General features: G+C 42.9%; 1 protein-coding gene across 1 annotated transcript; it reads left to right on the top strand.

The window, feature by feature from the left end:
* Positions 1–21,591: 21,591 nt before the first annotated feature.
* Positions 21,592–64,139, top strand: tmem161b (transmembrane protein 161B). Its single transcript, XM_029762180.1, has 12 exons — positions 21,592–21,810; positions 52,701–52,804; positions 53,860–53,943; positions 58,283–58,380; positions 58,586–58,742; positions 60,647–60,798; positions 61,210–61,270; positions 61,417–61,557; positions 61,886–61,999; positions 62,329–62,503; positions 62,627–62,723; positions 62,836–64,139. The coding sequence occupies exons 1-12, from the start codon at positions 21,808–21,810 to the stop codon at positions 63,117–63,119; spliced, it is 1,470 nt and encodes a 489-aa protein (XP_029618040.1). The 5' UTR covers positions 21,592–21,807; the 3' UTR covers positions 63,120–64,139.
* The last annotated feature ends 7,950 nt before the right edge of the window (positions 64,140–72,089 follow it).

The raw sequence follows: 72,089 nt of genomic DNA, 5'->3' as shown, positions 1-72,089 counted from the left end.
TCTTGAACTCACTAAAGTCAGATTTCCCAGTTCCTGAGTTTCCAGTTGTTTTGAACGCGGCAGAAGTCATGCTAGATTGACAGCATGGCCAATGTTTAATGTTTATCCTTTTAAGCTTGGAAAATAAACCCTTAAACCCAGACTTGGACCACACATCCACTCCACTGAATAGCAGGCTAGTGACTGCTTTGCAATGCTTGCAGTTTGCCACTTATTCCTTTCAAGCCACTCATTGTTGAATTTGCGATTTCCAAATGATTGTGTAATGTGTAAGTCCAATGGCCGATGAGCACCGATTGTCACACCCTGATCTGTTTCACCTGTCTTTGTGATTGTCTCCAACCTCCTCCAGGTGTTGCCCTTCTTTCCCATTATCCCTTGTGTATTTATACCTGTGTTCTCTTTTTGTCTATTGCCAGTTCATCTTGTTTGTCAAGTCAACCAGCGGTTTTGTGTCTCAGCTCCTGCTGTTCCCAGTCTCTTTTTCACGCCCTCCTGGTTTTGCCCCTTGCCTGTCCTGACTCTGAGCCCGCCTGCCTGACCAATCTGCCTGCCCCTGACCTGTAACGTTGCTCCACCTCTGGATTATTGCCCTCTGCCTATCCTGACCCTGACTGCCGTCCTGTACCTTTGCCTCACCTCTGGTTTACTGACCCCTGCCTGCCTTGACCTGTCTATTGCCTGCCCCTGTTTGATTATTAAACCATTGTTAATTCAACGTTGTCTGCATCTGGGTCTTACCTTCGTTTCTGATACCGATACGTTTTATCTATAATTTCTCTTAATTATTTATCTTCATATGACAAGGATTAAAAATAATTTGCCAGTAGATTGTCAACTTGATTCATGATGATGATTGCTAGCTAAGATTTTGAAAGTATGATGTTGACATGATCAGTCCAATCAAAGCTACTGTACATATAACGTGATTTGACATAATTTTATCTGTGGCCAATGACCTTGAGCCTTATTAGATGGGCACTTCTAATGTAACTCTATGGCAGCACCCAAGGGCCTTGAATTTTCAAGCTCTACCCTTAGATTTGGAGGTGATTTAGTGTCCCCATGAGTGACAGAACGCTGAGCCAATCAAGGCGCAACTAGAGAACATTACCAACCCCGCTCTGTATTTTCCGCTGGCTGCCCCACCACCCGAGTGGCGTAGCGGTCTAAGGCACTGCATCTCAGCGCTTGAGGCATCACTACAGACACACTGGTTTGAATCCAGGCTTTATCACAACCGGCCGTGAGTGAGAGTCCCATATGGTGGAGCACAATTGGCCCAGCGTCGTCCGGGTTTGGCCATTGTAGGCCGTCATTGTAAATAAGAATTTGTTCTTAACTGACTTGCCTAGTTAAATAAAGGTTAAATAAAAAACAACAACGAAAAACACAGAAAGCACTGAGCTAGGCTGAAACACCTGCATTTTGGAGCTACAAAAGGAGACCAAGATTGTATGCCTGGCATGATGACTCCTTGCTGTCCCCAGTCCACCTGGCCGTGCTGCTGCTCCAGTTTCAACTGTTCTGCCTGCGGCTATGGAACCCTGACCTGTTCACCGGACGTGCTTGTTGCACCCTCGACAACTACTATGATTATTATTATTTGACCATGCTGGTCATTTATGAACATTTTAACATCTTGACCATGTTCTGTTATAATATCCACCCGACACAGCCAGAAGAGGACTGGCCACCCCTCACAGCCTGGTTCCTCTCTAGGTTTCTTCCTAGGTTTTGGCCTTTCTAGGGAGTTTTTCCTAGGGAGTTTTTCCTAGCCACCGTGCTTCTTTCACATGCATTGCTTGCTGTTTGGGGTTTTAGGCTGGGTTTCTGTACAGCACTTTGAGATATCAGCTGATGTACGAAGGGCTATATAAATAAATTTGATTTTGATTTGATTATGCAACTTTATTAACTCAATGTTATTTATAAAATGTTTACATTGTTTGCAAACTGATATGTGACACGTATCAATGCCAAAACAACATGCAAATCAGGCAACCCAAAAATTATTCTTTATTGTTTAAGCTAAAAAAGGTGGAGCTTAAAACTGTTGGGGCTCGGCTTGCTCTGCCTCACTTGCCTTGAATGACGGGTCTCCACTGATGGTGACTTTAAAACAGTTACAGAGTTTAATGGCTGTCATAGGAGAAAACTGAAGTTGGACCAACAACATTGTAGTTACTCCACAATACATATCCTACATGACAGAGTGAAAATAAGGAAGCCTGTACAGAATAAAACTATTCCAAAACATGCATCCTGTTTGCAATAAGGCACTAAAGTAAGGCAAAGAAATTAACGTTTTGTCCTGAATATGAAGTGTTATGTTTGGGGCAAATCCAACACAACACATCACTGAGTACCACTCCTCATATTTTCACACATGGTGGTGGCTGCGTCACGTTATGGGTATGCTTGTCATCGGCAAGGATAAAAAATAAACTTAATAGAGCTAAGCACAGGCAAAATCCTAGAGGAAAACCTCACTCAGTCTGCTTCCCAACAGACACAGGGAGACAAATTCACCTTCCAGCAGGACAATAACCTAAAACACAGTTGTCTTGTTTACCAAGACAAAATTTAAGGATCCTGTTTTGACTTAAATCGGCATGAAAATCTATGGCAAGACTTGAAAATGGCTGTCTAGCAATGATCAACAACCAACTTGACAGAGCTTGAAGAATTTTTAAAAGAATAATCTGCAAATATTGCACAATCCAAGTGTGCAAAGCTTTTAGAGAGTACCCAGAAAGACTCACAGCTAGCCATAATTGCTGCCAAAGGTGATTCTAACATGTATTGACTCAGGGGTGTGAATACTTATGTCAATTAGATATTTCTGTATTTCATTTTCAATAAAATTCTAAAAACATGTTTTCACTTTGTCATTAAGGGGTATTGTGTGTAGATGGGAGAGAAATTAAATATATTTAATCAATTTTGAATTCAGGCTGTAACAACAAAATGTGGAATAAGTGAAAGGGTATGAGTACTTTCTGAAGGAACTGTATACAGAATATTTTTTTATTTCCTGAAATAGGAAACTATATAGCCTACTGAATAGTGGATGTGTGGTGGAACAGTGTATAATTGAGAGAAAGGCTTGTACTGTAAAAACACGGATTATTTTAGCACGGGGTCCAAGGAAGGGCATTGAAAGGTTCAAGTTGCGGGGTTGTATCATGCAGAGTTAGCATCAGATGGTGAGGAGTTAAAGTCAGTGGTTTACATATTGACATATTCAATAGCAGAGGCAGAGAACATTAAAATAACCCAAATGTTTCATTTGCTATAGCTCCAGAAAATTATGTAATATTCAAAACAATGGCCATTCCCTCCAAGCAATGACAGTGGATTTAAAATACAGGTAAATGTTGCACAAGAAAGTCATGAAATAGAGGGTCTGTATATCAGCTCCCTAGTAAGTCCAGTAGGCCTACTGGCATTCAGGTATGGTAGAGATTATGGAGGTCAGGTTGATTACAGCACAGCAAAAACCCAGCCTGTCACACAATAATACGATTCAGAAGCATGTATTGATGATCCTTATAAAATACAGCTAGAGTAGATGTTTACATGTGCAGCTTCTGCCAAATAGTCAAACAGAACCGTTTGTATGCTGCATTGCTATGGCGAAAACAAATGTGTGCTCAAAAGCTACATTATCCTATTTAAGTGGAAAGCTCTTGGTTTGCATTAAGGAATACAATACATACATTATTCAGTAGTATTTTCATTTGCATTTTAATTTGCATTCTTGTAGATTAGAGCGAATGAGGAAGGAGGCACTACACCAAAGAGACATCAAAATTGCTCTCTGAACCATTTCAGTGTCTGGATTGACTGGGTTTTTTGTTCCATTTTCTTCCGCATCGAGGCAGTATACTGCTGAGATTAGTAGCATGCATTTCAAATTGTTGAATGATTAATAAAAGAAGGAAATGATCTATAATGCTCACCAGCTTTCAAATACCAAAAAGCTCTGTCATTAAAAATGAAGTGTGACATTGCGCAATGAGTGTGTTTGATTGACTATGCAGAGGTTTTACTGTAATATTTCTATCAGCTTTATTTATCTTGCAGGGCTCATGAGCGGGAACTCAAAAGAGCAGGAGACACTGAGGAGATGTCACATGGATTAAACCAGGAACGAGTTTGAAACTCAACAGTACGCACTGGATGCCGACTATTATGTTTCATCTAAAAATAAAACTACACTTGAGATCTGGGCTGTGTTAAGAACAGAACTCCTCTGTTCCACAGAGAATACAGTCCATGTTCTAGCAATGACAGAGCTGCTGACTGTATGGGGGCTTACAACATGGATGCAATATAATACAGAGCATTGCTTCTCATTATGAATTTAAAATGTTATTATCACCAAGTCACAGTATACTGTCAGAAAAGTATCACATTTTAAATAACCATGCACTATATATGAAATACGTACGTATAGAACTTGTGGTGTATGCATGTGACCTTATTTCCACAATTAATTGCATTGTCTGCTGACTTTATATTACAACACATTAAGCTCAATTCAGGCCTGAGGTGTGATTTCTTAACAAGGGAAATAAGTGACGTGGCAGATTGAGAAACAGGGGAGAAACACACTCCTGTGTGTGTGTGTGTGTGTGTGTGTGTGTGTGTGTGTGTGTGTGTGTGTGTGTGTGTGTGTGTGTGTGTGTGTGTGTGTGTGTGTGTGTGTGTGTGTGTGTGTGTGTGTGTGTGTGTGTGAGGGCTGCAGTTATGCATAATGGGGGTGGGGATCGCTGCAATAAGAGAGGAGGGCTCTGGACTGGCGAATGAACAAATGCACATCTGCAAATACATACACACTCGCGCACGCCCTACAGCTGGCTGCCCACACCCATGCAGATGCACATTCACACTCCCAACACTTTCCCCAATCTCCCACCCTTTGATATCAATGGTAAGTATACATGACACAAGTCATGTTGAGACTGAGCGTAGGCCTGCTATGAATCACTGCAGATATTTAGATTGCTTTTAGATTAGGAAGTTAAGAAACAATGTAGACTTGTTGATAACTCAATACGCATTGACTGTAGGCTACAGCGTATCAATCCATAATTTTGCAACACTATGCCAGATTGTTTAGGCTAACATTCCGTACGGTCTTGTACTAGGCTGTATACTGTCTTCCCCTACTGTTAGGGCAAAGTATCTACAAAATAAATTATCTAGACTGTTGGAATAATACAGTATTGTAATTATGTTGCTTCTTAAGTCCTAAACATGAGCCATATGTTTCCATTTATTCATTATGGAAAGGATATGAGTAGGCCCTTCAAATTGAAATCTGGACCTTGAAGCCAGTAACACTGCTTTTTTTATTCTTGCCCTCTAATCAGGGAACAGAAGACAAGCAGTACTTTGGACCTACAGGGTAAGATTTGAGTACCCCAGCAGTAGGCCATCTCTTGAACATTGTGCAGCATACATCATCTAATTGGCCATAGGCTATTTCCCTATTTTCACTGTTGATGAAGGCCTCTTTCAATGTAAAATGTATTATGATTCAGAAATACACAAACGCAATTTAGCCTACTGCGAATGGACATTTAAACTCTTGGCCAATCTCTGATGTACTATACAGGGAGGGGCATTCAACATGTCTAACTGTTTATGGACCAATTAGCATCTATCAGTCACACCCAAAGGACAATGTCAACCCTTTTCACCATAGCTATACACAACTCAAAAAGTCGTGAAGGGTAAACACAATGTGGATTGGACAATGTAGGGATTCCTATGTAAAGAATATTTGCTGGTCTGTGGTGTGTAATGAGGAGCAACCAGACGCTGCACTTGACACATTTATGAAATTGGTTACTCCAGTTAACAATAAGCATGCACCCATTAAGAAAATGACTGTAAAAACCTCTTGTATTGATGAGGAATTAAACAGTTGTAAGGTTGAGAGGGATGAGGCAAAAGGGATGGCAAATAAATCTGGCAGCACAACCAATTGGCAAATGTACTGCAAATTTAAGTAAATAAAAATAAGTTGAAGAAACTACATTATAAAACAAAGAAAAATTATATAAAGAATGATAGTAAAAAGCTTTGGAGCACCTTAAATTAAATATTGGGCAAAAAGGCAAACTCAGCTCCATCATTTATTGAATTAGATGGCTCATTCATCACAAAACTAACTGATATTCCCAACTACTTTAACAATTTTTTCATTGGCAAGATTAGCTGGCATGACATGCCAGCAACAAATGCCAACACTACACATCTAAGTATAACTGACAAAATTATGAAAGACAAGCATGTGAAAACACTATTGTTGTCTATTAACAAGCCATAGGGGTCTGACAACTTTACTCCAACTTCCGGGATGCCTACAAGGCCCTCCTCCGCCCTCCATTCGGCAAATCTGATCACGACTCCATTTTGCTCCTCCCTTCCTATAAGCAGAAACTCAGACAGGAAGTACCCATGCTAAGGACTATTCCTGGTCTGACCAATCGGAATCCAACCTTCAACATTTACATTTACATTTAAGTCATTTAGCAGACGCTCTTATCCAGAGCGACTTACAAATTGGTGCATTCACCTTATGATATCCAGTGGAACAACCACTTTACAATAGTGCATCTAAATCTTTTAGGGGGGGGGGTAGAAGGATTACTTTATCCTATCCTAGGTATTCCTTAAAGAGGTGGGGTTTCAGAGAGAAACATAGACGTATACACTGATACGGCGAATGAGTTTATCAGGAAGTGTATAGGAGATGTACCCACTGTGACTATTAAAACGTACCCTAACCAGAAACCGTGGATAGATGCAGCATTCACGCAAAACTGAAAGCGTGAACCATCGCATTTAACCATGGCAAGGTGACTGGCAATATGGCCGAATACAGTGTTACAGTGTAGTTATTCCCTCCGTAAGGCAATCAAACAGGCAAAACGTCAGTATAGAAACAAAGTGTAGTCGCAATTCAATGGCTCAGACACGAGACGTATCTAGCATGGTCTACAGACATTCCTGGACTACAAAGGGAAAACCAGCCATGTCGCGGACACCGACGTCTTACTTCCAGACAAGCTAAACACCTTCTTCGCCCACTTTGAGGATAACACAGTGCCTCCGACGCAGCCCTCGATCAAGGACTGTAGAGTCTCCTTTTCTGTGGCCAACATGAGTAAGACATTTAAGCGTGTTAACCCTCGCAAGGCTGCCAGCCCAGACGGCATCCCTAGCCTCGTCCTCAGAGCATGCGCAGACCTGCTGGCAGGAGAGACAGACATATTCAATCTGTCCCTATCCCAGTCTGTTGTCCCCACATGCTTCAAGATGTGCACCATTGTTCTTGCACCCAAGAAAGCAAAGGTAACTGAACTAAATGACTATCGCCCCGTAGCACTCACTTCGGTCATCATGAAGTGCTTTGAGAGACTAGTCAAGGATCACATCACCTCTACCTTACCTGACACCCTAGTCTCACTTCAATTTTCTTACCACCCCAATAGATCCACAGACAATAAAATTGCCATCACACTGCACACTGCCCTATCACATCTGGACAAGAGGAAAACCTATGTAAGAATGCTGATCATTGACTATAGCTCAGCATAAAACACCATAGTACCCTCCAAGTTCATCATTAAGCTCGAGGCCCTGGGTCTGAACCCCGCCCTGTGCAACTGGGTCCTGGAATTCCTGATGGGCCACCCCCAGGTGGTGAAGGTAGGCAACAACACCTCCACTTTGCTGATCCTCAACACTGGGGCCCCACAAGGATGCGTGCTCAGCCCCCCTCCTGTACTCCATGTTCACCCATAACTGCATGGCCATGCACTCCTCCAACTCAATCGTCAAGTTTGCAGAAGACACAACAGTAGTAGGCCTGATTACCAACAAGAATGAGACAGCCTACAGGGAGAAGGTGAGGGCCATGGGAGTGTGCTGCCAGGAAAATAACCTCTCACTCAACATCAACAAAACAAAGGAGCTGATCGTGGACTTCAGGAAACAGCAGAGGGAGCACTCCCCTATCCACATCGACGGGACCGCAGTGGAGAAGGTGGAAAGCTTCAAGTTCCTCAGTGTACACATCACTGACAAACTGAAATGGTCCACTCACACAGACAATGTGGTGAAGAAGGCGCAACAGTGCCTCTTCAACCTCAGGAGGCTGAAGAAATAGCTAGCCCGGCCATCACGGGCTAGCTATTTTGACACCCACCAAGTGTGGTACTCACCAAACTCCGATTTACTATTAGAAAAGTTTGATTACCTTTGCTGTCTTCGTCAGAATGCACTCCCAGGACTTCTACTTCAATAACAAATGTTGGTTTGGTTCAAAATAATCCATAGTTATATCCAAATAGCTGCGTTTTGTTTGTGCGTTCAAGACACTATCCGAAGGGTAAACAAGGGAGACGCGCCCGACGCGTTTCGTGACAAAAAATGACAAAATATTCCATTACCGTACTTCGAAGCATGTCAACCGCTGTTTAAATTAAATTTTTATGCTATTTTTCTCGTAAAAAAGCAATAATATTCCAACCGGGAGTGGTTGTTTTCGTTCAAAGAGAGAGAAAGTAAACCCGGAGTCGACTCGTGCACACCGCCTCCAGTCTCATTGTTCTCAGATCGACCACTTACAAAATGCGCTAATGTTTTTCAGCCAGGGCCTGCAAAGCCACCATTCATCTTTCTGGCGCCTTCTGAGAGCCTATGGGAGCGTTAGAAAATGTCACGTCATGCCAGAGATCCCCTGTTTTTGTTAGAGATGATCAAGAAGGCCATGAAATGGTCAGAGAGAGCGCTTCCTGTTTGGAATCTTCTCAGGTTTTGGCCTGCCAAATGAGTTCTGTTATACTCACAGACACCATTCAAACAGTCTTAGAAACTTTAGGGTGTTTTCTATCCAAATCAAACAATTATCTGCATATTCTAGTTACTGGGCAGGAGTAGTAACCAGATTAAATCGGGTACGAAGACTGCCCGGAAGCGGCGGGTGAACTCCTCGAAGTGATCCAGCGCCACATCTCCTTCTTCCCACACAACGTTAGCCCACTCCAGGGCTTTCCCTGAGGGGCACGAGATGAGGGCGGACACCCTCTCACGTCCCGAAGGAGCCGGGTGGGCGGTCCCCAGATACAGGTTCAGCTGCAGCAGGAACCGCTGGCAGCATGCCGCCGTCCCATCAAACTCCCTGGGAAGGTCGAGACGAATCCCACTGGGACCGGGTGCAGGGGAGGCGAGTAGTGGAGACCCCTGTTGTGCTGGTGGGGGAGCTGGAGGGACTCCCTGTCTCTCCCAGTGGTCCATAGTCCGGACGACGCGGTCCATGACAGAGCCGAGATGGTGAAGCATCGCCGCGTGCTCCCGGACGCGCTCCTCTACCCCCACAACGGGGGCACCCACTCCTGCTGACTCCATTGGTCAGTGTGGAATTCTGTAATGGGGTGAGTGACTGGTTGCCGGGAAGTCAGGCGCAGGAGAGCAGAGATGGGTGATAACAGGAGAACTTTAATATACACCCTGGCCCAAAGGCACAGGCGAGGCAGCACAAAGCACAACCATGGTAACATGAACTGGATTAAACAAAACAAACAAACCTAGGTTTGAAACAAACCTAGCGCAAGCCAGCCTGTAGCGTAACATCCTACACAAAGAACAATTCCACACACAGACATGGGGGAAACAGAAGGTAATATACATTTAGTCTGATGAGGGAATGTGAACCAGGTGTGCGGGAAAACAAGCCAAAACAAATGAAAGGTGGAGCGGCGATGGCTAGAAGACCGGTGACGTCAATCGCCGAACGAACAAGGAGAGGGACCGACTTCGGCGGAAGTCGTGACAACAAGGCAGTTAACCCACTGTTCCTAGGCCGTCATTGTAAATAAGAACTTGTTCTTAACTGACTTGACTAGTTAAAGGTTCAATTTAAAAAATATATAGAAACTGATAAACACACAGATACAAAATCAAGGTGACTTACAAAGATGAGGACCAACAGCAAGAGAGGGAGTGCGGTGATGTAGTGAATCTGAAAAGACACATATCCCGAAAGCATGATTGTGTATGTACTACATGCATATGCTAAAAGAAAGGAACGAGGTGGGTAGATAACTGTGTCATTGTAGCGAAGTATTTATGAACAAAAAATATATTTTAAATATTTTGTTCATTTGTGTGCTATTATCTATACAATAAGCCATAATTGATTTTGGCCCAATAGGCCTGGCATATTCCCACGTTCAAGAAGCTTTACGTTTTGATTGGGTTATTTTGCCAAAAAATCTTTAGGCCTACCTACAGACAAATAAACAATACTGCATCTCCGCCCAGCCTTGTGAGAGTGGCCAAAAGGGTGTTTTGCATCCCCATTGGCTCTGCAAGTGTGGAGAGGATATTCTCCACTGCTGGCCTGCTCTGCAGACACCGTCTCATAAGCCTGAAACCACGGACTGGCCAAACTGGTGATTCTAGAAATAAATTCAAAAGGCACTAATAAGTAATTTTTTGTTTAATTTTGTATTTAATTCTAAGTCATTGCCTATATATGCACAATTTATAGACAACATAGATTTAATACAACAAAATGTTGTTTAAATGCTGAGCGCTTTATGTCCCTAACAACCTATTGTATCACACTCGCAAATGCTTCACAACGTATTTCTTTTTAGGCTATAGCCTTGAAATAATAGAAATAATATAGTCTAAATAATTCATCTTCGTTTCTTCTTAGGCTCCCTGTCTGGCTCCTGACCTATTTAGAGTGTTTATATGCTGTTTAATATGACATGTATTCTATTTGAAATATTGTGTGCTTCTTACATTTACCTTTTAATGTTTATTCAAATACTGTACTTTTCATTCAAATCATATGGTTTGGTTTCAATACTTCAAAACCAAATGGTCCAGGGAGTCACAAAAATAGATGGGTGTTGGTCAAATTATGATTTTAATGAATGGAACAAATTCAGAGCTGCAGTTTTTTCACATCCAGAGCGATAAGTGGGACTTCCAACCACTCAACTCTGCTCACATACTCTGGGTGCCACAAAGAGGGACTTAGGAAAATTACAATTGGCTCAGAACAGGGAAGCACGGCTGGCCATTAAATGTACACGGAGAGCTAACATTAATAATATGCATGTCAATCTCTCCTGGCTCAAAGTGGAGGAGAGATTGACTTCATCACCACTTGTTTTTGTAAGAAGTGTTGACAAGCTGAATGCACCAAGCTGTCTGTTTAAACTACTAACACACAGCTCGGACACCCATGCATACACCACAAGACATGCCACCAGAGGGCTCTTCACAATCCCCATGTCCAGAACAGACTATTGGAGGCGCACAGTACTACCTAGAGTCAAGCATTAGAGTCAGATTTAAAAATACATCTTATGGAACAGCGGGGACTGTGACGAGACACACACACAGGCACAGACACGCATACGCACACATGCTAGCACATGCACTCTACACACACATACATTGTAATATTTTTGTATGGTGGTATTAAACATTTTGTATTGTAGATATGTAATGGTGTAATAATTTAAGATGTACTGTTTAATATTTAGTTTTATGTGTGATATAAGTGCATTAATGTGTTTGGACCCCAGGAATAGTAGCTAATGGAGATCCCTAAAAAATACAAATACAAATGTAGTTGCTGAAAATACTGTTGAAGAATATCCTTGTAGTTGCAATGACTTGTCATGGCAGCCATTTCTGCAGACATGCAGAGTCAAAGTCAGCGCTTAAACTATGCTAGCATTGTGTTAGGTGTGCGGTTGACACTGGTGAAATTGTAGCCGGTATTAAATTGCTACGTAGTTCCCACTAAACATTGACAGACAGCAACATCTATTGGACGTCTTTTTTTGATGCTGTCCAGACCGGTTGATTTTTGGTCTGTGTTTGGTTCAGATTTGGTCTGGACCGGCCTTGATTTGCCCCAAACATTGACCTCTATAATTAGTTCAGATTTGGTTCAGTCTGGTATAGTGTACTGTATTGTACCCTTACTATCCTACTCTAATGTACTCTACTCTGCTGAACTAAACTATACTGTGCTCTACTGAATTAAACTCTTCTGTACTCAATTGTACTCTACTGACTAAAAATCTACTGTCCTGTACCCTACTCTACTGTACTTAACTGTGCCGTACTGTGCTGTTCAAACGGGGGGAGGTGTTGGCAGTGTGAATGTTGTTTTACATTTACATTTTGGTCATTCAGCAGACACTCTTATCCAGAGTGATTAGTCAGTGCATTCAAATAAAAATACAAGATATCACAGTCATAGAAAGAAAAAAAGACTTATGTGACCATTACTGTGAATGTTATTGTAGTTGAGGTTGTCTGTTGATTTTATGTAGGTTGGACAACATTGAACATCATCACTGACAGTTTAAAGTTTTAAATATTACATGTTGCAATCTTCTGTTGGTTCCCTTGACCAGACCAGACCAGACAACACCCTTCCAACCCTCTTTCTCCAAATCCCCATTTAACCCACCTGAAGATGACAGATGCACATTCACACTGCCAACACCACCCCTCCTTTGATATCAATGGTAAGCGTACATGACACAAGTCATGTTGAGACAGAGTATGCCTACTATGGGCCCAGGAATAATTCAAGACTCCCCAGTTACTAGAACAGTTTTGGTTAAAATGCAGAAATTACAATGATTCAGCCCCGTTTAACAGATTCAGAGCATAACCCTGAAACAGAATCCAAGGAAGTTACAGTACAGCTTCACAATGAATGCCTCCAGAACACTAACATACAAGTTTGGTTAAGCAGATTCACCACCGTCAAGTCAACAGCTAGGAGGGTCCTAGACAAACACCGGGGCACAAAAATGGCTGGTTCAGTTAAGACCGGACCCAACTGGAGTAGGCAGTGTCCAACACCGCTCAAGCACCATCAAGCTGGGGAACAACAGGGGCTCCGTCCACTACTACGGCATGCCCAAGCTGTGCAGGAACTGCGACCAACTGGGCCATAGCCACCATCTGTAAAGACAACCATTCCACCTCAGACTGTACCTCCACACGACCCTGCAACCTGTGCGGGAAAGGGGGCCAACACCACCAACCCCAACCCCGCTAACTCAAATCTCAACCCTACCAACCCCCCATCCCCTCCACCAGTCAAAGACACAGACCATCCCACTGACACCATCCAACCCACCACCCAAGACGTCCCAGAAACGGCCCCCACCCAAGACGCCCCCCCAATTCCTTTACTCCTCCGACAGTCAAGAAGTAAAAATAACACACCAGCAAAGCCAGCACGCAGTCCCCCGAAGTCCCCCCCTGGGCAGAGTATAGTAGCTCAGTCACTGAGTGGACTGCCTGGGGACAAAGAGATTGGGTATGCGGGGTCCCGCGAGCGTGCTGTTCTTTCTTTTTCTCCTTGAATAAATACGCTATTGTCAGGCTGGAAAATTATCGCAAGTTTATGTTAAAAATACCATAAAGACTGATTTTAAACAGTGTTTGACATGCTTCTAAGTACGGTAATGGAACATTTTGACTTTTTGTGTCTCGAGTTGCGCTCGCGCGTTAGCCTTTGGATAGTGACCTGAACGCACGAACAAAACAGAGGTATATGGACATAACTATGGATTATTTCGAACAAAAACAACATTTCTTGTGGAGGTAGCAGTCCTGGGAGTGCATTCTGATGAAGATCAGCAAAGGTAAGAGCATATTTATAATACTAATTCTGAGTTTAGGTGACCCCGAACTTGGCGGGTGTCTGTATAGCTTGCTGTGATGGCAAGCTATGTACTTAGAATATTGAAAAATGTGCTTTCTCCGTAAAGCTATTTTAAAATCTGACACAGTGGTTGCATAAAGGAGTACTGTATCTATAATACTTAAAATAATGTATTTTGTCAACGTTTATGATGAGTATTTTTGTAAATTCACTGGAAGTTTTTGGTGGGATACATCACGCGCCAATGTAAAATGCTGGTTTTGGATATAAATATGAACTTTATCGAACAAAACATACATGTATTGTGTAACATGATGTCCTAGGAGATCTGATGAAGATCGTCAAAGGTTAGTGCTTCATTTTGCTGTGTTTTGGGTTTTTGTGACATATATCCTTGCTTGGAAAATGTGTGGTTATTTGTGTCTATGTACTCTCCTAACATAATCTAATGTTTTGCTTTCGCTGTAAAGCCTTTTTGAAATCAGACAATGTGGTTGGATTAAGGAGAAGTGTATCTTTAAAATGGTGTAAAATAGTCGTATGTTTGACAAATTTAAATTATTAGATTTGAGGTTTTGTATTTCGCGCCATGCTGTTCCATTGGATGTTGGCTCCGCTAGTGGAACGTCTGTCCTCAACAGGTTTTAAACACTGTTTCCCATGCTTGTTCAATGAATCATAAACAATTAATGAACATGCACCTGTGGAACGGTCGTTAAGACACTAACAACTTACAGACGGTAGGCAATTAAGGTCACAGTTATGGCAACTTAGGACACGAAAGAGGCCTTTCTACTGGCTCTGAAAAACAACAAAATAAAGATGCCCAGGGTCCCTACTCATCTGTGTGAACGTGCCTTAGGCATGCTTCAAGGAGGCATGAGGACTGCAGATGTGGCCAGGGCAATAAATTGCAATGTCTGTACTGTGAGACGCCTAAGACAGTGCTTCAGGGAGACAGGACGGACAGCTGATCGTCCTCGCAGTGGCAGACCATGTGTAACAACACATGCACAGGATCGGTACATCTGAACATCACATCTGCCGGACAGGTACAGGATGGCATAACAACTGCCCGAGTTACACCAGGAAAGCACAATCCCTCCATCAATGCTCAGACTGTCCTTAACTGGCTGAGAGAGGCTGGACTGAGGGCTTGTAGGCCTGTTGTGAGGCAGATCCTCACCCAACATCACTGGCAACAACGTCGCCTATGGGCACAAACCCACCGTCGCTGGACCAGACAGTACTGGCAAAAAGTGCTCTTCACTGACGAGTCGCGGTTTTGTCTCACCAGGGGTGATGGTCAGATTCGCGTTTATCGTCGAAGGAATGAGCATTACACCGAGGCCTGGACTCTGGAGCAGGTTTGATTTGGAGGTGGAGGTCTGGGGCGGTGTATCACAGCATCATCGGACTGAGCTTGTTGTCATTGCAGGCAATCGCAACGCCGTGCATTACAGGAAGACATCCTTCTCCCTCATGTGGTACCCTTCCTGCAGGCTCATCCTGACATGACCTTCCAGCATGACAATGCCACCAGCCATACTGCTCGCTCTGTGCGTGATTTCCTGCAAGACAGGAATGTCAGTGTTCTGCCATGGCCAGTGTTGGATCGGAGGGTGAGGGCTAGGGCCATTCCCCCAGAAATGTTTGGGAACTTGCAGGTGCCTTGATGGAAGAATGGAGTAACATCTCACAGCAAGAACTGGCAAATCTGGTGCAGTCCATGAGGAGGAGATGCAGTGCAGTACTTAATGCAGCTGGTGGCCACACCAGACTGTTACTTTTGATTTTGATCCCCCCTTTGTTCAGGGACACATCGTTCCATTTCTGTTAGTCACATGTCTGTGGAACTTGTTCAGTTTATGTCTCAGTTGTTGAATCTTATTATGTTCATACAAATATTTACACATGTTAAGTTTGCTGAAAATAAACGCAGTTGACAGTGAGAGGACGTTTCTTTTTTTGCTGAGTTTAAATTCTCAGCGACTGTTCAAACAATAAACCAAACAACATTGTAGCCTTATAGAATCAGCCCAAAATATATTTTGCTTATAAGTGATAACATTATTCTAGGCTAAAACAGATAGCAATGTGGGTTTTTTTTCTCATAGAAAAAATGTATGACATTCTATTTTTGCTGATATGGAAGCAAATACATTGAAGCAGCAAATCAAATTAGGATAATGTTGTAGGTTACACTGGCAAGTATAAGAATATTTGCTAGGGCATATTATTTAATTATAAATCTGATTATTTCACATGTTGATGTGGGAAGCTAAAAGGCCAGCTAGCTTGCAGTGTTGAGCCAACTTGCTACCAAGGGAAGACAAGACAATACTCCTCTTTTGCTTTCACCACAAATGAAACGACAACAAGAAAACCCAAGAATCCATCCAGAAATGTATTTTGTTTAGAAGTACTAATAACGTGTGATTAAAAGGCTATTGTTAAATGGTAGAACCTGCTGTAGCCAACTTGTTAACGTTAGCCGTGTGACTTTTTCTCCATGACCAAAACATGACGTTCTACTGTGGGAAAGAATACACAAGCAACATATCAAACTGCGATAATGTTTTAGGTTACACCTGCAAGTATAAGAATATTTACCAGGGCATATATTTTTTTGTATTAATCTGATTATTTTACATGGAGATGTGGGAAGCTAAAAAAGCTAGATAGCTTGCTATGTTTTTAGCCAGGCTAAAGCAAGCTAGCAAGGGAAAGTGATTAGTCCTTGTTGTTTAGAAAATTAAAAGACAAAAATAAAAGCTTTGTTTTGCCCACTTTTGAATGGGAATGGGACCGGCGAGGATATCATGTTACCAAAAGATTTGCACTACTAAAAATCCAACTGCACCCACGTGCATGCACGCACGTGGATCAACGTTGTAGGGGTTGTAGTAATATTTACTGCCCCTGACCACCCTTAACCGTATAGTCCTTACAGGCCCAGATCCCTCCTCCCTGTTCCTTACTGCCCTTGACCCCACCCACCCCCCCACGGCCCCTGAACCCACACAGCAGCCAACCAGCCGTCCTCAGTCCAGGCCCCCTGGACGCTGAGAGCTAACTTCACACCTTCCATCAACCCTCATCCCACCACCCAGTCAGTACAGGTGGCCACCAAGCAGTCAGTGGTGAGGTGGGTCAAGACCCAGCAAAATGCTTGTGTTCAAGCTCCAACAGTGCAGTAATACCTAGCAATAAAAATGTTTTTAAACAAATATACACACACAATCTGCAACAGAATGACCAACCAATAACCCATCACCATTACCAAGACAATACCCCCAGAACTGGAAGACAGACCTTGGTGGGCTGTTCATGGCAGCCTCCCTTTCCCAAATAGACAGCACAAGGTACTTACAGAGAACTGCCCCACGGAAGCACCAAAAGGCATCTACCACCAGTTTGTTAGTGCTCCATGGCCAAGCGGGCCGTGGCCCTGTTTCTTTCCCTCCATCCTCCAGCCTCCAGCGTCAAGCTTCACCGCCGCATCCTCCAACTGCCCAGGCAAATGGACACTCTCCACCCCCCCTCCCCCCTCTCTTCCTCCCTCTACTTCTCTACCAAACACCAGACCTTCACCCGGAGTGAGCAGACCACCGTGTCCTGCCACCACTGACTTCCGGTCTAGGGCTCCATTGTGTGTTTGCTTGCTCCTCAGGTTGTCCTTTATTTCCTCTGCAGATCCAGCACCAATTCAGATCCCGGTTTCCAGCACAAGTCCTAACACCAGACCACTAGACGAGGCTTGGAGGAGGGACCAAAGATCGGACCTTGTGCCGCATCCGGAGCAAGCAGGCCACAGGGGAGTGCCACCACTGATCTCTGGGTCTAGGGCTTCCTTGTGTGTCTGCTTGCTCCTCAGGTTGTCCGTCCTCCCCTCTGCAGATCAAGCACCAGCACCAATCCAGATCATGGTTTCCAGCACCATGGGCCAGGAGAAACTGTAATTCATTGTTTAGTTCTCTTTAAACAGCCACTACAAGCTTCAGCTAACTTTAGGGACCACAAGCTAACAATCAATGGAAATGATGGGGGCATGTGAGCATGTTTTTTTATTGCCAAATCACCTTTAAGTAACATCAAACCAAATATGGTGTTGATTTGAATTGATTTCAGGTGATTGAGATATTTTTTTTATAACTTGCTCACATGCCCCCATCAGTTCCATTGATTGTTAGCTTGTGGTGGCTAAGGTTAGCTGAAGTTTGTAGTAGCTTTTTAAAGGAAACTGCACCCTGGATTAAAATTTCTCTTGGCCAATAGACTACTTTCAGGGTGAGGAACCATGTAACATCAAGGTGTAAAATAGTCAACTAGGTTTTTTTCTTTATATATTGTTCCTTTTGATGACTGATGAGTTTTTTTTACTCTTATTTAGTTGCTTATTATTTACTAAACTTTTGACTTATTGAATGCATGATTTTCCTTAAATTTTATCTAAGCTGTTTGAAAGTTGAGTTTGCATTGATTTAATGTACAATGAAATAAAATGACCTTCAGTTGGTTCCCCTTTCATATATTAAATGGATTGAAAAAATATATATTTTAATATAATGCTTATTTAATTGAGAAAGTGCTGTTGAAGTTTGGCCATAAAATCAATGACCAAAAAAGCTGTATTTTCAGTGTATGTAAATGACATCTTTTTAACTTTCATTAAGAACCGAAAATGAACCTGATTTCAACGTATGGAAAATACATACTTTAAACACCCAGAAAATACGTATTTTCACCTTTCATTCAGAACATGAAATTAACCTAACTTCAATGTCTGCAAAATATGCCTTTTAGAAGTATTTTCAATGCCGTTATGCTTACTGGGTTAGCTGTGGCATGCTAGAAGCAGAGCCATTGGCTAGTGAAGTCACCTTCCTTGAACTCTAAGTGCCGGCATCCTGGACACAGATTAAGCCTAGTCCTGGACTAAAATGGATTTTCAATGGAGATTCTCTTTTGAGTATGTTTTTTAGTCCAGGCCTAGGCTTAATCTGTGTCTAGGAAACCAGCCTTAAAAAGTCAACTATCTCTCATATAGTGCCAGACCACAGTAATTACTTGATCTGTCAGCTAACATGGTTGCATGTGTGTTGACCATACCTGGTTCAACCCCAGTTCAGGGCAGACATGGAAGGAACTGCTGGGGTTGCTGTGGGAGACGTAAAAGTTGTAGCCAATGTGAATTCACTGGTGAAGTTAGATGTGGAGTCATTGTGCAGTATCACTGTTTTATGCAAGAATAAAGTGTCACAACTCAAGTAGCTGAAGACGAAGAGATACCTTAAACCCAGACTTAGACCACACACCCACACCAGGGTGGGTATAATATATGGATCGTTCCAACAGGAATCTGTTCTAAAAACTTTGTAAAGTACAAGGATGCCAACCAACAACGCATACAAAGTAGCATGATCAATTCACCTAGTTAACTAGCTGCCGAATAGGCATCAACTCACCACGTATCTTGTACTTAATGTTTCTCCATAGGCTACCAGAGTGAGGACAGACAATTTTTGGAATAAGTGGTGAGTGAAAAACGTAATTAAATTGCCCGCTTAAATTGAACCTTAACTTTGTATGAGTTGTTTGTTGGCAACCTTGTTATTTACTACGTTTTTGGAACAGATTCCTGTTGGAATATTTCACACATTATACCCACCTCACTGAATAGCAGGCAAGTGATTGCTTTGCAATGCATTCCAAACCACTCATTGCTGAATTTGCGATGTCCAACTTGTTGTGTAATGTTCAAGTCTAATGGCCGATGAGCACCGATACATTTTAATTTGTCTTCATAATTTGTCTTCATATGACAAGGATTGGAAAGGATTCACTAGTATATTGTCCACTTGATTCATGATGATGACTGCTATCTAAGATTTTGAAAGTATGTTGACATGATTAGTCCAATCCAAGCTATGGTAGATATTTTTTTATTTTTTATTTCACCTTTATTTAACCAGGTAGGCTAGTTGAGAACAAGTTCTCATTTGCAACGGCGACCTGGCCAAGATTAAGCAAAGCAGTTCGACACATACAACAACACAGAGTTACACATGGAATAAACAAACATACAATCAATAATACAGTAGAAATAAGTCTATATACAGCATGTACAAATGAGGTAGGATAAGGGAGGTAAGGCAATAAATAGGCCATGGTGGCAAAGTAATTACAATATAGCAATTAAACACTGGAATGGTAGAATGTGCAGAAGATGAATGTGCAAGTAGAGATACTAAGGTGCAAAGGAGCAAGATAAATAAATAAATAAATAACAGCATGGGGATGTGGTAGATTGGATGGACTGTTTACAGATGGGCTATGTACAGGTGCAGTGATCTGTGAGCTGCTCTGACAGCTGGTGCTTAAAGCTAGTGAGGGAGGTAAGAGTCTCCAGCTTTAGCGATTTTTGCAGTTCGTTCCAGTCACTGGCAGCAGAGAACTGGAAGGAAAGGCAGCCAAAGGAAGAATTGGCTTTGGGGCTGACCTGTGAGATATACCTGCTGGGAGATATACCTGCTGGAGCGCGTGCTACGAGAGGGTGCTGCTATGGTGACTAGTGAGCTGAGATAGACCGGGGCTTTACCTAGCAGAGACTTGTAGATGACCTGGAGCCAGTGGGTTTGGCGTCGAGTATGAAGCGAGGGCCAGCCAACGAGAGCATACAGGTCGCAGTGGTGGGTAGTATATGGGGCTTTGGTGACAAAACAGATGACACTGTGATAGACTGCATCCAATTTGTTGAGTAGAGAGTTGGAGGCTATTTTGTAAATGACATCACCGATAACGTGATTTGATGTCCTTTTATCTGTGGCCAATGACCTTGAGCCTTCTTGGATGGGCCCTTCTAATGTAACTCTATGGCAGCACCCAAGGGGCTTCCATTTTCGAGCTCTCCCAGTTGATTTTGCAGTGATGTTGTGTCCCCATGAGTGACAGAATACTGAGCCAATCACGGCGCAACTAGAATACATTACCAACCCCCTACGCTCCATATTTTCAGCTGGCTGCCCCACCACTACAGAAAGCACTGCGCTAGGATGAAACACCTGTATTTTGGAGCTGCCTTACTCAAGAAAGAAAAAAAATAGACCATGTTTGTATATGGCTTTATTAACTCAATGATTCATTATTCATTTAATTCTTTTTACATTGTTTGCAAACTGATATGTGATGCGTATTAACGCCAAATAACATGCAAAACAGGCTAAAAAAAACACAAAACGTTTTATTTTTAGCTAAACAGGTGTATTTTTTTAATTGTATTTTTGTATGTTGTTATTTTGGCGTTAATACGCGTCACATAACAGAATGACGGGTCGCCACTGCACTTACTACAGAATCATTTATGTTTTCTTTTCAACTATTTATTGAAATGGTGCGTCATGTCAAATTAGGGCATAGGCTTCACTAAACTAGTACAACCCACTGTAGCGCATGAGGCTATTTCAAATTCGTAATAGGCAAATACCAGAAAAACTTCACCTGCCAAATAAAACATTTCTTAAACACTGCACATTCTTCTTTAGTTTTAACATTCAGATATTGTTGGGTTTCTCATCCGTTGACAGACTGGTGACAAGAAAAGTCACGTGTACGTTCAGTTCTTCCGTTCTAGGGGTCCTTAGGTACATTTATTGTGTTCTAAAATGCCTAAATAAAATCCATACATTACAATAGAAAGTATGCCATATTTCATTGTCCGTAAATATGGGTTTACATTAAAGATATCCGTATCAAATGCAATGCGCCAGGCTTTTGTTTAAAAGAATGTAACGCCCACATATGCCACACTGTAAACAGGCATATCCAGAGACGCCTATATACCCAGAGTCTTAGCGTGACCTCTACTGCAGTTGAAAACACTTGGGAACCGAGCTTGAATGAATTGGTCATTGAAATATAATTGCAGCAGTTTGATTTATAAATTAATTAATCTTAAATATCACCAACTTCAGAAAGGCTTATGTGCTCCGCGCCGCTCGATTTCCGACTCGGGGAGCTTAGTGTGACAGTTGTCGGCGTTAAGTCCATTTCAACACAACTGCATCAACATGGTGAGTATTCTATGCCACGGCAAGCTTACCATTAACACCAGTTAGCCGTTAGCTTGATATCAGACAGCAACAAGCTAACTAGCTAGATAATATTACACATCGGCTGCAGCACTAGCTCTTGATGCAGAACTTTCTAATATATACTGAAGTTTCACAACCAGATGTAATATTGCATGTTTAGTTCCAAGTCATGCACTCGGTTCCTGTGCTAGCTACCTAACGTTATCTAGGTAGCTGACGTTAGGTTAGCAAGTTAGCTACCTACCGGCAGGTAGCTATCGAACCTCAGACACCTGTGCAGTGAACTCCAATTAGTTACGATTACTAGCTAGCCAATGTTTTTATCCATCTTATTCTGACAACTACTTAGATTGCTGGAGAATTTGGCGCTCGTGATGCTCAGCGAACAACTAGAACCTTGCTAGCTTGCCATGTTCACTTAGCTTATGTCAATCATTGAGAATGTGCAGGTGGGGAAAGGTGTTTCTCACCTCTAGATAGAACACTCGTTTTGACCTCAGAATGCCCTCCGTGAGGCGGTATGCTTGTGGGTTATTTTCTGACTTGCCATGTTGTGATATTGCAGTTGATCAGCAATACACAGTATGTCCCTCGTACTTTTTTGCCTCTTATAATATTATGGTACTGGTAATGCTTGCTAAATCCCCAGGGCAGTCTGTTAAGAATAAGTTTAAACTCCTCAAGTTATACGTTGTATGGCACCGAATGTACAAACGATGTAACATAAAAGTAGGATCAGATGCCGTACAATCCCTTGGCATGTTCTAAAATTAAAATGAACTACCGAAGACCGAACAGTACAATTTATAACATTCTGAATGGGAAGATGGGCCTACCATCTCTGATCTAAATTTAGATTTACTATTGATGTACATTTATGTTTAGGTGAATTGTGTGTTATCATAAGGTCTCCTGAACTATAGGCCTAGGTTTGCGGAAGGTGAATTCTTAATTTAGTAGTTAGGTTACGCCAAAGTGCCTTATCTTTTTCAGATAGTGCTGGAATTCATTGCAATTTAAAAAAGGGACTTTGAAGCACTCATGGTTCATTTGTGAATAATGGAAGCACAGGTGTGAGATTTAGGATACTTTGTTGTCACTTCTAAGGATGCACTCACCCACTGAGTTTGGTCTTTGATATGCCAGTTATAAGCAGTTTATAACACATAACATCATGGAGATGCCTGTTTTAATGGCATTTATGTCTTCTTATGATGCCTGGGCTATTCAGATTGGACATTTAGATAAACTGTTAAGCTACATTGTCATTTGTGATGGTCAGTGCGACACACAGTCAGAAAGTCACTGATTTGCCTTACCTGTGCTTGCAGCTCTCATGCAATTGGCCCACGATTCACAGGTAAGGTGGCTGGAGTAAGCTGTTTTAATTGGGTGCACTATGGCTGCTCAATAGTAGATATGGATAATAGCCTAACAATAATCAATCAGTGCATGTGTAGCACACCCTTATTGTCTATTATTCACAAGTGATATTGGTCTACACAGAATTATTTAACTGACTTTGATATTCTTGTATGTTTTCTCTGTGAATCCATATTGCTAGTAGTGAGTACCCTTTCCAGGCAGGGAAACCTTGAAGCTTTCCACCAACTGTCAGCTTAACCAGAGAGCAGGGGGCAGTGGAGATGGGCTCCCCTCTCTGGTCTCCAGTTGGTTTCAGGGGCAAGATGGCAGGCCGCCTGTTGGGGGCGATTGAGCTTTGAGGTGTTTGTTATCTCCCCTGTGCCCCCCCTGGCCTTCATTTGGCCCCTGTGTGGATGGGGTCGTGGGGACTGGGGAAGATAAGAGAGCCCATGCTGATGTCCAATTTCCCCAGGCTTGGGACTCCTAGAGTACCCTATGGAGAATGTTCAAGACCGACCCAACTGTGTGTTAGTGTGTGTTTGACCTATATACCCTGTACATCCAAGAGTCTGCGAAATTCCATCCTGCCTGTTATTGTCAGATACCAGAGGTCACATTTCTCATAATGTCAGATCAAGAGTAAATTGCAACATTATGGGTCCTACTCCCCCCCCTCTGTGACTCTAGTGGAGGTATTGACTTTGGCTTTAAGAGTGCATGCTGCACTGTGTGATGCCTGCCTGGGGTCTCCCAAATTCCAGTCCCCCCCCCCACACACACGCATCTATTCCCTCCATCTTCTCTTCTGCATTCTCTACCCACATCTCCCTTCCCTCTCTCAAATCCAGTAATAGTCAATCTGTTGACCAAATCCCAACACATCAACACATTCAGTGGTCAGGTCAGAATCAGGAAACCAGTGAACTTAGAACACTTATTTTCTGCTCACAGAGCCTCAAGATGGTGCTACATCAGCAGATTCTGCAGTAGAGTACTCTTAGAGGGGAAAGTGAGGTAAAATTAGCCATAAAAATGCACTGTAGAAACACTATAAAAGTCGCCCTTTCATTCACATTTCTTCCCCCACATGACCTAATTTTCTCTCAGGGTAGCAGTCTCCCAGCTGATGGAAAAGGCAGTCTCAGCTGTCCAAGGCTTCTTGATGTATTCTGAGTCAGTGTTAATTTCGTCAACAAAAATAGTGACTAAAATATTCGTTAACACCAATCTTTCCATGGTAATTAACAAGACTATCGCTGACTAAATGGACCCAGAAAAAACTATAACTAAACAAAAATGACTTTTCTAAAACGAGACTAAACAAAATTCTCTGTGACTAAAATCTGACTACTAAATGGACTGGAAAATAGTTTTTGGAGCGATTTGAGAGCTTTTCAGTGATAAGCACAATCAATATTAGCTGCATATATGCGCTGTGCAAGCGTTGATTGTGGGCAGACAGTCTCCGCTCCTGCTCTGATTATATACATCTCGCAGGCAACTCTTGCTTCCCAGTAACTATTCAGTCACCACCAGCCTTCTAGTTAGCTACCCTTTGCTTGGTTAAGAAGCACCAGCTGCTTTACGAAATTAAAACCGAGCAGCGTTGAGCTTTAATAGTAAAACAACAGTTTAGCTATGTTTTCTCTCCCTTCAGTATAGAAAAGTAGGCCGTCTTAGTATTTGTAGTCTTGTTCAACCCATTTACATTTACATTTAAGTCATTTAGCAGACGCTCTTATCCAGAGCGACTTACAAATTGGTGCATTCACCGCTTCCTGTGTGAGGCAGGGTCGTACTCTGCGAATGTTGTAGAGCATGAACCTACAGGATCGGGTCACCGCCTTGATGTTAGTTGAGAACGACAGGGTGTTGTCCAGGATCACGCCAAGGTTCTTAGCACTCTGGGAGGAGGACACAATGAAGTTGTCAACCGTGATGGCGAGATCATGGAACGGGCAGTCCTTCCCCGGGAGGAAGAGCAGCTCCGTCTTGCCGAGGTTCAGCTTGAGGTGGTGATCCGTCATCCACACTGATATGTCTGCCAGACATGCAGAGATGAGATTCGCCACCTGGTTATCAGAAGGGGGAAAGGAGAAGATTAATTGTGTGTCGTCTGCATAGCAATGATAGGAGAGACCATGTGAGGATATGACAGAGCCAAGTGACTTGGTGTATAGCGAGAATAGGAGAGGGCCTAGAACAGAGCCCTGGGGGACACCAGTGGTGAGAGCACGTGGTGCGGAGACAGATTCTCGCCACGCCACCTGGTAGGAGCGACCTGTCAGGTAGGACGCAATCCAAGCGTGGGCCGCGCCGGAGATGCCCAACTCGGAGAGGGTGGAGAGGAGGATCTGATGGTTCACAGATTCAAAGGCAGCCGATAGGTCTAGAAGGATGAGAGCAGAGGAGAGAGAGTTAGCTTTAGCAGTGCGGAGCGCCTCCGTGACACAGAGAAGAGCAGTCTCAGTTGAATGACCAGTCTTGAAACCTGACTGATTTGGATCAAGAAGGTCATTCTGAGAGAGATAGCAGAAGAGCTGGCCAAGGACGGCACGTTCAAGAGTTTTGGAGAGAAAAGAAAGAAGGGATACTGGTCTGTAGTTGTTGACATCGGAGGGATCGAGTGTAGGTTTTTTCAGAAGGGGTGCAACTCTCGCTCTCTTGAAGACGGAAGGGACGTAGCCAGCGGTCAATGATGAGTTGATGAGCGGGGTGAGGTAAGGGAGAAGGTCTCCGGAAATGGTCTGGAGAAGAGAGGAGGGGATAGGGTCAAGCGGGAAGGTTGTTGGGCGGCCGGCCGGCACAAGACGCGAGATTTCATCTGGAGAGAGAGGGGAGAAAGAGGTCAAAGCACAGGGTAGGGCAGTGTGAGCAGGACCAGCAGTGTCGTTTGACTTAGCAAACGAGGATCGGATGTCGTCGACCTTCTTTCCAAAATGGTTGACGAAGTCATCCGCAGGGAGGGGGGGGGGGATTCAGGAGGGAGGAGAAGGTGGCAAAGAGCTTCCTAGGGTTAGAGGCAGATGCTTGGAATTTAGAGTGATAGAAAGTGGCTTTAGCAGCAGAGACAGAAGAGGAAAATGTAGAGAGGAGGGAGTGAAAGGATGCCAGGTCCGCTGTGAGGCGAGTTTTCCTCCATTTCCGCCCTGTTCTGTGAGCTCGCAATGAGTCGTCGAGCCACGGAGCAGGAGGGGAAGACCGAGCCGGCCTGGAGGATAGGGGACATAGAGAGTCAAAGGATGCAGAGAGGAGGGTTGAGGAGGCAGAATCAGGAGAAGGTTTGAGCAGAGGGAAGAGATGATAGGATGGAAGAGGAGAGAGTAGCGGGGGAGAGAGAGCGAAGGTTGGGACGGCGCAATACCATCCGAGTAGGGGCAGAGTGAGAAGTGTTGGATGAGAGCGAGAGGGAAAAGGATACAAGGTAGTGGTCGGAGACTTGGAGGGGAGTTGCAATGAGATTAGTGGAAGAACAGCATCTAGTAAAGATGAGGTCAAGCGTATTGCCTGCCTTGTGAGTAGGGGGGGAAGGTGAGAGGGTGAGGTCAAAAGAGGAGAGGACTGGAAAGAAGGAGGCAGAGAGGAATGAGTCAAAGGTAGACGTGGGGAGGTTAAAGTCACCCAGAACTGTGAGAGGTGAGCCATCCTCAGGAAAGGAACTTATCAAGGCGTCAAGCTCATTGATGAACTCTCCAAGGGAACCTGGAGGGCAATAAATGAGTAGGATGTTAAGCTTGAAAGGGCTGGTAACTGTGACAGCATGGAATTCAAAGGAGGCGATAGACAGATGGGTAAGCGGAGAAAGAGAGAATGTCCACTTGGGAGAGATGAGGATCCCAGTGCCACCACCCCGCTGACCAGAAGCTCTCGGGGTGTGCGAGAACACGTGGGCAGAAGAGGAGAGAGCAGTAGGAGTAGCAGTGTTATCTGTGGTAATCCATGTTTCCGTCAGTGCCAAGAAGTCGGGGGACTGGAGGGTAGCATAGGCTGAGATGAACTCTGCCTTGTTGGCCGCAGATCGGCAGTTCCAGAGGCTGCTGGAGACCTGGAACTCCACGTGGGTCGTGCGCACTGGGACCACCAGGTTAGAGTGGCAGCGGCCACGCGGTGTGAAGCGTTTGTATGGCCTGTGCAGAGAGGAGAGAACAGGGATAGACAGACACATAGTTGACAGGCTACAGAAGAGGCTACGCTAATGCAAAGGAGATTGGAATGACAAGTGGACTACACGTCTCGAATGTTCAGAAAGTTAAGCTTACGTTGCAAAAATCTTGTTGACTAAAATGATTAAAATGATACAGTTCTGCTGGCTGGTGAAGTAGGCTAGCTAGCAGTGGCTGCGTTGTTGACTTTGTTTGAAAGTGTAGCTGGCTAGGTAACCTCGATAGTTTCAGTGCTACACCTTATCATGATACAAAGGCAACTATGTAGCTAGCTAACACTAGCTAACCTGACTAGCTAACCTTGATAATTACTCTAAACTACACAATTATCTTAGATACAAAGACAGCAAAGACAACTATGTAGTTAGCTAACACTACACTAATCAAATCGTTCCGTTGTAATGTATTAGTTTCTACAGTGCTGCTAGTCGGTAGAAGTTGACTAGCTAGCTTGCAGTTGTTGACTAAGTAGGAGAACGGTGGCGCGGCGCGGCGGACGAAAATAGCTGGCTAGCTAACCTCGATAATTACTCTAAACTACACAATTATCTTTGATACAAAGACAGCTAAGTAGCTAGCTAAGGAATTGCTCAGATCAAACAAATCAAACCGTTGTAATGTAAAGAGATGTAATATTACCTGCGGAGCGGGGTGCAGCACGACTACTCGCTCCAAACCCGGAAGTGAGACACTCCCACTTTCCCCACTGCATTTCATAGCCAGGTTCTGGAGCTAATGCAGCCAAGTCTCCTTATTTTCATCAGAGAAAACGTCTTGGTTCTAGCCCTTACCGTTCAAAAGATATAACCCATAACAACGGCACTACGTTTTTTTTCACTACGTTTCTTTTTAAAATGCATTGGGTACTTGCGGACCATTAACCATTTGTTTAGGCTACACCTTGTTCAGTCATGATACCTCATTGGCTAGCTATAGATAACAATCTAGGGCGTGTTCAGTAGGATGAAACATTTTGGAACGTTCACATAGCATGTTTCTATGTAGAACAAACGTGTGTCTGACATTTTTGAATAAGGAATAACATCACCTCTTCATGGAATGTCTATCTGCAACGTTCAAGAACATTTTGCAATGGAACGTGGCCCTGGTAACATTATCGTTAGCCTTAATGCAAACATTTGGTGCCACAGAAGAAAGGAAAGGGATAGCAACAGTGTCTAAAGGGAAAAATGAATTTATTTTGAGTTAATGTGGACCCAGTGACTCAGACTTGAGCACTTGGACCAGGACTCGAGCACTGGAACTCAGACTTCAGCCAAAGGGACTTGTGACACGACTCATGACTTGACCATTGTTGACTCAGACTTGGACTCGAGCACAGGGGACTTGGGATTCGGACGAAAGGTTTAGTGACTTGACCACATCACTGGGCAGTCATTAGCTCCTGTTCAAAGTAATGAGCCCCTGTTCTACTTTGGACACCAATGTGGCTGCGGGGTCTGTAGAATGTTGATAACAATGGTAATGATGCCACCGAGTGACGGAGGTGCAACCCATACTACTTTTATTTACAGTAGCAGTCAAAAGTTTGGACACACCTACTCATTCAAGTTATTTTTTTTAAACTATTTTCTACATTGTAGAATAATAGTGAAGACATCAAAACTATTAAATAAAACTTATGGAATCATGCAGTAACCAAAAAACTGTTAAACAAATATATTAAATATTTGAGATTCTTCAAAGTAGCCACCCTTTGCGTTGATAACAGCTTTGCACACTCTTTGCATTCCCTCAACCAACTGGAATGCTTTTCCAACAGTCTTGGAGTTCCCACATATGCTGAGCACTTGTTGGCTACTTTCTCTTCACTCTGCGGTACAACTCTTCCCAAACCAGCTCAACTGGGTTGAGGGCGGGTGATTGTGGAGCCCAGGTCATCTGATGCAGCACTCCATCACTCTCCTTCTTGGTCAAATAGCCCTTACACAGCCTTGAGGTGTGTTGGGTCATTGTCCTGTTAAAAAAAAAATGCTTGTCCCACTAAGATCAATACAGATGGAATGGTGAATCACTGCAGAATGCTGTGGTAGCAACGCTGGTTAAGTGTGCCTTGAATTCTAAATAAATCACTGACTCTGTCACCAGCAAAGCACTCCCACACCATCACACATCCTCTTCCATGCTTCACCATGGGAACCGCAGATGCGGAGATCATCCGTCCACCTACTATGCATCTAAAAAAGACACGGCGGTTGGAACCAAAAATCTGAAATTTGGACTCATCAGACCAAAGGACAGATTTCCACCGGTCTTATGTCCATTGCTCATGTTTCTTGGCCCCAGCAAGTCTCTTCTTATTGGTGTCCTTTAGTAGTGGTTTCTTTACAGCAATTTGACCATGAAAGCCTGATTCACGCAGTCTCCCCTGAACAGTTGATGTTGAGATGTGTCTGTTACTTGAACTCTGAAGCATTTATTTGGGCTGCAATCTGAGGTGCAGTTAACTCTAATGAACTTATCCTCTGCAGCAGAGGTAACTCTGGGGCTTCCTTTCCTGTGGTGGTCCTCATGAGACGGTTTCATCATAGCGTTTAATGGTTTTTGTGACTGCACTTGTAGAAACTTTTTTACGGATTGACTGACCTTAATTTCTTAAGGTAATGATGGACTGTCGTTTCTCTTTGCTTATTTGAGCTGTTCTTGCCATCATATGGACTTGGTATTTTACCAAATAGGGCTATCTTCTGTATACCACCCCTACCATGTCACAACACAACTGATTCGCTCAAACGCATTACGGAAAGAAATTCCACAAATTAACTTAACAAGGCACACCTGTTAATTGAAATGCATTCCAGGTGACTACCTCACCACGCACTCCTCCATCTTACTCATCAAGTTTGCAGATGACACAACAGTAGTAGGCCTGATTACCAACAATGATGAGACAGTCTACAGGTGGAGGTGAGGGCCCTGGGAGTGTGGTGCCATTACCTCTCACTCAATGTCAACAATGATCGTGGACTTCAGGAAACAGCAGAGGGAGCATCCCCCTATCCACACCGACTGGACCGCAGTGGAGAAGGTGGAAAGCTTCAAGTTCCTCAGTGTACACATCACTGACAAACTGAAATGGTCCACCCACACAGACAGTGTCGTGAAGAAGGTGCAACAGCGCCTCTTCAACCTCAGGAGGCTGAAAAAATTTGGCATGGTACTTTTTTAAAGATGCACAATTGAGAGCATCCTGTCGGGCTGTATCACTGCCTGGTACGGAAACTGCACCGCCCACAACCGCAGGGCTTTCCAGAGGGTGGTGCGGTCTGCCCAACACATCACCGGGGCAAACTACCTGCCCTCCAGGACGCCTAAAGCACCCAATGTCACAGGAAGGCTAAAAGGATCATCATGGACAACAACCACCCGAGCCACTGCCTATTTACCCCGCTATCATCCAGAAGGCGAGGTCAGTACAGGTGCATCAAAGCTGGGACCGAGAGACTGAGAAACAGTTTCTATCTCAAGGCCATCAGACTGTTAAATAGCCATCACTAGCACCTTAGAGGCTGCTGCCCTATATGCATAGACTTGAAATCACTGGCCACTTTAATAATGTTTACATATTTTGCATTGCTCATCTCATATGTATATACTGTATTCTATTCTACTGTATTTTAGTCTTTGCCACTCTGACATTACTCGCCCAAATATTTATATATTCTTAATTCCATTCCTTACTTTAGATTTGTGTGTGTTGTGACATCTTTGATATTACTTGTTCGATAATGCTGCACTGTTGGAGCTAGAAACACAAGCATTTCGCTGCACCCGCAATAACATCTGCTAAACATGTGTATGTGACTGATTTGGATTTGAGAGAATGCCAAGACTATGCGACGCTGTTTTTTTTTTGGTTACTACATGATTCCATATGTTATTTCATGGTTTTGATGTCTTCACTATTATTCTACATGAAGAAAATAGTAAAAAAAAAACTAAGAAACCCTTGAATGAGTAGGTGTGTCAACTTTTGACTGGTACTGTATGTTTGTCATATTTCTGCTGTTGGGAAGAGAATAGGATGTTATGCAGAAAATATGTTGGTAGGAAAAGGCTATGTATGTTTGCACATATAAGTCAGTGATTTTATATTTACTACAAGTTAATGAGGCATACCAATGTGGCGTGTGACTAAAATGTGGCACATGAAAGGGCATTTTGTTGACCACAATGGCCCACTGTTTTCGTCAGTTTGACAATAACTCGACTCAATCATTATTGAAATGACAAAAATGTGTCTTAAGATTTAGTGCTATTTAAAGGCCTACATTCGTGTGTGTGTATGCGGGCGCGCATCCATATGAGTACGTGCTGATATGGCTAAGCCCACTTATTAGGGTAAAAGTTGGCCTACCCTACACTGACCGTGTAAAGTAACAGCACGATATGAATGATTCTACCCAGCCTGTTTAAGAGAGTATTGATCCGTTAGGGTTGAAACTAAATCCCCTGTGCTAAAGCCTAAGCTGGCTATCACAGGACCAGCTTCCCACTGTTGAGTGCTGCTTGTTCTCAGATGAGCATCATAGGTGCTGAGAGTCACACATTTTCTTTTATTGCCACCGATGGCCGTTTTTGCAAGTGCCTCAAATGTACCAATAAAAACATTTAATGGTCTCACTTCTTTGTTACTGCAGTTGTATATCATAACTGAAGAAGTGCACTTTGCTGCTGTGTAGCCTACTCCATTGTTGGAAATTACAGTGGATGAATTGTTGGACTTTCAGGGGGAGTGTGTATGAGCGATTCTGCATTGTACAGTATTAACAGTCCTAAATGGGTATCTTAGAGACCCTTTTTTTTTATTGGAGTGTACTTGAATTGACGCTGGGTTAGATATGTACTCTCGTAAGTTGCTTACTAAGCCTTATCAAATTGTTTCCTAATATTATTTCTCTATAAATCCCTCATGTAATTGAGTTTGTCTACTGCACGAAGTTGGTTCAAACTCATGTCTGAAAACACATGCTACACTGCAACTCTATTAGTGGCTCAGGAAATTGTTTCAATAATGATTTGTTCAGTTTCTTCCCTAACAGCCCATAACCTGTTATCTTCAAAGGACTAAAATCAAATCGAATTGTATTTGTCAAATGTGCTGAATACAACAGACCTTACAGGGAAATGCTAACTTACAAGTCCTTAACCAACAATGCAGTTTTAATAAAATCCCTAAAAAAGTAAGGAATAACAAATAATTAAAGAGCAGCAGTAAATAACAATAGCGGGGCTATATACAGGGGGTACCGGTACAGAGTCAATGTGTGGGGGGCACCTGTGTCGAGGTAATTACGTACATGTAGGTAGAGTTATTAAAGTGACTGTATATATAATAACAGAGTAGCGGCAGCGCGGGGGGGTCGGGCAATGCAAATAGTCTGGGTAGGCATTTGCTTAGCTGTTCAGGAATTGTATGGCTTGGGGTAGAAGCTGTTTAGAAGCCTCTTGGATCTAGACTTGGCGCTCCGGTTCCGCGCGATAGCAGAGAGAACAGTCTATGACTACGGTGGCTGGAGTCTTTGACAACACCGCCTGGTATAGAGGTCCTGGATGGCAGGAAGCTTTGCCCCGGTGATGTGCTGGGCTTTACACACTACCCTCTGTAGTGCCTTGCGGTCGGAGGCCGAGTAGTTGCCATACCAGGCAGTGATGCAACCCGTCAGGATGCTCTCAATGGTGCAGCTGTAGAACCTTTTGAGGATCTGAGGATGGAAGGACTAAAGAGAAAGTGGATGAAGTGAACTCTCAAAGCACAATTTCTAAAGCATTTTGAAATGCTTTAGACTCTCCTCCATAATCCATATCAGTAAAAGCAGTCACGACCAATTTCTAAAAACAGTATTCAGACCCTTTACTCAGTACTTTGTTGAAGCACCTTGGCAGCGATTACAGCCTTGAGTCTTCTTGGGTATGAAGCTACATGCTTGGTACACCTGTATTTGGGGAGTTTCTCCCATTCTTCTCTGCAGATCCTCTCAATCTCTGTCAGGTTGGATGGGGAGCGTCGCTGCACAGCTATTTTCAGGTTTCTCCAGAGATGTTCGATCTGGTTCAAGTCCGGGCTCTGGCTGGGCCACACAAGGACATTCAGAGCCTTCTCCCGAAGCCACTCCTGCGTTGTCTTGGCTGTATGCTTAGGTTCATTGTCCTGTTGGAAGGTGAACCTTTGCCCCAGTCTGAGGTCCTGAGCGCTCTGGAGCAGGTTTTCATCAAGGATCTCTCTGTACTTTGCTCTGTTCATGAGGAGTGGCTTCCGTCTGGCCACTTTGCCATAAAGGCCTTATTGGTGGAGTGTTGCAGAGATGGTTGTCCTTCTGGAAGGTTCTCCCATCTCCACAGAGGAACTCTGGAGCTCTGTCAGAGTTCTTGGTCACCTCCCTGACCAAGGCCCTTCTCCCCCGATTGCTCAGTTTGGCCGGGCGGCCAGATCTAGGAAGAGACTTGGTGGTTCCAAACTTCTTTCATTTTTGAAAGATGGAGGCCACTGTTCATGTGTACTTCATATGCTGTGCTTCGACACAATCCTGTCTCGGAGCTTTACGGACAATTCCTTCGACCTCGGAATACTTTCCGAATGCACTGTATGCAAATAGCCATTGCCATATGGAAATGTGCCATTCACTTTGAACTTGACTTTTTACAGCATGAGCACTCTGATGTGCTTCTTTTGAGATCAAAGCAAGAGCTGCATGTAGCCACCTGTGCACATTTTTTTCAATCTGAGTTATTAGTCCAGTTATAGCTCATTTCTAGTCAATAGTGGGGGAGTGGTTGCTTCCTTCAAGAGCACAAAACGTGTGCATTTCTACACATCTTTGAAAAGCAAGTCCGGTAAAGAGCTTTGTTTGTCTTAAAGGGGCAGTGTTGTATTGAGAAGGTCTTGAATAAGCTAAGTAGCCAATAGGCAGAGGCTAGCATAATTTTGGATTCTCTGTAATAATGGTATGGGAATAATATATTTTTTTGTAAATAAGTCGTTTCTTGCATCAAACTACACATTTTTCAGTCACCTTCTAAGAGGATAAACAGGTTGTGTAGCCCTACTTGTTGTTTTTCAAAAGCTCATGGAATGTACAGTAGGCTTACATTGAACACCACACATTGGCTGCTACTGTAGGCTGAATGATAGAACAGCTATTTCCATGTTAAAATGTTATGGGTTGCATGTTTCATAGTTTTTTATGGTAGGCCCCTGGTAGGCCTACATTATGATCAAATAGTCACAGTAGCCTACTTGGCCTCTGTTAAAACAAACTTAAAGCGGGTACAGCCTCAGTGTTCTCAGTAAATGCATGCTGGAAGTTGCGCACAATTTTCACAATGTTCAAGTTTTGCTCTCAGCAGACCTGAAATTTGCTCAGTGCCAGATTTATTTATTTTTTAACATTGGTTATGACCTGCAATATCTGCAGGTTTTTAGGAAAATAAGCTTGTTTACTCTCATGTTTTGGTCGGGAGGAAAAGACGGTGAAATGACATTGAGGGACAACTAACCCCGCTTTCCACTCTTACCTGTCCCTATCTCAACTCAGTTGAAGGTCATTGTAGAAGTTGGCGTACCCTTCCCAAATTGATGTAATCTAATCAAACGTAAACAAGACTTCCATTCTTTGCTTTGCAGTGACTTTGCAGTGCTTTGCACAGTTTTAATGAGACATGTTGCATAAATAGTAGGCTGTGAACAGCCACACCATAATCTCTAGGCCTATGGAGTCTAGGCCCCAGTACTGTACATTTTAGTCATTTAGCACACTCTTATCCAGAGTGACTTACAGTAGTGAGAGTGCATTCATTTTATTCCCTCCATACTGGTCCCACATGGGAATCCAAACCACAACCCTGACGTTGCAAGCGCATTGAGCAACAGGATCCCGCATTGTTTAATGTGACTGCAAAGTTTAATTTTTTTAAAATATATATTGCCAGTAACCTCACTATACGATGTTATCACTTTACTTAGGCGCCTTTATTGCTATTCTCATGATTCTATATGTTTTGCGATTCAATACTGCGATTTGATGTTCCTAACATGTCTGCTGCAGAGAAACGAGTTTTGATCAGTCAGGGAAATCAAAGTGCTGAAAACATGTTGGCTCACTATTTAAAAAGAAGATGGACAACAAGCTATAGTTTTGGCGCAGGTACAGCCGACTAACAGAGGGGGGTGGGTTAAATAAGGAAGTCATTTCAGTTGAATACATTCAGTTGTACAACTGACTAGGTATCCCCCTTTCTCTTTCCTAACAGTGTTTTCTGTAAGTAGGCGTACATGGAGTAGCCAGCCAACTAGAAAAAGTAGCCAGCCAGGGAGTTATTAAAGAAGAAGCTGTATTTTGCTTACTTCTGTCTTGATTCCACATGAAATACACAACTATATACTTTAACGACTTTACCTCCCAGCGTTGTAAAATTAGTTGTGTATTCAGTAGAAAGACAACTTTAAAGTTACTGAAAATGTATGAATTCAGTGTGAGTTGTTTTGGATATCGCCTATATGATCGGGGGTATTTTCTAAGTAAGGTAACCTTTTTTAACATTAAATCTGTTTTGAGATTAAAGCCATAGTTACTGTTTTACTGCAAGATATAAATTGCCACACTGATGTTTGTTCTTCAAATTATGTATTTTATTGGCTCTGCTGCTCTGGACACTTAAGGTAAGGAAACCAATTTTGTTTTGTAATTTGGGTGAATAATCGCTTTTTACAGTTTGGCCTGTCAATCATTCACTCTGGGTGGGATTGTCAGGGGAGGGGGCAGGATGTTTGAGTCACAGAATTGGTAGGGTTTCAGACCTGTCAATCACTGTGGGTGGGACTTTGAGGGAAGGCGGTAGATTAGTAATCTAGTCTGAAAAACGAGTCTTCCAATTAAATGTATTGTTGCAAAAACCTAAGAATAAAGGTTGTGTTCTGTCAAGAGCATAGATTCTGTCATAAACATTGATTCCCTGTTGAGAAACAATATAGAATTGCAGGGAAAGGGTTTTAAAGTTACGATTTGAAAAAAGAAGCCGGTGTTAAATTTTGCTACATAGAAAGCAGCAGTCGACACTTTACTCAAATCAGTAGGCCTATATCAATATATTTAATAATGCCATATACAGTGCCTTCAGAAAGTATTCACACCCCTTGACTTTTTCAACATTTTGTTGTGATACAGCCTGAATTTTAAATGGTTGAATTTAAAATGTTGTCACTGACCCATCATCAACCCATCATGTCAACGTGGAATTATGTTTTTAGCCATTTTTACAAATGTATTAAAAATGAGAAGCTTAAATGTCTAGAGATAAAGGATTCAACCACAAAGACCAAGGTTTTTTTTCAAAGGCCTTGCAAAGAAGGGCAGCTATTGGTACATGAGTAAAACAAAAAAAGCAGACATTAAATATCCCTTTGAATATGGTGAAGTTATTAAATACACTTTGGATGGTGTATCAATACACCCAGTCACTACAAAGATACAGGCGTCCTTCTGAACTTCGTTGCCAGAGAGAAAGGAAACCGCTCAAGGATTTCGCCATGTGGGCAATGGTAATTTTTAAACAATTACAGAGTTTAATGGCTGTGATAAGAGAACTGAGGATGGATCGACAAAATGTTAGTTACTCCTAGGGTTGCACATTTTGGGGAATATTCAGAGGTGGAAACTTTCCTTGGGAATTAACTGGAATATATGGGAATTAACAGAAATATATGCAAATGAATATTAATACCATTTAAATGTAGATGTTTGCATTGGATATATTTACCATATAATATGGATACGAACAAAAACCTTTTACCTTATCATAAGAGTACATAATTGCAAATTATTAAATCCTTCCAATATAAATAAAAATGTTGTTAGGAATTGAACTTTAATTAAATGAGTTGACTCTTCACATGTGATGATTTCACTGAACAACAAAAGAAAGAAAGGGAATATTGAATGATCCTCAATGATCCATCGCATCTCCCAAAATTGTTTTCAACATACATCTGTAAAATGAGTCTAGGAACTAAAGCTTTGATTGCCTTCCCCAAAGTCCCTTCAGCCAGGTGGCTGAGGAAATATGTTGGCACGACTGCCATATTACATCTCCATCCCAAAGCCCTTGCTTGGAAGTGTACTTCGCCAGACTGCCAAGAACCTTGCCCTCATCCAGGCCAAGGTGGCGAGACACGGTAGTGATGACACCATTGGCCTTGTTGATCTCTGCATCAAACAGGATGCTCTTGCCAGCATACTTGGGGTCCAACATGTATGAGCTTCAGGCAGAAGTCTTCACGCTTTTTGATGTATTTCAGAACTGCAGCTTCATCTGCTTGGAGCAACAGTGAAGTGGGCAGGGCAGTACAGATTTATTATCTTACATCTGCAAGCAGAGTCTGAACATCAGACAGGATGGCATTGTCTCCCTCAATCCGTGCAATGACTACTGCTATAGGTTTCAGGCTGCTTACCACTCTCCCAAAATACATCCATCATCCAGAAGGATCCTCTTGGTGTGGCTGTCCATATCAGCATACTGTGATATGGCCATTTCTTGGAGAGACTCCTTCCCCACCAGGAGACTGTCGTCACATGATGACAACACCACCCCAACGGGTGTTGCTGGGCAGCTTCAATGTGGTGCTCTTATCCTTCTCACTTTGCTTGGTGAGGTAGGTTGCTGCTATAACTTGATGACCCTTCAAATACCTAACCATTTCCTTGGCTCTCTTGTAGAGCGTTTTCAGTGCCATGATGTCCTTGAGGAGCAAATTCAATGCATGAGCAGCACAGCCAATGGGTAGGACTACTCCACTTTAGACCAAGCATCCTTCATGTTCGCAGCATTGTCTGTCACCAGTGCAAATACCTTATGTGATCCAACATATATGATTTGGCACAGTGTTTACAAATGTACACAGCTTTTCCTTCTACATTGGCTGCAGTGAAATGTCTTCACACATCAGATAGTGCCCATGGCATTTTCCTTTAAAGATTAGAAAAAAATGAGTAAAAAAAACAAATACAATTCCATGTACAGATAAATATTTTATCTAACTTCTTAACTATTTATCTTACAAAGGAGTTGTTTAAAAATGAAACATGTATGGAAACAGGTGAATTAACACTCCTCAGTTAGCATGCTCAAGCAAGCTAAAATCCACATGTTAGCAAAAACTAACTAGCGTGTCCGGTTTGGTCAGCATGTTAGACTTATCTAGACAGACACACCGCTGTAATCGCTGCCAAAGTTGATTCTAACATGTATTGACTCATGGTTGTGAATACTTGTGTAAATTTGTCTTTCTGTATTTCCTGTCAAAATGTGCACACATTTCTAAAAACATGTTTTCACTGTCATTATGGGGTATTGTGTACAGATGGCTGATTTTTAATTCAGGCTGTAACACAGCAAAATGTGGAATAAGTCAAGGGGTGTGTACATTCTGAAGGCATTTTAAGTATCATGACATTAGCTTTTATAATACTCAATCTGTGTTCTTTTATATTCAACATCTTCATCAAATGTTTTCATATTTTATCTGCAGATAATTGCAAAAAAAGCAGTAGTAGCCTAGTATGCAAATTAGGGAGCCAAATAAATGTCTCTCGCCGATGATTCGATTCCGTTCACCTAAAAGATCCTTTTTAAAACAGCCGTTCGGTGGCGAACAACCCATTACTTTGCTACACTCACGAGTCACTTTAGGGGTCACTGGCAAGTCTCGACATGGGCTTAGAATCTTGGGAAAATACTCACAATCTTTGGTTTACTTGTTTACTTACTATGGACATGCAATGTATTTATATGATTTATGAATATCAAAGGGATATTGGAGATTGATTTTATTCAGTCAGTTTTTTTTTTTTTTTTTTTAAATGTACTGTTTTCTTCGCAAGCCATAGCTGCAGCCATAGCTGCAACTCCCGTACAGACTCGGGAGAGGTGAAGGTCGAGAGCCATGCGTCCTCCGAAATACGACACTGTCAAGCCGCACTCCTTCTTGCCACACTGGTCGCTTAACTCGGAAGCCAGCCGCACCAATGTGTCTGAGGAAGCACTGTACAACTGGCGACCGAAGTCAATGTGCATGCTCCCGGCCCGCCACAGGAGTTGCTAGAGCGCGATGGGACAAGGACATTCCAGCCGGCCAAACCCGGACGACACTAGGCCAATTGTGCACCCCTCATGGTCTGTAGTGACAACTCTGCGCCACCCGGGAGGCCCCTAATTCAGTCAGTTTGACACTTTTTATAAACTCGTCAACACAAGTTCGGTCGTCAATCAAGGAACAGTAAATGGCCTATGCGCCCCGACTCAGTGGCTGGTTAAAAGCCTATGATACACGCAAAAGAAGATCAATTATGTGGATTAGAACTCATCGTTACCACTTACATGGGATGTGTAAATTCACTCACTGAAGATGATGAAGAAGCATCATGCTCTCCAGCCGTGAAAATAAATGTGAATGCAGCCAACCACATCGCAAAAAAACAACACAAGTAAAGAGAGGCAGGACAAACCGCAGACTGACAAACCAGCAGTTTCCTGTCATCGCTCGCTTTGTGACGGAAAGTCACCTGTCCTGTCAATAGATCACTAGAAGATGCATATTGTTCATTCTAGCAGGAGAAGGCTTTATAGACTTTTCTGACTAGCGAATTGAAACTTTTAAATGAAAAGCCTAGTTAATTTATAAGGTGGAAAATACTGGACCAGTGCTTATGGAAAGCACTGGACTTGTAGTCAAATATTGATATACAGTATTCAGACCCCTTCCCCTTTTCCACATTTTGTTACCTTACAGCCTTATTCTAAAATTGATGAAGTAAACATGTAATATAATCGATCTACACACAATACCTCATAATGACAAAGCGAAAACAGGTTTTTAGAAAGGTTTACAAATAATAATAATAATAATAATAAACTAAAACAAATACCAAATTTACTAGTATTCAGACCCTTTGCTATGAGACTGGAAATTGAGCTCAGGTGCATCCTGTTTCCATTGATCATCCTTGATGTTTCTACAAATTGATTGGAGTCCACCTGTGGTAAATTCAACTGATTGGACATGATTTGGAAAGGCAGACACCTGTCTATATAAGGTCCCACAATTGACAGTTTTTGCTCTGACATGCACTAAGCCATGAGGTCGAAGGAATTGTCCGTAACACTCAGGCAGGATTGTGTCAAGGCACAGATCTGGGGAAGGGTACCAAAACATTTCTGCAGCATTGAAGGCCTCAAGAACACAGTGGCCTCCATTCTTAAATGGAGGAAGTTTTGAACCACCAAGACTCTTCCTAGAGATGGCTGCCTGGCCTAACTGAGCATTTGGGAGAGAAGGGCCTTGGTCAGGTAGGTGACCAAGAACCTGATGGTCACTCTGGCAGAGCTCCAGAGTTCCTCTGTGGAGATGGGAGAACCTTCCAGAAGGACAACCATCTCTGCAGCACTTCACCAATCAGGCCTTTATGGTAAAGTGGTCAGACGGAAGCAACTCCTCATTAAATGGCACATGACAGCCCACTTGGAATTTGCCAAAAGGCACCTAAAGGACTCTGACCATGAGAATCAAGATTATCTGGTCTGATGAAACCAAGATTGAACTCTTTGGCCTGAATGCCAATTGTCACGTCTGGAGGAAACCTGGCACCATCCCTACGGTGAAGCATGGTGGCGGCAGGATCATGCTGTGGGGATGTTTTTCAGCGGCAGGGACTGGGAGACTGGTCAGAATTGAGGGAAAGATGAACAGAGCAAAGTACAGAGAGATCCTTGATGAAAACCTGCTCAAGAGTGTGCAGGGCCTCAGACAGGGGCAAAGGTTCACTTTCCAACAGGACAACAACCCTAAGCACACATCCAAGACAACGTAGGAGTGGCTTCGGTACAAGTCTCACTGTCCTTGAGTGGCACAGCCGGAGCTCGGAATTCTCTGGAAAGGCTTGAAAATAGCTGTGCAGCGACGCTCCCTATCCAGCATGACAGAGCTTGAAGGATCTGCAGAGAAGGGAGAAACTCCCCAAATACATATGTGCCAAGTTTGTAGCGTCATACCCAATAAGATACAAGGCTGTAATCGCTGCCAAAGTTGGTTCAACAAAGTACTGAGTAAACAGTCTGAATACTTATGTGAATGTGATATTTCTTTTTTTTTATATATATATATATATAAATTAGCTAGCATTTCTAAACTGTTTGCCTTGTCATTATTGGGTTTTGTGTGAAGATGGATGATGGGGGGGGGGGGGGGAAAATACAATTTAATCCATTTTAGAATAAGGCTGTAATGTAACAAGATTTGGACAAAGTGAAGGGGTCTGAATACTTTTCGAATGCACTGTAATATTATTCAAAATAATATTGTGATATGTAACTGTACCCCCCCCCCCCCCCAAAAAAAAAAAATGCAGGACTACTACTCAAATCTCAAACCCACCACTTCCACCCTGTATACCTTTTGGCTAGGCTATATCAAATTAAGCACAAATTATTCATGTTGTGCCAATACTACAAGAGACCATGCATACCAAAGCCACATGAATGATGCTCTCATCAGAAGTGAAGGCCACAGGTTGGATCCCATACACATGGTACTGCATCTACCTTGTTCACACCGCAGGCCTTTTCCAAATCCCTTTCGGTATACTGGCTGTTCAAACAAGTTACAAGTGACCAAATGTGGATTTGTGTTCAGACTGCAGTCCAATTTCTGACATGGCTACGCTAGTTGTCATAGTAACGACCTGTGTGTGCACGGTGGTGTAGGCTTATTGGTGGTGCTCATGCTTCCTATCACTCAGAAGGTGTGTAGCAAGCTAAGGTGACAACAATGCCTGTCATGAACAAGCAAGTAAGTTACCACATGTTCTTGTAAAACTGTCAACAGAGTAGCTAACTAGCAAGCAACAAGATATGCCAAATAACAGACTAAAAACCACTTGAGGGCAAATACATCCAATTTGACCGTCTAGTGTGCACGTACAGTGGTTGCTCAACTGAAAATGTTGAGATTATGCTGTTGGATTTAGGTCATTTGTGGTTTAGTATGGTACCCTGCGTCACTGCTTCGTTGCTCCAGACCAGCACAAGGGGGAGTTAGAGCACTGATTATGCTTTTTGGTCCTACTGTGTCTCTGACAGTGAATGGGTGACATAAACCTAAATAGAAACGAAATGTCCACGACTTCAGTATTACTTACTAAAACTGTTACACTCAGGATTTTATTTTGTTAGGATTATTTTGCTCTTAATGTAGTACTGTAGTCCACTCCCGATCGGTCACGTTGTACAGTGGTGCAATGGTCTAAGACACTGCATAACAGTGCCAGCTGTATTGCTACAGATCAAATTTATTTATATAGGCCTTCTTACATCAGCTGATATCTCAAAGTGCTGTACAGAAACCCAGCCTAAAACCCCGAACAGCAAGCAATGCAGGTGTAGAAGCACGGTGGCTAGGAAAAACTCCCTAGAAAGGCCAAAACCTAGGAAGAAACCTAGAGGAACCAGGCTATGAGGGGTGGCCAGTCCTCTTCTGGCTGTGCCGGGTGGAGATTATAACAGAACGTGGCCAAGATGTTCAAATGTTCATAAATGACCAGCATGGTCAAATAATAATAATCACAGTAGTTGTCGAGGGTGCAACAGGTCAGCACCTCAGGAGTAAATGTCATTTGGCTTTTCATAGCCGATCATTGAGAGTATCTCTACCGCTCCTGCTGTCTTTAGAGAGTTGAAAACAGCAGGTCTGGGACAGGTAGCACGTCCAGTGAACGGGTCAGGGTTCCATAGCCGCAGGCAGAACAGTTGAAACTGGAACAGCAGCACAGCCAGGTGGACTGGGGACAGCAAGGAGTCATGCCAGGTAGTCCTGAGGCATGGTCCTAGGGCTCAGGTCCCCCGAGAGAGAGAATTAGAGAGAGCATACTTAAATTCACACAGGACACTGGAGAAATACTCCAGATATAAGACTGACCCTAGCCCCCCAACACATAAACTACTGCAGCATAAATACTGGAGGCTGAGACAGGAGGGGTCAGGAGACACTGTGGCCCCATCCGATGATGCCCCCGGACAGGGCCAAACAGGCAGGATATAACCCCACCCACTTTGCCAAAGCACAGCCCCCCACACCACTAGAGGGATATCTTCAACCACCAACTTACCATCCTGAGACAAGGCCGAGTATAGCCCACAAAGATCTCCGCCATGGCACAATCCAAGGGGGGGTGCCAACCCAGAAAGGAAGACCACGTTAGTGACTCAACCTACTCAAGTAACGCACCCCTCCTAAGGACGGCATGGAAGTGCACCAGTAAGACAGTGACTCGGCCCCTGTAATAGGGTTAGAGGCAGAGAATCCCAGTGGAGAGAGGGGAACCGGCCAGGCAGAGACAGCAAGGTTCGTTGCTCCAGTGCCTTTCCGTTCACCTTCACACTCCTGGGCCAGACTACACTCAATCGTAGGACCTACGGAAGAGATGAGTCTTCAATAAAGACTTAAAGGTTGAGACCGAGTCTGCATCTCTCACATGAGTAGGCAGACCATTCTGTAAAAATGGAGCTCTATAGGAGATAGCCCTGCCTCCAGCTGTTTGCTTAGATATTCTAGGGACAATTAGGAGGCCTGTGTCTTGTGACCATAGTGTAGGTATGTACGGCAGGACCAAATCGGAAAGGTAGGTAGGAGTAAGCCCATGTAATGCTTTGTAGGTTAGCAGTAAAACCTTGAAATCAGCCCTTGCCTTAACAGGACGCCAGTGTTGGGAGGCTAGCACTGGAGTAATATGATCCATTTTTGGGGTTCTAGTCAGGATTCTAGCAGCCGTATTTAGCACTAACTGAAGTTTATTTAGTGCTTTATCTGGGTAGCCGGAAAGTAGAGCATTGCAGTAGTCTAACCTAGAAGTAACAAAAGCATGGATTAATTTTTCTGCATCAACTTTGGACAGAAAATGTCTGATCTTTGCAATGTTACGCAGATGGAAAAAAGCTGTTCTTGAAACAATATTGATATGTTCGTCAAAAGAGAGATCAGGGTCCAGAGTAACGCCGAGGTCCTTAAGTTTTATTTGAGACGACTGTACAACCATCAAGATTAATTGTCAGATTCAACAGAAGATCTCTTTGTTTCTTGGGGCCGAGAACAAGCATCTCTGTTTTGTCCAAGTTTTTAAAAGTAGAAAGTTTGCAGCCATCCACTTCCTTATGTTTGAAACACAGGCTTCCAGCGAGGGCAATTTTGGGGCTTCACCATGTTTTAGATGCTGGTTCAATACCCGTGCCGCCCTTGACTGGGAGACCCATGAGATGATTGTAGGTTTCGCTCCCTCTAAAAACATAAATAAATACTTCTAAATAACAAACTGGCCTAATTTACAAATTAGTAGCAATGTCTCACCTCATGTTCAAGAATTACCTTTTTCTCACTCATTTTACGTTATTTGAAAACAAAATCATCTCAAATATTTTTTAAACCGTGAATATTATTCATTTAGAATTATATAAAAGCCTGTTGGATATTCTCAGATATATTATTAGCCCTGTTATTAGCAGGACAATATATATTGGTCATGGCTCCCGACTGGCACACAGTGGGATTGCCTTGCAGTTCTCCAGCTGCATCCACTGAAAGCGCGGAAGGTCGAAGGTTCAAGGCACGAGGGCATGGGATGGGCTGCAGAGCCGCGCACAGACCTAGCCCATGGGGGACGGGGGGTGGACCCACACCCCGCCACACTGGCAACACTTTTTAAGGGGCATTGCACTAGTAATGGCGCTGAATAGGGGAACGTTCCCGCTGTTCTGTTCTTAGTGCCAGTTTGCACGTTCAAACTAAAACAATGTAACTAATAATGGCATCTTTTATGCTTTCGTTAATAAAATAATGATAAAAATACTCTTAAAATGCCCCCCCCCCCCAAAAAAAATATATACTGCTCAAAAAAATAAAGGGAACACTTAAACAACACAACGTAACTCCAAGTCAATCACACTTCTGTGAAATGAAACTGTCCACTTAGGAAGCAACACTGATTGACAATAAATTTCACATGCTGTTGTGCAAATGGAATAGACAACAGGTGGAAATTATAGGCAATTAGCCCCCAATAAAGGAGTGGTTCTGTAGGTGGTGACCACAGACCACTTCTCAGTTCCTATGCTTCCTGGCTGATGTTTTGGTCACTTTTGAATGCTGCCGGTGCTTTCACTCTAGTGCTAGCATGAGACGGAGTCTACAACCCACACAAGTGGCTCAGGTAGTGCAGCTCATCCAGGATGGCACATCAATGCGAGCTGTGGCAAGAAGGTTTGCTGTGTCTGTCAGCGTAGTGTCCAGAGCATGGAGGCGCTACCAGGAGACAGGCCAGTACATCAGGAGACGTGGAGGAGGCCGTAGGAGGGCAACAACCCAGCAGCAGGACCGCTACCTCCGCCTTTGTGCAAGGAGGAGCACTGCCAGAGCCCTGCAAAATGACCTCCAGCAGGCCACAAATGTGCATGTGTCTGCTCAAACGGTCAGAAACAGACTCCATAAGGGCCCGACGTCCACAGGTGGGGGTTGTGCTTACAGCCCAACACCGTGCAGGACGTTTGGCATTTGCCAGAGAACACCAAGATTGGCAAATTCGCCACTGGCGCCCTGTGCTCTTCACAGATGTGCTCAGTGTGAACCTGCTTTCATGTGACAGACGTGACAGAGTCTGGAGACGCCGTGGAGAACGTTCTGCTGCCTGCAACATCCTCCAGCATGACCGGTTTGGCAGTGGGTCAGTCATGGTGTGGGGTGGCATTTCTTTGGGGGGCCGCACAGCCCTCCATGTGCTCGCCAGAGGTAGCCTGACTGCCATTAGGTACCGAGATGAGATCCTCAGACCCCTTGTGAGACCATATGCTGGTGCGGTTGGCCCTGGGTTCCTCCTAATGCAAGACAATGCTAGACCTCATGTGGCTGGAGTGTGTCAGCAGTTCCTGCAAGAGGAAGGCGTTGATGCTATGGACTGGCCCGCACGTTCCCCAGACCTGAATCCAATTGAGCACATCTGGGACATCATGTCTCGCTCCATCCACCAACGCCACATTGCACCACAGACTGTCCAGGAGTTGGCAGATGCTTTAGTCCAGGTCTGGGAGGAGATCCCTCAGGAGACCATCCGCCACCTCATCAGGAGCATGCCCAGGCGTTGTAGGGAGGTCATACAGGCACGTGGAGGCCACACACACTACTGAGCCTCATTTTGACTTGTTTTAAGGACATTACGTCAAAGTTGGATCAGCCTGTAGTGTGGTTTTCCACTTTAATTTTGAGCGTGACTCCAAATCCAGACCTCCATGGGTTGATAAATTGGATTTCCATTGATTTATTTTTGTGATTTTGTTGTCAGCACATTCAACTATGTAAAGATAAAAGTATTTAAGATTATTTCATTCATTCAGATCTAGGATGTGTTATTTTAGTGTTCCCTTTATTTTTTTGAGCAGTGTATATATTTTTCAGATATATTTTTTTTATATATTTTTTTATCACTGAATTACAGAAAAATCCTCTGTAATTATTGGCGGAGAGTCACGTCATATTTTTCCTTATACTGTAGGCCTACCGTAGGCGACATGAGTTTCACTAGTGTTGAGTAATGTGGTGTAGGTCTTATTTATGTAAAGAGCGTATTGAAGTTAGAAGCAATATGATTTGAAGCAATAGCCTACAACTATTTTAGCACCGTTTTGCGCCGCTCTGAGACGAGCATGGGGACTGGTGTTGATAAATCAATACGATTTTTATTTTCACTGAATCTTAGTTTGGGTATTGGTTGGACTAGAATTAGAAAATTAGGGTGTAGAAATGTTATGTTCTTAGTGTAACCTTTATTTTTAACTAGGCAAGTCAGAACATTCTTATTTACAAGGACAGCCTACTCCTTCCTCCCTGTTGGAGAATTGAACCCCGGTATCCCGCATGCCCGCACGACATAGGAATTCTTTAGCTAAATAGCCCAGTACTGTACTCCCGACCGTCACGTTGTACACCACCATATTGTCCGTTCCATCCTAATAGAAACCCATAGGGTTGTTCGTTTTTCTTGGAATAGAAACACCATAATATTAATAAAATGAATTAAGCAAGTACTAGTCAAAAGTTTGGACATACCTACTCATTCCAGTTTTTTTTTATTTTGACTATTTTCTACATTGTAGAATAAGTGAAGACATCAAAACTATGAAATAACTCACATGGAATCAGTTAAGAATAAATTCTTATTTACAAGGTCAACCCACTCTTCCTCCCCATCGGGGAATTGAACCCCAGTCTCCCGCGTGCCTGCATTCTCTAGTACAGCCACTATTGAAGGCTATCAAATGCTTCTCAAGATGCCCTCTGGTGGTCCAACTAGCACTAAGGTACCAGTGGTTCACACTTAAATAACGTGTAATAGAACTCTGTGGCACCATGCAAGTTGCGCCGCAGTACGCTGAAACTTTTTAAAGGACGAACGACTGTAGTTGGGCTACATCATCCATTACGTTATGTTCCTATGCTGCTGGAGACTGCTTTTTTTTCTGAACCCCCCCCCCCCCCCCATAATAATCATTTGGAACAACTAGAGCGTACAGGTCGCAGTGGTGGGTAGTATATGGGGCTTTGGTGACAAAATGGATGGCACGGTGATAAACTGCATCCAATTTGTTGAGTAGAGTGGTGGAGGCTATTTTGCAAATGACATCGCCGAAGTCGAGGATTGGTAGGATGGTCAGTTTTATGAGGGTATGTTTGGCAGCATGAGTGAAGGATGCTTTGTTGTGAAATAGGAAGCAGATACTAGATTTATTTTTGGATTGGAGATGTTTGTGAGTCTGGAAGGAGAGTTTACAGTCTAACCGGACACCTACGTATTTGTAGTTGTCCACATATTCTAAGTCAGAACCGTCCAGAGTAGTGATGCTGGACGGGCGGGCAGGTGCGGGCAGCGATCGATTGAAGAGCATGCATTTAGTTTTACTTGCATTTAAGAGCAGTTGGAGGCCACGGAAGGAGAGTTGTATGGCATTGAAGCTCGTCTGGAGGTTAATTAACACAGTGTCCAAAGAAGGGCCAGGGGTATACAGAATGGTGTCGCCTGCGTAGAGGTGGATCAAAGAATCACCAGCAGCAAGAGCGACATCATTGATGTATACAGAGAAGAGAGTCGACCCGAGAATTGAACCCTGTGGCACCCCCATAGAAACTGCCAGAGGTCTGGACAACAGGCTCTCTGATTTGACACACTGAACTCTATCAGAGAAGTAGTTGATGAACCAGGCGAGGCAATAATTTGAGAAACCAAGGCTGTTGAGTCTGCCAATAAGAATCTAGTGATTGACAGAGTCGAAAGCCTTAGACAGGTCGATGAATACAGCTGCACAGTAATGTCTCTTATCGATGGCGGTTATGATATCGTTTAGGACACTGAGTGTGGCTGAGGTGCACCCATGACCAGCTCTGAAACCAGATTGCATAGCGGAGTAGGTACGGTGGGATTCGAAATGGTTGGTAATCTGTTTGTTAACTTGGCTTTCGAAGACCTTAGAAAGGTAGGGTAGGATAGATTTAGGTCTGTAGCAGTTTGGGTCTAGAGTAAAGGTCGACCGATTATGATTTTTCAATGCCGATACCGATTATTGGAGGACCCAAAAAAAGCCTATTTTTTTTAAATGTATATGTCTTAGTCTTATATTTGTAATAATGACAATTACAACAATACTGAATGAACAATGAATGCTTTTATTTTAACTTAATATAATACATCAATACAATTTATTTAGTCTCAAATAAATAATGAAACATGTTCAATTTGGTTTAAATAATGCAAAAACAAAGTGTTGGAGAAGAAAGTAAAAGTGCAATATGTACCATGTAAAAAAGCTAACGTTTAAGTTCCTTGCTCGAACATGAGAACATATGAAAGCTGGTGGTTCCTTTTAACATGAGTCTTCAATATTCCCAGGTAAGAAGTTTTAGTTTCTAGTTATTATAGAACTATTTCTTTCTATATCATTTGTATTTCATATACCTTTGACTATTGGATGTTCTAATAGTACTTTAGTATTGCCAGCCTAATCTCGGGAGTTGATCGTCTTGAAGTCATAAACAGCGCAATGCTTGAAGCACAGAGAAGAGCTGCTGGCAAATGCACGAAAGTGCTGTTTGAATGAATGCTTACGAGCCTGCTGCTGCCTACCACCGCTCAGTTAGACTGCTCTATCAAATCATAGACTTAATTATAATATAATAACACACAGAAATACGAGCCATAGGTCATTAATATGGTCAAATCTGGAAACTATCATTTCGAAAACAAAATGTTTATTCTTTCAGTGAAATACGGAACCGTTCCGTATTTTATCTAACGGGTGGCATCCATAAGTCTAAATATTGCTGTTACATTGCACAACCTTCAATGTTATGTCATAATTACGTAAAATTCTGGCAAATTAGTTCGCAACGAGCCAGGTGGTCCAAACTGTTGCATTTACCCTGACCCTGCGTGCAATGAATACAACAGAAGTGACATAATTTCCCTATTTTATTATTGCCTGCTAACATGAATTTATTTTAACTAAATATGCAGGTTTCAAAAAATATATACTTCTGTGTATTGATTTTAAGAAAGATATTGATGTTTATGGTTAGGTACATTCGTGCAAGATTGTGCTTTTTTCGCAAATGCGCATTTGTTAAATCATCCCCCGTTTGGCGAAGTTGGCTGTCTTTGTTAGGAAGAAATAGTCTTCACACAGTTCGCAATGAGCCACGCGGCCCAAACTGCTGCATATACCCTGACTCTGTTGCACAGAACGCAAGAGAAATGACACCATTTCCCTAGTTAAAATAAATTCATGTTAGCAGGCAATATTAACTAAATATGCAGGTTTAAAAATATATACTTGTGTTTTGATTTTAAGAAAGGCGTTGACGTTTATGGTGAGGTACACATTGGTGCAACGACAGTGCTTTTTTTACGAATGCCCTTGTTAAATCACCCGTTTGGCGAAGTAGGCTGTGATTCAATGATAACAGGCGCCGCATCGATTATATGCAACGCAGGACAAGCTAGATAACTACACATGGTTGGTGATATTACTAGTTTAACTAGTGATTATGTTAAGATTGATTGTTTTTTATAAGATACGTTTAATGCTAGCTAGCACCTTATCTTGGCTCCTTGCTGCACTTGCATAACAGGTAGTCAGCCTGCCACGCAGTCTACTCGTGGAGTGCAATGTAATCGGCCATGATCGGTGTCCAAAAATGCCGATTACTGATTGTTATGAAAACTTGAAATTGGCCCTAATTAATTGGCCATTCTGATTAATCGGTCGACCTCTAGTCTAGAGTGTCTCCCCTTTGAAGAGGGGGATGACCGCGGCAGCTTTCCAATCTATGGGAATCTCAGACGATACGAAAGAGGTTGAACAGGCTAGTATTAGGGGTTGCAACAATTTCGGCAGATCATTTTAGAAAGAGAGGGTCCAGATTGTCTAGCCCGGCTGATTTGTAGGGGTCCAGATTTTGCAGCTCTTTCAGAACAGCAGCTATCTGGATTTGGGTGAAGGAGAAATGGGGGAGGCTTGGGCGAGTTGCAGTGGGGGGTGGAGGGCTGTAGCCAGGTGGAAAGCATGGCCAGCCGTAGAAAAATGTTTTGAAATGATCAATTATAGTGGATAAAACTCGTTTTTCAACCACTCCACAAAGTTCTTGTTAACAAACTATAGTTTTGGCAAGTCGGTTAGGACATTACTGTGTGCATGACACAAGTAATCTTTCCAACAATTGTTTACAGACGTATTATTTCACTTATAATTCCCTGTATCACAATTCCAGTGAGTCAGAAGTTTACATACACTAAGTTGACTGTGCCTTTAAAACTGCTTGGAAAATTCCAGCAAATTATGTCATGGCTTTAGAAGCTTCAGATAGGCTAATTGACATCATTTGAGTCAAATGAAGGTGTACCTATGGATGTATATCAAGGCCTACCTTCAAACTCAGTGCCTCTTTTCTTGACACCATGGGAAAATCAAAAGAAATCAGCCAAGACCTCAGGAAGAAAAATTGTAGACCTCCGCAAGTCTGATTCATCCTTGGGAGTGATTTCCAAACACCTGAAGGTACCACATTCATCTGTACAAAAAATAGTACGCAAGTATAAACACCATGGGACCACTCAGCCGTCATTCCGCTCAGGAAGGAGATGCAGTCTCCTAGAGATGAACGTACTTTGGTGCGAAAAGTGCAAATCAATCCCAGAAAAACAGCAAAGGACCTTGTGAAGATGCTGGAGGAAACAGGTACAAAAGTATCTATATCCACAGTAAAACGAGTCCTAAATCAACATAACCTGAAAGGCTGCTCAGCAAGGAAGAAGCCACTGCTCCAAAACCGCCATAAAAAAGACAGACTACGGTTTGCAACTGCACATGGGGACAAAGATCATACTTTTTGGAGAGATGTCCTCTGGTCTGATGAAACAAAAATAGAACTGTGGTTTGGCCAAAAGGACCATCATTATGTTTGGAGGAAAAAGGGGGAGGCTTGCAAGCCAAAGAACACCATCCCAACCGTGAAGCACAGGGGTGGCAGCATCATGTTGTGTGGGTGCTTTGCTCCAGGAGGGAATGGTGCACTTCACAAAATAGATAGCAACATCTCAAGACATCAGTCAGGAAGTTAAGCTTGGTCGCAAATGGGTCTTCCAAATGGACAATGACCCTAAGCATGCTTCCAAAGTTGTGGCAAAATGGCTTAAGGACAACAAAATCAAGCTATTGGATTGGCCATCACAAAGCCCTGACCTCAATCCCATAGAAAATCTGTGGGCAGAACTGAAAAGCGTGTGCGAGTAAGGAGGCTTACAAACCTGACACAGTTTCACCAGCTCTGTCAGCGGGAATGGGCCAAAATTCACACAACTTATTGTGGGATGCTTGGGGAAGGCTACCCGAAACATTTGACCCAAGTTTAACAATTTGAAGACAATGCTACCAAATACTGAGTGTATGTAAAAAACTTCTGACCCACTGGGAATGTAATGAAAAAATAAATCTGAAATAAATCATTCTCTCTACTATTATTCTGACATTTCACATTCTTAAAATAAAGTGGTGATCCTAACTGACCTAAGACAGGGAATTTTTTACGAGGATTACATTTCAGGAATTGTGAGAAACAGAGTTTAAATGTATTTTGCTAAGGTGTATGTAAACCTCCGACTTCAACTGTATGTGTGTTCTGTATTTCATATCTGTCCAATTCCTATTAGATTATAACTTGATTTGTTTTCCCTCCCTCAGGGTGTGATCGGTGTGCAGCTGGTGGTTACTATGGTAATGGCCAGTGTAATTCAGAAGATCATACCTCATTATTCCTTTGCAAGATGGCTACTCTGCAGTGGCAGGTAATGTAGAACTCTGTACCTGACAATGTTTCTGATGGTGTCTTTAAGAGCCATGATTTAATCTCCTCAGTGGGTTTCCCATCCGAACAATTCATTTCAAGTCTTAACAATGCGGAAAATAGTATTTGCTCAATTTGTAAACAGTCTCTTTTTTCATTGTCTGCTGAAAGGGAATAAAAAAATATATAATTTAAGTCGCATTGCATAGACCAAAGGGCATCATCAAATATTGGGACAACCCGAGAGGACGGGCAATAAAAATAAAGCACCCGTCTCGTTTCCTTTAATTAGTGTGATATGTGTTTTTGAGTAAACAGCTCCCCAGAAAACACTTAATAATTCATCAGTGCTTGTTTTTTTCTAGGGGGCTGTTGATGCATTTTTCAAAAAACTTTAGCCCAAACAGGAGGCTCAGTGTTGCTTCAGAGAGATCCGCAATTAAGTTTCCCCTAATAAATAAATAAAGATGAATGAATGAAAACAAGCCCTCTACCCCTCCCTCACGCTTATGCCTCTCAGGGCTTGTGACAAAGTTAGAGCTTGCGTGAAATGTTAGTCTTCAAAAGGCTGCTCTTAAATTAGCTCTTGTTTTAAGTACAGTCCTCAAAGGACACAATAACTACCCTCTTTGTAAACTTATGGCAAGTATTTGTCATAGGTGTATTAGTTGTCTTGAATACATTGAATATGCTTTGAGGGATGTCTTGTGTGTATTTTCTAAGGTAAATGGTCGCAAAACCCAGATTGTTTGCTAATTGATGGTCCTTATCATTTTCAATCATGAAGGCCTGGAACCGCAAACAATAGAAGGGCTCACTTTTTGGAGTATGTGAGGTATTACATCACCAATACTGGTCCTAGTGGGCCATAGCCTGTGTAAATATATTGTTCTTGCACAACACAAAAAAACAACAATCCAAATGATGTATTGGTTAGTTAATTGATTGATGTGTAAAAGCCTGTCCACCCTTCCACCCTTCATCCCTCCAGGACATGGGACCACTGGTGTAGTTCTAAAGCTACCTAGATTACTCACTTGTCTCCTCCTTTCCCAGTCTGCGGTGGTACCAGCACCCTACGGAAGATGAGTTGAGGAGCCTTGCCGGAAAGCAACAAAAAACTAAGAGCAAGAAAGACCGGTAAGGAGGGGGCTGAGGAGGGTGGAGCAGAGGGGAGCGAGTGGCACCTCTCATCAGGCAGGAAGGAAAGGCAGACGTGTGAGATGGATGGGGAACACGGGTGCGGCAGTTGAGAGATTAAGCTGATGTGTTTAGGAGGCTTGTTTAAGGCCTGTTTGAAGTGAGAGGACTGACTTATTTTTGTTTGTTTGCTTCTGCCTATGAGTGAAGCTAGCCTTGCCTTAAAATGCTCTCTGGCTGTCTATGGTAGTGAGTTAAGGTGGTAGAGCCTTGAATGGTTGGTCAGGCCATGCAGGTGACATCTTTCAGTAGTGTATGAACAGCAGTTTAAGACTCCCAACAAAACAAGCTTTACGGCTAAATCCATGTAATGGTTTCGGGTAGAAGTCATGACGATACTATGGCGAGTTCTGAAATAAGACCTATGTTATGTAGATATTTATTCCTCATCTCCATTTTGTGTTCATGCCTTTAGACTAATAGAAAGCAAGGTTTGGCAATGTGAAATGTTCTCAAACATTTGAAAATTAAGTATGAAGTTTATCTTCTAGATTCTTGCTTGGAGCAATTATGTAGTTCTAGTCCAATGCCTAGGCCTCCATGAGGCAGGTTGTAGCTCAACGCCACGTTTACTAACACGGAACCCAAACCGGCTGCGCACGTGCGCTATCGTGCATACATTTATTTTGTCCCCCTACACCAAACGCGATCACGACACACAGGTTAAAATATCAAAACAAACTGAACCAATGACGTTAATTTGGGGACAGGTCGAAAAGCATTAAACATGTATGGCAATTTGCACTTGCTAGCTAATTTGTCCTATTTAGCTAGCTTGCTGTTGCTAGCTAATTTGTCCTGAGATATAAACATTGAATTTAGAAATCCATGTTATTCAATTATTGCACCCACACTGCTCGTGCGCGCCAACAAGCATCTAAAATAGGGCTAAAATAGAAGTCATTCCTATTTCTGACGCAGATCGCGCTGCAAGTCCTGCCTCTCCCATCTCCTCATTGGTTTATAGAACCAGGTACCCATTACTCATTGGTTATACCCACGTGGGTGATTGAAAGACAAAATGTTTTGCCGGTTGTTGTGGTAATACTATGAAAGTGTAGATGCCAAAGTTCAAAGATGGAAAAAGCCTGGAAGGAGGAGAGATGACTAGAAACAATTCGGTTGGCTGTTTTATATGTGGATTAATTGTCGGAGTAGAGGACCTTGTGCATTTCAGGTAAAATAACTCAATGTTTATATCCCAGGACAAATTAGCTAGCAAGTGCAAGCTAACTAGCTAAATTGCCATACATGTTTAATGCTTTTCGACCTGTCCTCAAATTAATGTCATTGGTTCAGAGTTTGTTTTGATATTTTAACCTGCGTGTTGTGATCGCGTTTGGTGTAGGGAGACAAAATACATTTATGCACGATGGCGCACCACGCAGCCGGTTTGGGCTACGTGTTACACTTCAAAAACGGACCACTGTCCTTTTGCCTGCTTGTGCCACACATCTCCATTCCTTTTGTTGTGAAGCCAAGAGCACTTTTTCCTGTCAGGTCCCCCAAAGATGCCTTGGACACATTTAAAGTTTGGTCCCAGTGTCTTGCCATAGTATTGTCCTCTGAATCCAGCACACACACATGGCTGAACAAACACTACCCTGTGTCCCGGAGGCCCTCTAGAAAGGTTGGCTTGTCCAAGGAACAGCTGGCCCAGCCCCTGCCGTGTGCTGCTCCTGCAGTCTGCACTGCATGTTGCCCCCTGTAGCCCTATGACAAAATATTGGACTTATGAATTACATGGGCCCTACTCCGCACTACAAAAGAGCTAGCGTCAGTGCTCAGTATGCCTTGGTTGGGTTGACAATAGACTGGTTGGTTGTTTAGCAACAAAACCGACACGTGTGCAACTATGGGCCAAAACATACTGGGTTGGCTTAGATTGTTGACAACATGTAAACTATATTCAGTCTCCAAATGTTTATTAAAAACATACATTTGCACAATGAGCACTTGGTGTCTCTCAAATACGTGGTTACAGTTGTTTGTTAGCTAGCAAAGTTTAGCCATATTAGGTTTAGAGGTCGACCGATTATGACTTTTCAACGCCGATACTGATTATTACCAAAAAAAGCCGATACCCATTTTTTTATTTTTTGTTGTTGTAATAATGACAATTACAACAATACTGAATGAACACTTATTTTAACTTAATATAATACATCAATAAATCAATTTAGCCTCAAATAAATAATGAAGCTTGTTCAATTTGGTTTAAATAATGCAAAAACAAAGTGTTGGAGAAGAAGGTAAAAGTGCAATATGTGCCGTGTAAAAAAGCTAACGTTTAAGTTCCTTGCTCAGAACATAAGAACATATGAAAGCTGGTGGTTCCTTTTAATATGAGTCTTCAATATTCCCAAGTAAGAAGTTTTAGGTTGTAGGAATTATAGGACTATTTCTCTCTATACCATTTGTATTTCATATACCTTTGACTATTGGATGTTCTTATAGGCACTTTAGTATTGCCAGTGTAACAGTATAGCTTCCGTCCCTCTCCTCGCCCCTACCTGGGCTCGAACCAGGAACACATCGACAACAGCCACCCTCGAAGCATCGTTACCCATGTAGAGCAAGGGAAACAACTACTCCAAGTCTCAGAGCGAGTGATGTCACCGATTGAAACGCTATTAGCGCGCACCCCGCTAACTATCTAGCCATTTCACATCGGTTACACCAGCCTAATCTCGGGAGTTGATAGGCTTGAAGTCATAAACAGCTCAATGCTTGAAGAATTGCGAAGAGCTGCTGTCAAACGCCCGAAAGTGCTGTTTGAATGAATGCTTACGAGCCTGCTGCTGCCTACCATCGCTCAGTCAGACTGCTATATCAAATCATTGACTTAATTATAACATAATAACACACAGAAATACGAGCCTTTGGTCATTAATATGGTCGAATCCGGAAACTATCATTTCAAAAACAAAATGTTTATTCTTTCAGTGAAATACGGAACCATTCCGTATTTTATCTAATGGGTGGCATCCCTAAGCCTAAATATTGCTGTTACATTGAAGGTTGTACAATGTTATGTCATAATTATGTACAATTCTGGCAAATTAATTACTGTCTTTGTTAGGAATAAATGGACTTCACACAGTTCGCAACGAGCCATGCGGCCCAAACTGCTGCATATACCCTGACTGCTTGCACGGAACGCAAGAGAAGTGACACAATTTCCCTAATTATAAGAATTTCATGTTAGCAGGCAATATTAACTAAATATGCAGGTTTAAAAATATATACTTGTGTATTGATTTTAAAGAAAGGCATTGATGTTTATGGTTAGGTGCAACCACAGTGCTAAATCATCACCTGTTTGGCGAAGTAGGCTGTGATTCGATGAGAAATGAACAGGCACCTCATCGATTATATGCAACGCAGGACACGCTAGATAAACTAGTAATATCATCAACCATGTGTAGTTAACTAGTGATTATGTGAAGATTGATTGTTTTTCATAATGCTAGCTAGCAACTTACCTTGGCTTCTTGCTGCCCTCGCGTAACAGGTAGTCAGCCTGCCATGCAGGCTCCTCGTGGAGTGCAATGTAAGGCAGGTGGTTAGAGCGTTGGACTAGTTACCGGAAGGTTGCAAAAACGAATCCCCGAATCCCCCCTGAACAAGGCAGTTAACCCCCGTTCCTAGGCCGTCATTGAAAATAAGAATGTGTTCTTAACTGACTTGCCTAGTTAAATAAAGGTGTAAAAAAAAAAAAACGATTTCCGATTGTTATGAAAACTTGAAATCGGCCCGAATTAATCGGCCATTCCGATTACTCGGGCGACCTCTAATTAGGGTAGACCTGACATGAGGCAACTAGACATTGTATCAATAAAAAAGATACAAGCTGAAATGAGCCACCTACGATTCCTCTCGTGGCAGCTTCTTGTCATTGTTGCCAACTATCTGACTGCTCAGAAACACAACACGGCCTTCTGCCTCATCAATGTGCGCGCACAATATTTTGTCACGTTTTTTGTGACCTCCATGACGCTAGCCATCTCGCAGATGCCCAAATGACCTTGTACACAGATTAAGTTTGATATAGTCCAGGATATGATGTGTTTTTCTTTAGGACAGCCAGTAAATTGACACGATAGCAGTAGATTTTCATTTAGCACTCTCTGCTGTGGTCATGTTTTTAGAGGTGGACTAATGACCAGAAAAATGACATGGAGTACACCTGCCTGCAACATAGGACATGTCTGTATGTCTGTCTCTCTATCCCCCATGTCTGTCTGGTATTGATTTGGCGCTCTGTCTTTTGTCCCAGGAGGAACAATGGCCACATAGAGAACAAGCCTCTGACCATTCCCAAGGACATAGACCTGCAGCTGGAGACCAAGTGCATCACAGAAGTGGACACGTTAGGTATGAGGCCATATCTACTGACACCATTCAGTTATCCTCTTATCTTTATAACCAGTTTTGTTTTCTCTTAAACCTCAACAAATCTTCATCATTCAGTATTTGAGCACATCATCACAGTCCAGAATTACTGTCATAAATCAACCAAGTAACAGAATAGTAAATAAACAGTCATCCTCCTCTTCATCCTCCTGCTCGTTTCCTGCAGCGTTGCACTACTTCCCAGAGTTCCAGTGGCTGGTGGACTTCACGGTGGCAGCCACAGTGGTGTATCTGATCACAGAGCTGTACTACACAGTGGCCCAGCCCTCTGGGGAGATGAACATCAGCGTGGTGTGGTGCCTGCTCGTCCTCGCCTTCGTCATGTATCCTTCAGTCAGTACATCGTCCAATCCATTTTTCTCTCTTTCGATCATCCCTTCTATATGAAATCCATTTGTCACAATGTCCTGCTGAACAGCAATCCAGGTCTAGAGGATGTCGGGGTTTCAGTTGAACCCAATCTCACCTAATAGCAATGTTTGACAAGCCAAGTCATTAATGGTGAAACGTCTATTACATGTTACTAAAAACAGTGAACACTGTTTTTTTTTTCCCCTTCTGACAACATTACATGCGCGATAGTACATATTCTGCTGTTCTATTTATTTATTTATACACTGCTCAATGTACCTCGCCCCTATTTTGTCCACAAAACAAAATCGATAACAAAGGTGCTGTGAAAGGCCTAGTAAAAGAGTTTGATTTCATTAGAGTTCTTGCATTTAATCACTCCGTGCACATACTGAGAATCCTACCTTTTGTTCCCTACCTGTTGCCGGTTAACATCTTTGTCTACGAGAGTGTAAAAAAACATGTGAGAGAGAGCCTTGATTGTTCCCAGGTTCCATTTCAGCAGGCAGACGGCAGTAAGTAGCCATAAACTGACAGACACAGCTCCAGCCACTGCCTGCCACCACATGCCTCCCTGCTACTCTCTTCTGCCGACGCGTCACCAAATCATACGCATTATCCTCCGCCACAGTCCGTGGGGATCAATCTTTCCCACGCTCCCTGGCTGAGTGCGGTCAGAAGGCATGCCATTTCCTGCATGCCTGCTGAGGAAGATTGGAGGCCCAATTTTCACAGCCTACCAGACTGATTTGCTTGGGAAAAGAGGCGACTGGGAGGGGGTGGTACGTGGAGGAGGGGGTGCACGGCTAGGTGGATGATGATGAAGATGATGATGGTGTGTGTGTGTGTTAATGGCACACTTGATTTCATATTCCCGTCTCGGGCGACCCTCTCGGAGAAGTAAAGAGCCAGAGGCTGCAGCCGGGCACCTGTTGTGTTAACCTCGACTTAACACACCTCAGCCATGGAATGGAATCTTAAAACTGCCAAATTAGAATGGATTTAGCAGATTACATTTTTTGTGAAGTTACAGTATGATGTATTGGAACATCTGATTATTCCCAAGCTCTGTGATTTCCACCTAACAGAAAGGGATTTCAATAAGCGTTGATGAAGTTGAATGCACAACAGGTAGACATCCCATCGAGTGGTCTGTTGGTAAGCATAGGTTTATCCTGACAATCAGTGATGGTATAACGAAGTGGGCTAGAGCTACTCTCGCTGAAATGCTGCATCGAAATTTGCCACTTGCGTTCTGTGGCTGCTTCACAAGGAGTATTTAGGGCTACATTAGCAGCTGCCTCACTGAGCTCTGATAATGGGGCTTCATTGCTCCTTTGAGAGAAACTAGCTCTTAAGTTTAAAAAAAAAAAATGCAGCCTTTCGTATCCTGGTTGTGACCCCCAGGAAAAGGCAAATCCGTTGGCTTGCCTACATTACCATGATTCCCCATTCAGAATGGCCTGAGAGATTGCTATGTGGAATAAAGGCTGAACACCATCACCTTGGAGATGCAAGGCAGCTCTACAAGCACGCTATGTCCTTACTTAGCCTGCTAGAAACACTGCAGCCAGGCACCGCAGAAAACACCATTCTAGTTCTGCGGAATCCCGGCCCATTGAGCCCCATGGTAATGTGTGACCGCTGCTTAAGAGAGTGAGAGAAGCTAAACTGTGTGTGCGCATGCTTGTTGCAGGGTCACTGTTCAGTACTGTTGCATGCTTCTGATCCTTCGAGTCCATTATGTTAATGAGCCACCACCATTACTCCAGAAACGTCTCTACACGGCCATGGCTCACAGCAATATGAATAGTAGGCTATATTTCATGAGTTGTGTGTTTCTGCTGGCGTTTTCCTTAACTCCCCTGCTCCACAGTAAGACCCTGTTCTCCCTGACGGCCTTCTACTTCAAGCTGGAGGAAGGTGGCGAGCGCTCGCTCTGCATCACCTTCGCTTTCTTCTTTTTTGTCAAAGCCATGGCCATCCTCATCGTCACTGAGAACTACCTGGAGTTTGGCCTGGAGACAGGTGAGTGGGCGATGAGCCATCTGTCAGTGTGGCTAGCCCACAGTGCTCTTCCATCCTGCACCTGGGTCCTATTCATTAGTACAAAACGTAGCAAAACATTTTGTAATGGAAAACGTCCCATTTGCTTCCTAGTGAATACAACCCTTGGGACCCACAGGCTAGTGTTCCAGATCAGTACTAACACATCAAATTCTATCTAACTAGCTGTGTTAGTGATGGGATAGAACAAAAGCCTGCAAACCCTGTGCTTCCCTAGGACCAGGGTGGAAGAACTCTACATTAGAGGAATAGATTAAATCCATTGTTAGAGGAATAGATTCCATTTGTTTTGTCTAATGTACTGTAATTGTTATTTTTCTGGACTTCGTAGGACCAATTTTAAAATCGAATCGTGTTTTCATTTCAATCTAGGTTTCGCGAATTTCTCTGAAAGTGCCACACAGTTTTTGGAAAACCAGGGGTTAGAGTCCCAGTAAGTATGAGCTTTTGTTTTTATCAGTATGCATGGGTCATGAATCTAATTGACTCATGGACTGTGTGTGTGTGCATATTCACATGTTGTATGACTGTGAGGTACGCTTTAGCCCAGTATAACTGTGTCTCTGTTCTTTTCTCCAGGGGTCCCATATCTAAACTCACCTTTAAGCTGATCCTGGCCTTGCTCTGCTCTCTGATTGGTGCATTCCTCACCTTCCCTGGTCTACGATTGGCTCAAATGCACCTGGACGCCCTCAACCTGACCACAGCCAAAGTCACACAGTGAGTCCCTCTCTTCTCTCCTGTCTTTCTCCCCCTCACCGCAGTTACACTGTTGTCCCATTCATATATGGGCTGGTTGAAGTAGGTGTGAGTTTAAATTATTGTTTTTTGTGGACCCCAGGAAGAATAGCTGCTGCTTCGGCAAAAGCTAATGGGGATCTGAATAAACCAATAAGTAATGTGGTCTACTAGCCGGTCCTCAATGAGTGTGGATGATAGTATGCCATAAACATATAGTGCTCATACAGTATTTACATTGTACTCCTGGATAAGCAAAGCATTTTACTGACAAGAATGTGTGACCATTTATTTTGTTCTTCTCTTCCAGGACCTTGCTTCATATCAACTTCCTTTCCCCTCTTATTATGGTACTGCTGTGGGTGAAGCCTATAACCAAGGACTACCTCCTGAATCCTGCCCTGGGGAAGGAGAGTATGCCTTTGTAAGTTCACCTTGTTTTGTTTGTCAGTACATTTTTCAACCACATGCATGGTCAAAGGATTAAGCCTTCCCAAAATGTCACATCTCTAACATCTCTTTCCACCTCTCCCTGTCACTCCTGGCTTTCATACCCTCACATTCTCTCACACACTATCTCATCTTCTCACATTATCGACGTGGTTTGGCTTATTTTTCCTTCACCCATCTCTCTCTCTCTCTCTCTCACTCACTCTCTCACTCACTCACTCACTCACTCACTCACTCACTCACTCACTCACTCACTCACTCACTCACTCACTCACTCACTTGCTATGTCTGACTCCTCACCAGGATGACTGAGGAGACCTATGACACATTGCGGTTGTGGGCCATCCTGCTGCTGTGTGTGCTGCGCCTGGCCATGATGAGACACCACCTCCAGGCCTACCTCAACCTGGCACAGAAGGGCGTGGAGCAGATGAAAAAGGAGGCGGGACGCATCAGCACCGTTGACCTGCAGAAGATGGTGAGTGGCGCCTCGAATCGGACAATCATTTGGCCTTGACAGATGGGCAGAGTATGATAAAACAAATGAGGTTTTAAGAGTTCCTCTTGACAGGAAGTTATCTTTTTTTCTTCTGTTTCCAAGGTGGCCCGTGTTTTCTACTACCTATGTGTAATCGCACTGCAGTACGTGGCACCCTTGGTGATGTTGCTGCATACAACCTTGCTGCTAAAAACCTTAGGTGAGTTTGGCACATCATCAGAAATTATTGCTCATATATTAAATTGAACCGTTTAGCAGCAGTCTTTAGTCCACTACACTGCTAATGTAGCACCCTACTCTTTGTGTTATAGGTGGACACTCCTGGGGGGTGTACTCTGTGGAAGACCTCCCCTGCCCAATGGAGATGAACTCTGACCCTGCTGTGGTTGCAGCAGCAACTGCAGCTCCAGGGCTGGCTGTGGAGGCCCAGGCATCAGTGGTCCAGCTGTCGGTGGCCCTCGGGGGCCTGCGAACAGTGTTCACCCCCCTGCTTTTCCGTGGCCTCCTCTCCTTCCTCACCTGGTGGATCGCTGCCTGCCTCTTTTCCACCTCCATCTTCGGCCTCTTCTACCACCAGTATCTCATGGCGGCATAGCAGCATTACCCCAGGGTCAGGGTGGTGTCCCACTGGGCTCTGTTCCAGCCCCGTTCAGAAACGACTGTGTGGGGCAGGGCTCTAAAGGACAACCCTTCTCCCCTCCCACAGCCACGTCACTCATGACCATATCTACAGAGAACCCCTGGTTCACCCCCAGTGCTTCCTTCATGGATGACTCTTAACTTGACTTTTACTACCTTTTTATTTTGACAGCAGGATTCACAAATCCTTAACAAAAGACACTAATATAAATGAGAGTAATGGTAATATGTGTGTGCGTACAGTCTTAAACAGAGCAGCAGAGAACCTTGTCTCTGCAGACTGTGGGGGCCGGGGGAGGGGGGCCTGTGGATGTTGTAAAGGGATGTGTGAACTAAAGCAGCCAATAAGAGGTCACGATGCTTGTCCTACTGGAGAAGGAGGAGGGGACACCTCACTGGGAGAGTCCCTGCTGAGATCCCATCACTTGAAACTGTTAAATTGACATATGTCTAACTGGCTACCAAGGACGAACATGGGGTTTTTAAATGTGCGTTCCTTATGATTTGTGAAATATTTTATCCCCCCTTTACTGTCCCTGGTACAAACTGAGCCATACTGGAAGAGCTGAGAGAAACTTCTGCCCCTTCTGACCAGTTGTGACGACAGTCAGGGAGGGCAGCAACACACAGGCCTTGGTCAAGGGAATGGTACCTGTGAATGTGAGTAAGATCCCTGCTGTTAGGTTGGTGTACAACTAAAAGGGCATTTTGATCAATAGAAGTGTCAAGTCAAATGCCAATTGTAAGCTACAGCCTCTTTCCTCCACCCTCCCCTGTCCCCGTCCACCCCTTGTAGAGCCAGTAGGGAAACTACAATTTTATGTCTTCTGTTTTTGTTTCATGGATCAAATTGTGAATTTAGAAATGTGTTTTTATTTGAAAGAGCTGCCAAGTAAGTGGCCTGTAGATTTGATGACTGATAGTTTTACAGCAACCCTGCGGCCTTCTGCCTTAAGAGTCTTCAGAGCCCCCAAAAGGAATCAATAGAGCACAAGTGTGTACTCATACACTTGTGCATATCTTGTTCTATGTACAGACTTTCATAGGCTTACTGACACACTCTCTCTCTCACTCTCACTCTCTCACACACACACACACACACACACACACACACACACACACATATATATATATATATATATATATATATATATATATATATATATATATTAGTCACAAGCTCAAACACAGGGATGATTGTCCAGCCTGTTCAGGAGTAAAAAACAGTTGTGTCTGGACAGAGGGGTATACTACAAAGCATGGTCAATGAGTTAGCCAGACAACTTTGACAAATTGTTTATTTTCTGGTTTGTTAAGAAAGCTAAACATGGATACAGTACCAGTCAAAACTTGGACACCCCTACTCATTCAAGGGTTTTTCTTTATTCTTACAATTTTCTACATTGTAGAATAATAGTGAAGACATCAAAACTATGAAATAACACACATGGAATCATGTAGTAACCCAAAAAGTGTTAAATAAATCAAAATTTATTTCAGATGTTGCTTTGATGACAGCTTTGCACACTCTTGGCATTCTCTCAACCAGCTTCACCTGGAATGCTTTTCCAACCGTCTAGAAGGAGTTCCCACATATGCTGAGCACTTGTTGGCTGCTTTTCCTTCACTCTGTGGTCCAACTCATCCCAAACCATCTCAATTGGGTTGAGGTTGGGTGATTGTGGAGGCCAGGTCATCTGATGCAGCACTCCATCACTCTCCTTCTTGGTCAAATGGCCCTTACACAGCCTGGAGGTGTGTTGGGTCATTGTCCTGTCAAAAAACAAATGATAGTCCCACCATGCTTCACGGTGGGAACCACACGAGGTCCCGTGTGGCTCAGTTGGTAGAGCATGGTGTTTGCAACGCCAGGGTTGTGGGTTCAATTCTCACGGGACCAGTACGGGGGAAAAAAATATATATATGAAATGTCGCTCTGGATAAGAGCGTCTGCTAAATGACTAAAATGTAAATGAGATCATCCGTTCAGCTACTCTGCGTCTCACAAAGACACGGCGGTAGGAACCAAAAATCGCAAATTTGGACTCATTAGACCAAAGGACAGATTTCCACCGGTCTAATTTCCATTGCTCATGTTTCTTGGACCAAGCAAGTCTTTTCTTCTTATTGGTGTCCTTTTAGTAGTAGTAATTTTTTTTATATATTTAAAAAAAAACTTTTATCCCTTTTTCTCCCCAATTTCAAGGTATTGAATTGGTAGTTAGTCTTGTCTCGGGAGAGGCTTATGTCGCGAGTCATGCGTCCTCCTTAACACGACCCAACCAAGCCGCACTGCTTCTTGACACAATGCCCTCTTAACCCGGAAGCCAGCCACACCAATGTGTCGGAGGAAACACCGTACACCTGGCAACCGTGTCAGCCTGCATGTGCCCGGCCCGCCACAGGAGTCGCTAGAGCACGATGGGACAAGGTCATCCCTGCAGGCCAAACCCTCCCTTAACCCGGACAACGCTGGGCCAATTGTGTGCCGCCCCATGGGTCTCACGGTCGTGGCCGGCTGACTCAAACCAGTATCTCTAGTGGCACAGCTAGCAACTGCGATGCAGTACCTTAGGCCACTGTGTCACTCGGGAGGCCACGACTGAACTTGAAGAAATGTTCTTGAAACGTTCCGGATTGACTGACCATTGATTGACCTTTATGTCTTAAAGTAATGATGGATTGTCGTTTGCTTATTGCCACACCTACTTTGTCACAATTGTCTCAAACACATTTAAGAAGGAAATAAATTTCACAAATTAACTTTTAACGGGGCATGCAATACCTCTTCATTAAAATGCATTCCAGGTGACTACCTCATGAAGCTGGTTGAGAGAATGCCAAGAGTGTGCAAAGCTGTTATCAAGGCAAAGGGTGTCTACTTTGAAAAATCTCAAATATATTTTGAGTTGTTTCTCACTTTTTTTGGTTACTACATGATTCCATGTGTTGTTTTGATGTCTTCACCATTCTACAATGTAGAAAATAGCAAAACTTCAGAAAAACCCTTGAATGAGTAGGTGTCCAAACTTTTGACTCGTACTGTATGTGTTTTTGGATGTCGAGTACGTTAGACCATGCCCATTTCAAGCTTTTAAAGAGCTGTCAAAAGTCTTCACATGTTCTTATTTATTTGAAAGGTGGAGAGTATGCACACTATGAATGTATCAATCCTGCCTAATTTCAGATGTTTCTTTGTGATAAATTATTGGTATGTGATTTTAATTTGTACCCTCAACGGTTAATGACTGCACTTGGCTCCTATTCCTAGCCCTATGCCTCGTGATTAGGTCAACAGAATATTATTTTTACCTCTATGAACACCATGCTTTCTTTTCTGACCAATTTTTTTATTTCGTTTTTTTCTTTTTCAGAGGCGGGTTACAAGCACAAAAACAATCAAATAAAATAATACAAAGCTAACCCTGACCCATCCTGCCCACATCCTCCCTACCCACTCGGAAACTGGGTTTTAAGTTTAATATATTTTGGGGCCTGTAAAAAATGTATAATCTTAACACCAAACAATGTATTATTGGACTATGATGTTTTCAATCAGTTCAGAAACGTGTACAAGACAAATCGCAAATTGTGTTTTTAGATTTTTTTTTCCCCCCCTGATATGTCAATTGAAAAGTAGCTGGGATACTTTTACAATCCATTGGCCAAAAAGGTGTTGTTTGCCTTGTCTGTCACCACTTTAGTGTTTTTTTTCTTTTTTTGGGGGGGGGGGAGTTCAAAAGTATTACTATTCCTCCATGTATTTATTATTTCTGGTTTAGTTTGTCTTTAATAAATTCGAATCATTACCATGTGTTTTGGAATTTGGTTTTGATCTCAATACTTTTCATTTACTGACTTACTGGTTAATAATTGTCCGTGATTAAATACTGCACAAGGAAAAGCTATTTTATTGGCCCAGAGGCTTACTGTCCCAGAGGCCCCACAGGTTGCGTGACTGTTACAAATAGTTACTCAGCATGAGGGTTACATTCAAGTCTTTTAAAGTTTTTTACATTTTGAACAGGTTTGTTCTGAAATATTAGTGAGGACCTTTTTAGACTGCTGTTCACTTGAGCTTTTTGCATCCGTGTGGACATTGCAGGAAGGACCCACTTTACCCACCAGAGGCATGGCATACGTGTACCTCTTCTCGACAGCTAATGCAGAAATTTGTCAATAGACAAGTGTTAAAATGAGGCGATGTGAGAATAGTGTCCAGACTCCTAGTAATCCATATGTTACCAGTGCAAAACATTAGCTACAGTTTTAATTTTCTCCTAGTCCTTCAACATTGTTAGGTAGTGTTCAGTACAACACAAATGGTGGATAACTTCAGAAATGGTACCTTACAAAAGACTGTAAATGTGTCCTTGTATTGTCCCTCCCTCTGGGTCAACCCAACCTATAACCTATAACGTATGATGTAGTTAGCTGATACTTAAAATGCGTATCTAGGTGTTGTAAGATCTGGCATTCATTAACAATGCCTGGGCAGTGGAACGCACCCAATGTGTTAAGGCTCACCCTGTTATTGTCAATCCAAAAAGGCTGCCGTGCATCACCCAGGTAGACCTAAACATTGGCCACGGATGGGATGAGTTACATCCATACAATTTTGAGTGTTTTGAAACCATAATGAAAAGTGCCAGATTAATATATTCTGAACAAAAATATAAACACATGTAACAATTTCAAAGATTTTACTGAGTTACAGTTCGTATAAGGAATTTAGTCAATTGAAATAAATTCATTAGGTCCTAATCTATGGATTTCACATGACTGGGAATACTGATATGCATCTGTTGGTCACAGATACCTTTAAAAAAGGTAAGGGAGTGGATCAGAAAACCAGTCAGTATCTGGTGTGACCACCTTTTGCCTCATGCAGCACGACACATCTCTTTCGCATAGAGTTGATCAGGCAGTTGGTTGTGGCCTGTGGAATGTTGTCCCACTACTCAGGCTGTGTGAAGTTGCTGGATATTGGCGGGAACTGGAAAACCCTGTCGATCCATGGCATCCCATATATGCTAAAAGTGTGACATTTCTGCTGAGTATGCAGGCCATGGAAGAACTGGGACATTTTCAGCTTCAAGGAATTGTGTACAGATCCTTGTGACATGGGGCTGTGCATTATCATGCCGAAACATGAGGTGATGGCGGCGGATGAATGACGCGACAATGGGCCTCAGGATTTTGTCACAGTACCTCTGCGCATTCAAATTGCCATCGATAAAATGCAATTGTGTTCGTTGTCCGTAGCTTATGCATGCCCATACCATATTCCCACCGCCACCATGGGGCACTTTCTTGCAGTCAGCATGCCAATTGCATGCTCCCTCAAAACTTGAGACATCTGTGGTATTGTGTTGTGTTACAAAACTGCACATTTTAGTGGCCTTTTATTGTCCCCAGCACAAGGTGCACCTGTGTAATGATCATGCTGTTTAATCAGCTTCTAGATATGCCACACCTGTCAGGTGGATGGATTATCTTGACAAATGAGAAATACTAACAGGGATGTAAACAAAAGTGAGCTCAAAATTTGAGAGAAATAAGCTTTTTTTGTGTGTATGGAAAATCACTGGGATCTTTTATTTCAGCTCAAGAAACATGGGACCAACACACTATTATATTTTTGTTCTGTGTCATACATACAGTATAATTACTGTTAGTTTGCATTATAACACTACACCCCTGCTTTTATTTAGCTCAGGGGTTGTCAAGATGGCGGGGCAGACTTTAACAAACTGTGAGACAACTCTGCAACTGTTACTGGAGATGTTGTGTTACAGTAGCATGTGTAACCTGGCCACAGTTAATAGCAACAACATTCTACTGTTTCATAGTTAAACAGAAGCAAATAAAGAAATGTATTTTGGAAGTGGCCTTGTTATTCAAGATGTTTTGGTCCCTTCTGGCTCAGTCCAGGTTTGGTCCTCACAAGGTTAGCATCAGCATGTCAAGTACATCGATAAATGAATTGGTCTGATAAGCCTCTCACTCTAGATTACTTCGCGTTCCAAGGCCTCCAACTAGTCACGTTTGAGAAGCACATGTTCTACTTCATTGTAAACCAGATGCTCAAGATATGGTGTTCAATATAGTTTTGTCATCCTATATTTTGATTTAGCCCAGAATGTCACTTTAGACTAAATCGAAGTCCTTGTATTACCTGAAATTGGCTAAATCAATGTATTCATTTGCTTTGCCTGTCCTCCGTTGTTGGGGTGGGGTGGTGTGTTGTAGGACCGGAGGGTCATTCTCATCCAACTCAAGCGTTATGAGGCATTCATTGGATAGTACAGAGGGGCTATAATAAAGCCTGTGAGTGCCATTGTCCATATTCCATATGAACAGGAGAAACTGGGCCAGTACATTCATTTCAGAGGCAGGATCTCAAAACAAACCTCTGGAGGGGTTCCTTTCTTTCCCTTGAGAGGGGCCTATTCAGACCAGTCTGTTCTCTACAGAGGGCCACAGAGCACCCCTTTGGGGGGTTGGTGTCCCCTTCCAGACCCCCACCACCCCATTCCACAGCAAGAATGACAGAATTTTCTGGAGAGGTGTCCCTTTAATCGCTAGCTCTCTGTCTGAGGGAGAATAGGAATTCCACCATTGTGTTATTGGGATTGTGAGAACTAGTAGCAATAAAGAGGAGCTACTCCATCAATGACCTGACCTTGTGGATTGAATGGCCCAAAAGAGGACATAACATTTCCCTGGAAGCCTCTGATCTGTTTTTATAGAACATTAGCAATTCTACTTCAGATTTGGGACAAGGAAAAACGTGGCCTGCCGAAAGGGCCGTCAATTAAATCAAGGGCAGATCATACACACCATTTTTATAGCTTGAGCCCAGCAACAGCTTTCGTTTTCTCAAACCTGTAGTCTATTTTCAAAATCATCATCATTTGAAGCAGGGTATAGACTGAATTTGTTTGATTTGGTGTACCTTACCTAAGTTATGTACACAAATAAGACCCACATACTCCCTTGTATCACATTTGACTAAATATAGACAAAATATCTTGGCCAGAATATTTGCAATGCTTCAAAAAAGATTCCTAAAACATATTGTGTGACTGAGAGTGAACATCAAAAGGAATACTACAGTCTGTGAACAATCTGTGAATGGTATGGTAATGTCAGTAACACCAGTACCCACAAGCTTCTATACACCAAACATGATCTTAAAGAGGCAGTGCAGTTAAAAACATGATTTTCTAGGTTTTAAAAATCAAATATCCACACTATGAGGTTGAAATAACACTCTGAAATTGTGAAAATTATGATAATGCCCTTTTTGTGTAAGAGCTATTTGAAAAAATGCCTTGAATTTCAGTCTGGTGAGCCCAGATCATGACGTCACAATCTGATCTGATTATTCTGACCAATGACCAGTCATCTTTCATTTGTGTCCTCCGACTTTGAATGGTAAGCAGGGAAAAATACAGTCTAGACCAGGGCTGCCCAACCCTCTTCCTGGAGATCTACTGTCCTGTAGGTTTTCAGTCCAACCCTAATTTAGCAGTTCTGATTCAGCTATTTAAGGTTTTGTTGAGCAGCTAATTAGTAGAATCAGGTGTGTTAAATTAGGGTTGGACTGAAAACCTACAGGATGGTAGAGCTCCAGGAAGAGGGTTGGGCAGCCCTTGTCTAGATGATCCTATCCGCCAATCAGGGCTGTGTATGTAAATATATTTACATTTGAATTGACCCGCCCACACAATCAGACTGAATGTTTCAATGCCAAAAGGAGGCTCAGGGAAATAAATTATTGGTAATATATTTGGAGTTGTTTTCATGAAATAAACAAACAGTGATTTATTAGACATACAAAAATACTGCATGGTGGCTTTAAACAGTGCTCCATAGCAGAGAGGAAGAGGCGAAGAGAGAGGGTTTACTGTCAAAATCTGTCCACAAAAGTAAGACCACGAAGTGAGGAAATTTTGAATGGATGTCATTGAGAAAGTTTTGAATATGGTCAACAACAAAAAATAATTGCTAATTTGCCACAAAGCTTATTTGATCGGATATAAGTTTTGTGAAGGTAAGGTTGTTACGAATGCTCTGATATAAGTGGACGCACATGACATTTCGGCAACTCACAGGCGTATCTGCCCTCTTTGGCTAGAATGGTCCCACCTGAACTCGCCTCCTCCCGCATGCCTTCCATCTTTGAGGACATATACTTCCATTGTTAGAGCGGTCACTTGACTATCTTGTCAATATAACAGAACATCTTTGTCCATAGTAAATGTAGTAGGCAAGTGGGGGAGGGAGGGGGAGGTTGGTCTGCAGAACATGCACACAAAAATGCAATTTAGGACCTGGGGATTTGCTGTGTATGATCTTTCAAAACCTTTTCTTTTTGGATCTTAAAAAGGCCTTTGATACTGTGAATCATGAGGTCCTCCAATCCAAACTATCCTCCCTTAATGTGTCCACTGAAGTCGTTGGTTGGATGTGTTCCTATCTGACAAACAGAAGTCAAAGGGTTCGTTTGGGGGACACTCAGTCAGACTCTCTTTAATGGTCAAGTGCAGTGGTCATTGTTGAGCTGTGTGTGTGTGTGTGTGTGTGTGTGTGTGTGTGTGTGTGTGTGTGTGTGTGTGTGTGTGTGTGTGTGTGTGTGTGTGTGTGTGTGTGTGTGTGTGTGTGTGTGTGTGTGTGTGTGTGTGTGTGTGTGTGTGTGTGTGTGTGTGTGTGCATGGCCGCTACAGGCCCCCCTAACAACAACATCAACAAAATAAAATAAACTCAGTCGGGGTCTCAACTAACTTTTGAGAGTTAAAATAGTAGAATGCAGAATGTGCAATTTTGAAATTTGGTTGCGGAACAGCAGTTTTCTCTTGTTATATCAGTTTGTAGATTGGTCAGTTAGTCTAGCCAGCAATCTAAACTTGTTGTTATCATA

The sequence above is a fragment of the Salmo trutta genome, chromosome 9 (genome assembly GCF_901001165.1).
Source record: "Salmo trutta chromosome 9, fSalTru1.1, whole genome shotgun sequence".
In the NCBI taxonomy this organism is placed as follows: domain Eukaryota; kingdom Metazoa; phylum Chordata; class Actinopteri; order Salmoniformes; family Salmonidae; genus Salmo; species Salmo trutta.
The sequence above is the reverse complement of the archived record's forward strand: the minus strand, read 5'-3'. Positions and strand labels throughout refer to the sequence as shown.

What these genes read in the sequence shown, in the direction of transcription:
- tmem161b (XM_029762180.1), top strand. An exon ending in CTCGTCCTCGCCTTCGTCAT is followed by an intron (nt 58,743 to 60,646) that starts GTATCCTTCAGT and finishes CCTGCTCCACAG; the next exon opens with TAAGACCCTGTTCTCCCTGA. An exon ending in GGGAAGGAGAGTATGCCTTT is followed by an intron (nt 62,000 to 62,328) that starts GTAAGTTCACCT and finishes ACTCCTCACCAG; the next exon opens with GATGACTGAGGAGACCTATG.